The sequence below is a fragment of the Mya arenaria genome, chromosome 17, assembly GCF_026914265.1.
Source record: "Mya arenaria isolate MELC-2E11 chromosome 17, ASM2691426v1".
Taxonomy (NCBI): domain Eukaryota; kingdom Metazoa; phylum Mollusca; class Bivalvia; order Myida; family Myidae; genus Mya; species Mya arenaria.
This window is the reverse complement of record NC_069138.1, coordinates 12,220,328-12,281,715: the sequence shown is the minus strand read 5'-3', so window position 1 is coordinate 12,281,715 and position 61,388 is coordinate 12,220,328. Positions and strand designations below refer to the sequence as shown.

At 34.9% G+C, this 61,388-nt stretch overlaps 3 protein-coding genes and 1 long non-coding RNA gene across 10 annotated transcripts in view; 1 reads left to right on the top strand and 3 right to left on the bottom strand.

The window, feature by feature from the left end:
- Positions 1–9,078: 9,078 nt before the first annotated feature.
- Positions 9,079–17,605, bottom strand: LOC128224125 (uncharacterized). 3 transcript variants are annotated; one of them, XR_008259441.1, is made up of 4 exons: positions 17,183–17,197; positions 15,578–15,774; positions 10,854–12,705; positions 9,079–10,458 (listed from the first exon to the last, which is right to left on the bottom strand). It is a non-coding gene; the product is annotated as an uncharacterized LOC128224125 (long non-coding RNA). The 3 variants fall into 3 exon arrangements; XR_008259440.1 differs by lacking the exon at positions 17,183–17,197 and adding an exon at positions 16,397–16,411 and having other exon boundaries at positions 15,578–16,115; XR_008259439.1 differs by having other exon boundaries at positions 15,578–17,605.
- Positions 17,606–26,232: 8,627 nt separating this feature from the next.
- LOC128224751 (pre-mRNA-splicing factor SYF1-like) lies at positions 26,233–38,128 on the top strand. Its single transcript, XM_052934764.1, has 13 exons — positions 26,233–26,302; positions 26,928–27,014; positions 27,567–27,680; positions 28,278–28,364; positions 28,974–29,049; positions 30,022–30,131; positions 30,544–30,647; positions 33,306–33,405; positions 34,073–34,189; positions 34,968–35,025; positions 35,639–35,750; positions 36,975–37,081; positions 37,570–38,128. The coding sequence occupies exons 1-13, from the start codon at positions 26,252–26,254 to the stop codon at positions 37,629–37,631; spliced, it is 1,185 nt and encodes a 394-aa protein (XP_052790724.1). The 5' UTR covers positions 26,233–26,251; the 3' UTR covers positions 37,632–38,128.
- A 1,221-nt stretch (positions 38,129–39,349) lies between these two features.
- Positions 39,350–50,587, bottom strand: LOC128224153 (uncharacterized). Of its 5 annotated transcripts, none has more exons than XM_052933859.1 (10): positions 50,274–50,587; positions 49,088–49,260; positions 47,031–47,214; positions 45,432–46,240; positions 44,818–44,871; positions 44,181–44,669; positions 43,879–43,932; positions 43,170–43,652; positions 42,922–42,979; positions 39,350–40,449 (listed from the first exon to the last, which is right to left on the bottom strand). In XM_052933859.1, the coding sequence occupies exons 4-10, from the start codon at positions 46,219–46,221 to the stop codon at positions 39,558–39,560; spliced, it is 2,820 nt and encodes a 939-aa protein (XP_052789819.1). In that variant the 5' UTR covers positions 46,222–46,240; positions 47,031–47,214; positions 49,088–49,260; positions 50,274–50,587; the 3' UTR covers positions 39,350–39,557. The 5 variants fall into 5 exon arrangements, with proteins under 5 accessions (XP_052789819.1, XP_052789820.1, XP_052789821.1 ...); XM_052933860.1 differs by having other exon boundaries at positions 47,059–47,214; XM_052933861.1 differs by lacking the exon at positions 47,031–47,214.
- Positions 50,588–55,999: 5,412 nt separating this feature from the next.
- LOC128223195 (uncharacterized) overlaps positions 56,000–61,388 on the bottom strand; it is a 21,409-nt gene continuing 16,020 nt past the window's right edge. The window contains exons 2-10 of the mRNA XM_052932486.1: positions 60,730–60,793; positions 59,365–60,120; positions 59,203–59,256; positions 58,568–59,056; positions 58,318–58,368; positions 57,563–58,042; positions 57,324–57,378; positions 56,885–56,980; positions 56,000–56,336 (exon numbers count right to left, since the gene is read on the bottom strand). Of these exons, the coding sequence (XP_052788446.1) occupies positions 56,000–56,336; positions 56,885–56,980; positions 57,324–57,378; positions 57,563–58,042; positions 58,318–58,368; positions 58,568–59,030 (1,482 nt within the window). The 5' untranslated portion in view covers positions 59,031–59,056; positions 59,203–59,256; positions 59,365–60,120; positions 60,730–60,793. The remainder of the gene's footprint in view (positions 56,337–56,884; positions 56,981–57,323; positions 57,379–57,562; positions 58,043–58,317; positions 58,369–58,567; positions 59,057–59,202; positions 59,257–59,364; positions 60,121–60,729; positions 60,794–61,388) is intronic.

Here is a 61,388-nt window from a genome sequence, read left to right as displayed (position 1 = left end):
TGTTTTCATTAACCACCGTGCTTTGCCGATTGAAACCGCTCGGCCATCTCCGGCAAGCTTTAGGATAGACCTGGTAAATAGACGTCAGTATATACGAAAATGTGACGAGGCCGCCGTCGACTGACTCAATTATCATGACACTAAGTAGACCCATTCGAAAGCGTCAAAATCTTCTGACATGAACGATCTTGATTTGTGTCTTAATAACGTTTTAGATAAACTTGAAATAAATTCGAGTTAAAAGAAAAAACAGCTTGATACTTTCCACAATGTCTTCAATTCGCAAGATACAGTTGACGGTGGAAAACACATACAAAGCTATTTCAATACGGACGCCGCGTTGATATACAGATCTTAAGGACCCGTAAATAAATATGTTTAAAGACCATTTATTCTTGCTCGCAGTCAATTTCAACCACGGCCACCCCAGGTCCGGGGGTATCACGGGGATAACCGGGAAAATGGGCCTTGTTTTTACCTTTCAGGTGGCCCCGCAGTGCCGGGTAAATGTGGTGGTTTTGTCTTCGCGCAAAATATAGCGGGAAATAGGCCCTGTATATGCTCCCTGGGGTGCGAGTGCATTTGGCAGTGATTTTACCACCAGTTCGTCCCCACAGGGTCAAAGACCCCACTATTCCACGAACCTGGGGGGCGTGGTTACAATTGATTGGTGCATAACGAAATGTCTGGTTTTTAAAACACGAATTGTTGTTTACCGACTTTCACTTTAAGAAATGCTTCTTAAACGAGTAAAAGTCTTATTCAAATGCTTCATTGAAATCGTCAATAGCACAGATATTTCAAATTCATTTTGTTTATAACCTTGAATACGTGCGTTTGGCCTCTTATTTGGAATAAGAGTAAGGACAATAATCCCTTGGACGGCCTTCGTCTATCCACATCCGTCATATGAGTTGCAAATAGCTATTGTTCAAGTTTTACAGTCAACTTTTCTTATAGGCTGATACGCGGTTTTCTTACTTCCATATATATATCAATGACCGTATGTGGACACGGATAGGCTGATACACGGTCAACTTTTTTCAATATCTATATCAATGACCGTATGAGGACACGGATAGGCTGATATACCGTCAACTTGGTTCAATATCTATATCAATGACCGTATGAGGACACAGATATAATTCAATATCAAGATTCAAGATTTCTTGATTCAATATTTATTAACAAACGCTCCTGAAGGCAATGGTCAACATTAACAAAAATATTCAATACAAACTTTTTAAGCTAAATCAATGCATATACAAAATGAGATCATTACCTAGAAATAAGCAAAACTACCAAATAAGTATAAAACAAATCCCAATCTACTTAAGTTAAGTCATTCAAAATATTTCATGTTTGTTTGCGCTTAATCAAAGTTTGTTTTTAGGGTTGTTAAAGACCTGACTATGAAAGTATGTTATATTCATTGTAATTTACGTGTATACTGTCTCTTTTAACTTATTTTGTGCAACTATACTACGAGATAGCTACAACAATTTTCCTAACATTATTTTTAAACATATCCGTAACTCCCTACCTCAGTCAGTCTATACGAAACGCACATACAGTGAGCTTAAAAAAATCTCCTAAAATCTACTAAAATATACACAAGAATGAAATAAAATGTTTGTTGAAGGGAAAAGAAAGTTAAACATTGCTTATTTAACACATTATCAGACATATTCGTGCGTACCAAATTTACAATAAAAAACGTTACACTAATGAATACTTATGAACCACACAATATACATGCGATATACAAGTCAAATAATCTAAGTAAAATGAATGATTTCAAATAAAAAATTTTTATACTATGTGTACTTAACATATCATTTTAATCATATGTTCTAATCTATTGTAGAGGTTTGCATATTCGGTCTACGTCTATAAAATAGGGGTACATGTATGCATGTCGGAGTATGTTTAAACAAGTATTTAATCACTCACGAATTTGAAAGGTTTTAAATTGGTTTAAAGGAAGGCAAGTGTTTTTAGATCGTCTCGCTGTCGGCAAATTATTCGTATTTTAGAATCAAATGCGTCAAATGGAATGAGAAATACCGTACAAAACCATGCATAACAAAATAATGATTACAAAGCTAATGAAAATGATTATAGTTGAATCGTTCATGTCACCATGAAAGGGTTTATTGAATACAACTAGTTTTTAAACATTTATGCATCAACGTGTGGAGTGTTTGTTTATTCATTATTACATGATTTGCGTCATTTATATAACCAAAAAAATCATAATCAACATTTTAAGGTAATGGAAAGAAATAAAGAAATGAAAAAATCACACATTAACAAAATAGTTCTCATTTTGCTTCACCGCCGGAAATCGGTCCGACATCGGTAAAAAACATCAAACCAAAATCAAAACCACGTTGATCCGACACACCTTATCGAAATGAAATCGACATGATATCAAGTTGCGATCAGTATCTTTGGCACCAATATCTTTACATCTGTAGATTTTTCAAACAGGCTATAACAAGACCCGTTGTTGTTCTTGTTCTTGGATGATTTCTCTTGAAATGTGTCGGGATGCATATCTTTATCTGAAATATGAAGCAGACAGTCGGTGTTGGTATTTTAAGGTTATGACTGCTGAAAGTACCAGGGTGTACACTTCATTACCTAATGTACTTTGTAGATCAAATTATTAATATAAAAATGTTGATATATAACTTAACCAAAATCTGATATCACTTCATAAAGACAATTTTGCAATACTACAATCCAAAAGCGTTAAAGACACATTAACAAAGGGACATATCACTTCTTTTTTTATATAATACTATTAAATCATTATATAGTTGTCAGGCATCCAAAGGTCGCCTATGGTTTGCCGAATACCTAAACAAAGTTTGGCGACCACAATAACTCAACGACTGAGTATTTTTTCGTTCTCATGTGACTTAGATGGAAAGAAAACAACAACAAAATTCTGTGTTGAATTTTTAATCTTGCTCACAGATTGTCTTTTTCAGGAACAACACCTTTTCCATGCAAGGCTCATCGATCAGCTGTGTTGCCATGTCGGCTCTTTCTTTCTTAGGTCTGCAAAACGCTGGATGGTATCGTTGAACCGTAACCCAATCGTCATTTAGGTCGACCGAAATGGAACGCAGATTGCACTTTCCAAATCTGCAACAAACCAAATATATGCAAAATGTTCCTGATCTTATAGTATCCTCTTTCCGACATACTATACCATCAATATTCTTAAGAAATGCATGGTCTCTGACCTCAATTTCGCTTGCAAGATGTGTTTTTCATAGCATCATTTTGACTGGTAGACTACTGTGGGCATTTCCGTCAGTCGGTTGATACTGTCGCACCTTTGTCCAGTAGCACATCTGATCTGATCTGTTTACCACCAGTCCCAATTTGGTTTCGTTTATTTTCATCCTGCCACGTCAAACCGTTTCTTGTGGAAAAAATCTTTCCAAATTGCTGCAGTCATATTTCATCATGGAGGTATGTGACAGTGCGAACTTCTCTTCAACAATTGTTCTTTTTGCAAAAGGATGACTTGTAGCATAATGTACAATTTTAACCCCAGAAGATGTTTTGTCTGTTACTATGCCAAAATGTTCGAAGAGCCAGTACTTGAACGAAACAACGTCTCCGGGATTTATGTCTGCTAAACCCTCCACTTGTTTGCCAATGATTTTAAATGGACTCGATATTGCCCGCACGATCTTCGGCATTTTCCATTGAGTGTACAGTGACAGAAGTATCACAACGACAGTAAATCCACTGGTAACCACTGTAGCAAGTGGGATAGCTAGGTTAAGCATGCAGAACGTAACAGCAGATGTTGAGGCAAACACCGCAAAACAGAGCCACACCTCCGTCACCTTCCTGCGGAAGCAACAAGGACACATGTCTGAGTTTTCGTACAGCTTTCGGTAGTACATCGTCATATTAATGGAATACATCAATGTTGCTACAGATGTCACTCCAAGGGCAATTCCAGAAATGCTTTTTGATGATGTTTCTCCTAAGGCAGCTTCGTCCAGAAACTCTGAAATGACTTTAGCTACTATTTTCGCTACTAACCGACCGCCTGGTACGTGTAGTTTTTTTTGCAAATCCTTCTACGCTGTTAAAAACGTCCTCTACTTGTAAGCTGTGATCTCTTCCTAATACACAGGATGATGCAAAATGCTCACAATTTCTTGTAAATAGTTGGTATCCATTCGGCAACCCATCAGAAAATGCTTTTTCAGCCGCTTTTGCAACATCTTTATTTGAAAGTTGAACTCTTAAATACTTTTTTCGTAACGTGATGCGTATCCGATGTATCGACATGTATTATCTTTAAGCCCACCTTAAACCTATTCTCGACATTTACTTTTGTTATGATGGCATGGTGCTTATACGAAAAAGGGAAATTTGGAATAACTCTTCTTATTTTTTTCGTTATTTCGAGTTTTTTCCCTCCAGGAACCGTTATGTGTTGTCTTCTTTTCAGCATCGAAGTTTTTATCACCTTTATCTCTTCTGAGCAATGATAACATGTTCCCTGTTCAGAGGTTTGAGCGGGAAGGGTTTCTTCCAAGCTTTGAAAAGATTTTCCAATTGATTCTGCAGTTTTTATATTGAGTTCGGATTCGGGTTGCAACTCTTCTCGAGCTTCAGTGAAATATGCCGGAGGGCTTGGCATGACTTGTAACTTGATGAGCGTATAATATCTAATCGCAATTGCCGTGACTCATCCAAAAGTATCAATTCTTGCTGAAATAGCTGAAAAAATACTGTCAGATCTTTACTCTCTTTAATGGTCATGATTTGTGACGCTTTATGAGAAATTTGGCGCAAAGTCGGAAAAATAGAAAAACATTACCGTAGCAGTATTGATAATTATTATTATCATCATCATCTGAACATTATGTAAACTTCATCAACAGTTTTCTTTGACATGTAGAAATTATTAAAGACCGTTCTTGTTTGTTTTTTTACTTTGTTTTTGTTTTAATGGGGTTCGTTTTGTATCGAAGTCCCAAAAAACAAACAAACATCTCATCGTCACATTACATGAAATACAAAATACAACGACCTCCGGACTTTTCTCAAAAATATCATTTCACAACTTTTCAAGGAAATTGATTAAAATAGATTAACTTCCTTGCCAGTGTATTTCAGGTTCGCCTGCTTGTATATTATCTAATTGGCATTCTTTACAATGATATTATAGAGGGCGTTGTGTTGATTTGTATATCTCATTTATCCAATATCGCCTGTTGAATAAGCCAAATTCTAGCACAGTTTTCAAAAAATGATAATTACTTCCCACTGCGCAAGTACTTGAGTTATCAGGTTCAATTGATCTGTGTTTCGGAATTTCTAATTAGATGTTTATTTAACCATATTCAACGAATTGAACTAGTACAGTTTTCAGAAAATGACAATAAATCTGCGCAAATATTATAAATGTCTGGGTCACATTGACCTACAAAGTAATGTTTAATGGCTGATTCGTGCCATTTTCGTAGTTTCGTCTTGAATATTGGCTTTTAGCATACTAAAGTTATGCAATGATAAATTAAGTGCCTGCTTTCCTGATGTCAGCCTATCTGTGTCCTCATACGGTCATTCATATAGATATGGGAGCAAGTTGACCGTACATCAGCCTATCTTGTCCCCATACGGCCATTGTTATAGATATGGAAGTAAGTTGACCGTATATCAGCCTATCTGTGTCCTCATACGGTCATTCATATAAATATGGAGGTCATTTGACCATGCATCAGCCTATCTGTGTCCTCATACGGTCATTCATATAAATATGGAGGTAAGTTGACCGTATATCAGACTATCTGTGTCCTCATACGGTCATTCATATAAATATGGAGGTAAGTTGACCGTGTATCAGCCTATCTGTGTCCTCATACGGTCATTCATATAAATATGGAGGTAAGTTGACCGTATATCAGACTATCTGTGTCCTCATACTGTCATTGATATAGATATGGAAGGAAGTTGACCGTTTATCAGCCTATCTGTGTCCTCATACAGTCATGCATATAGATATTGAAGTAAGTTGACCTTATATCAGCCTATCTGTGTCCTCATACGGTAATTCATATAGATATGGAAGTAAGTTGACCGTATATCAGCCTATCCGTGTCATCATACGACCATTGATATAGATATGAAAGTGAATTGACCGTATATTGGCCTGTCCGTGTCCTCATACGGTCATTTATATAGATATGGAAGTAGGTTGACCCTGTATCAGACTATCTGTGTCCTCATACGACCATTCATATAAATATGGAGGTATGTTGACCGTGCATCAGCCTATCTGTGTCCTCATACGGTTATTGATATAGATATGAAAGTAAGTTGACCTTATATCTGCTTATCCGTGTCATCATACGGTCATAGATATAGATATGTAAGTAAGTTGACCTAATATCAGCCTATCGGTGTCCTCATACGGTCATTGATATAGATATGGAAGTAAGTTGACAACGCATCAGCCTATCGGTGTCCTCATACGGCCTTTGTTATAGATATGGAAGTAAGTTGACCGTGAATCAGCCTATCTGTGGCCTCATACGGTCATTCATATAAATATGGTGGCAAGTTAAGCGTGTATCAGCCAATCCGTGTCGTCATACGGCCATTAATATAGATATGGGGGCAAATTGAGCGTGTATCAGCCTAGCAGTGTCCTCATACGGCCATTAATAGAGATATGGGGGTAAGGTCAGCGTGTATTAGCCTATCCGTGTCCTGATACGACCGTAAATAGTGATATGGGGGCAAGTAGAGCGTACATCATCCTATCTGTGTCCTCATTCCGTCATTCATATAGATTTCGGGGCAAGTTAAGCGTGTATAAGCCTATCCGTGTCCTCATACGGCCATTCATATAGATATGGAGGCAAGTTGATAATAGAGTCACGTGATACATGTGTTCTGTATTATGTTACTTGTTGAAATCATATTTCTAAATATGTTTGATATTATTTGACTATGTACTGTGATGGTTTACTTCTAATATAATTATGTTCTGTTCTGTTCTGTTCTGATAATAACTAAGGGAAACAACTTGCTAAGTCCAAACAGGGACTCACACATATCTGATCTAGGTCGAATGTAACTCCCTGGATGTATATTAAAAATGAGATGTTGACGTCGATTTAGAGTAGTAATACATCTACCTGTATTATTATACCGCATTTCGCTCAGACATTGACTTTTAAGCATAAGGATCAGCAAATATTAATGGAAAACTTCTAGAATACTAGAAGGAGAACGCATTTGCTTGTGCACATCTCTCTTGAATATTCGGTTCACATTTTATATTTGAAATTTGTTTAACACCAAGTTTCTCGCAGAACAAGTTTGAGAGATCACGATTCTTGCTTAAGGCGATATGTTTTTCAATTGTCACATTCATATCAATTTCCAATGTTACACGAAAGCGTTATTTTATGTCCATCGTTATGTATTGGTTCAGGGGCGATAATACTCCTAGAGCAATGTCGTTAGCATTTGTTTTGTTGCCGGCCTTAGAACATATTACAGAGCAGCCATTATTGCTCAATTTAAAGATGTGTAAACCAAGTAATATAAAGTCAAAAGAACACTACCTTGGCGAACTAATTTTCATACTGCATTGTTATTTGTCTTGTCACCATTGAATTTAACAATACAGTTCGTCATAATACCGTTTTAGCATGCTGTGGGCTGTTTTAACTTTCCATTTGCCTTTGTAAACAGAAATCAGCAAACATATGCACCACTCACAGGTTTTCTTTCGTTGCATACTAAAGTATTGATTAAAACTGATAAAACCTCTGTTTTCATTAAACCACCGTGCTTTGCCGATTGAAACCGCTCGGCCATCTCTGGCAAGCTTTCTGATAGTGGTGAATAGACGTCGGTATATAGGAAAATGTGACGAGGCCACGGTGGACTAACTCAATTATCATGACTTTAAGTAAATTCCTTCGATAGAGTTGAAATGTTCTGAAATGAAAGATCGTGATATGTGTCTTAATTACGTTTTTGAAAAACTTGAAATAAGATACGAATTAAAAGAAATAACAGCTTGATACTTCCCGCCATGTCTTCAATTCGCAAGAAACAGCTGACGGTGAAAAACACATACAAAGCTATTTCAATACGGACTACGCGTTGATATACTTATCTTAAGGACCCATGGCCACCCTAGGTCCGGGGGTATACCGGGGATAGCCGGGAAAATGGGTTGTGTTTTTACTTTTCAGGTGGCCCCGCAGTGCCGGGTGAATGCGGTGGTTTTGTCTTCGAGCAAAATATAGCGGGGAATAGGTCTTACATAGGCTCCCTGGGATTCGGGGGCATTTGGCAGTGATTTTACCACCAGTTCGTTCCCGCAGGATAGGGATTTTACCCGGGGTTGGCTGGACCGAAAGTCAAAGTCCCCACTATTCCCCGGACCTGGGGGGGGGGGCGTGGTTACAATTGACTGGTGCATAACGAAATGTCTGGTTTTTATAACACGAATTGTTGTTTACCGCTTCACTTTAGGAAACGCTTCTTAAACGAGTAAAAGTCTTATTCAAATGCTTTATTGGGATCGTCAATAGCTTAGATATTTCAAATTCGTATTGTTTATAACCTTGAATACCACGTAAAGCGTGTTTAGCTTCTTATTTGGAATAAGAGTAATGACAATAATCCCTTGGAAGGCCCTTCGTCTATCCACATCCGGCATATGAGTTGCAAAAAGCTATTGTACAAGTTTTACAGTCAAGTTTTTATCGACGTATATTTATTTATTGCTTCCAAATCTTTCCAAGGAATTGTGAAAAGTCTTGCAATTATTTAATTAAGTTCGCAAAGGGCAGTAACTTGTTTATTGCTCTGGCAACTATATACGTTAGAGTTATGTTATTGAAGTTTATACCCACGGTGGCTCTCTATGTATAATGCAATATTAAAGAACGGTCAGACGGACATGAGGTAGTACGGACGGACGTACAGACAGAAGGGCAAATGACCTAATGACACTCGCCTTTTTACAAGGCTCAAATTGATTATATAATTCAATATCAAGAGTCAAGATTTCATGATTCAATATTTATTAACAAAAGCTCATGAAGGCAATGGTCAACATTAACAAAAAATATTCAATACAAACTTTTAAGCTAAATCAATGCATATATAATACAAAATGAGATCATTACCCAAAAATAAGCATAACTAACGAATAAGTATAAAAACATCTACTTAAGTTAAGTAATTCGAAATAATTCATGTTTGTAAGCGATTAATCAAAGTTTGTTTTTAGGGTTGTTAAAGACCTGACTATGAAAGTATGTTATATTCATTGTAATTTACGTGTATACTGTCTCTTTTAACTTATTTTGTGCAACTATATTACGAGATAGCTACAACAGTTCTCATAACATTATAATTATTTAAACAAATATCCGTTTATCAGACAGTCTATACAAAACGCATATACAGTGAGCTTAAAAAATCTACTTAAATATGCACTCATGTGCTACTGTTAGTTTAATGCCTAGTTTGGTTACATATTGCAAAGAATCATTGTATATGCATGACTCTGTAAGTGTCAGTAATGCAAAAATTATTTAAGAATATAAAATGTTTGTCGAATGGAAAAGAAAGATAAACATTATATTAATACGCACGCAAGTCAAATAATCTAATTAAAATGTAAGAGTTCATATAACAAATAATTTATACTCAATGTACTTAACATATCATTTTAATCATATGATCTGATCTATTGTAGAGGTTTGCATATTCGGTCTACGTCTATAAAATAGGGGTATTTGTATGCATGTCGGAGTATGTTTAATCAAGTATTTGATCACTCAGGAATTGAACAGGTTTAAAAATTGGTTTATAGGAAGGCAAGCGTTTTTAGATCGTCTCGCTGTCGGCAAATTATTCGTATTTTAGAATCAAATGCGTCAAATGGAATGAGAAATACCATACAAAAACATGCATAACAAAATGATGATTGCAAAGCTAATGAAAATGATTGTAGTTGAATCGTTCATGTCACCATGAAAGGGTTTATTGAATACTACTAGTTTTTAAACATTTATGCATCAACGTGTGGAGTGTTTGTTCATTCATTATAACATGATTTACGTCATTTATATAACCGAATTAATCATAATCGACATTTTAAGGTAATGAAACGAAATAAAGAAATAATAAAAAAAATAAAAAAACATAGGTCTCATTTTCCGTCACCGCCGGAAATCGGTAAAAAACATCAAACCAAAATCAAAACCACGTTGATCCGACACACCTTATCGAAATCGACATGATATCAAGTTGTTATCAGTATCTTTGATAACAATATCTTTACATCTGTAGGGCTTTCAAACAGGCTATAACAAGACCCGCTGTTGTGCTTGTTCTTTGGCGATTTCTCTAGAAATGTGTCGGGATGCATATCTTTATCTGAAATATGAAGCAGACAATCGTTGTTGGTATTTTTAAGAAGGTTATGACTGCTGATAGTACCAGGGTGTATAGTTCATTACCTTATGTACTTTGTAGATCAAATTATTAATATAAAAATATTTATATATAACTTAACCAAAAACTGATATCACTTCATAAAGGACAATTTTGCATTACTACAATCCAAAAGCGTTAAAGACACGGTAACAAGGGGCCATATCACTTCTTTTTATATAATACTATTAAATCATTATATAGTTGTCAGATATCCAAAGGTCGCCTATGGTTTGCCGAATACCTCAGCAAAGTTTGGCGACCACAATAACTCAACGACTGTGTATTTTTTCGTTCTCATGTGACTTAGATGGAAAGAAAACAACAACCAAAAATACCTGCATCTGTGTTGAATTTTTAATCTTGCTCACAGATTGACTTTTTCAGAAACAACACCTTTTCCATGCAAGGCTCATCGATCAGATGTGTTGCCATGGCGGCTCTTTCTCTCTTAGGTCTGCAAAACGCTTGATGGTATTGTTGAACCGTCACCCGATCGACGTTTAGGTCGACCGAAAAAAAAACGCATAGTGCACTTTCCAAGTCTGCAACAAACCAAATGTATGCCAAATGTTCTTGATCCTGTAGTATCCTCTTTCCGACATACTATACCATCAGTATTCTTAAGAAATGCATGGTCTCCGACCTCAATTTCGCTTGCAAGATGTATATGAGTTGTTCCTAGCATCATTTCGACTGGTAGACTACTGTGGGCATTTCCGTAAGTAGGTTGAAACTGTAGAATCTTTGCCCAGTAGCACATCTGATCTGATCTATTTACCACCGGTCCCCATTTGGTTTCGTTTATTCTCATCCTTGCACGTCTAACCGTTTCTTCTGGAGTATATCTTTCCAAATGGCTGCAGTCATATTTCATCATGGGGGTATGTGACAGTGCGTACTTCTCTTCAACAATTGTTCTTGTTGCAAAAGGATGACTTGTGGAATAATGTACAATTTTTACCCCAGAAGATGTTTTTTCTGTTACTATGCCATAATGTTTGAAGAACCAGTACTCAAACGACACGACTTCACCGAGATGTATCTCTTCAAGAGTTATCACTCGTTTGCCCTCGATGTCAAATGGACTGTAGATTGCCCGCACGATCTTCGGCATTTCCCACTGAGTGTACAGTGACAGAAGTATCACAACGACAGTAAGTCCACTGGTAACCACTGTAGCAAGAGGGATAGCTAGATTTAGCATGCAGAAAGTAGCAGCAGATGTTGAGGCGAACACCGCAAAACCGAGCCACACCTCCAACACTTTCCTGCGTAGACAACAAGGACACATTTCTGAGCTTTTATGCAAGTCTCGGTAGTACATTGTCATAACAATGGAGTACAGCAACGTTACTACAGCTGTCCCTCCGAGGACAATTCCAGAAATACATTTTGAAGCCGTTACTCCTAAGGCAATTTCGTCCAGAAACTCTGAAGTGAATTTAGCTACTATTCTGGCTATTAAACGACCGCCTGGTCCCTGCAGTTTGTTTGCGGTTTGTGTTGCTCTGCTAAAAATGGAATCCACTTGTAAGCTGTGATCTCTTCCTTATACACAGCATGATGCGAAATGCTCACAATTTCTTTTAAATGCATTGTATCTATTCGGCTCCGCATTCGCTAGTTGTTTTTCAGCTGCTTGTGCGACATCTTCATATGTACGTTGCACTCTCTTATAGTTTACAATCCATACGTAATCTTCCCGGAGGTCATAGCAAACATCTTTCTCCGTAACGTGACGCTCCTTGTTATTTACATGTATTGTTCCTAAGCGGACCCTATGCTCATCCTCGACAACTACCTTTGTTATAATGGCATGGTGTTTGTACAGAAAAGGAAATTTTGGAACCCGACTTCTTATTTTGCGTGTCTTTCCTCCTGGAGTTGTTATGTGCTGTCCGCGTTTTAGCATAGAAGTATCAGTCACTCTCTTCTCTTCAGAGCAATGATAACATGTTCCATGTTGGGAGGCTTCAGCGGGAAGAGTTTGTTCAATGCGTTGAATAGCTGCCTCAATTGAGGCTGCATCTTCTTTATTATAATTTTGTTGCAAACCGCTAAATTCCTTTCTAGCTTCATCAAAAAAGGAAGAAGTGCTTATCATGATGGCTGGTAACCAAAGTCATGAGCTTTAAATATAATATTTGGTTGCAATAGTTGTATCTCATAAAAACGTAGCCATTCTTGCTGAAATAAATTACAGTAAGAGGGTTACTTTAATACAAAATGACTTGTGTCGCATTACACTTTTGGTTTTAAGTCGAAAAAAATCCATATTTAAAAGTACTATCTATATTTAATACTATCTTAGTATCATCATTAGCAGCGTCGACTGCAGCAGCAGTTGAAGCAGCAGTATCAACCTAAGCAGCTACAACAGAAGCAGAAGCAGCAGCAGCAGCAGCAGCAGTAGTAGTAGTAGTATTAGTAGTAGTAGTAGTAGTAGTAGTAGTAGTAGTAGTAGTAGTAGTAGTAGTAGTAGTAGTAGTAAAAGATGTAGTAGTAGTAGTAGTAGTAGTACTAGTACTAGTACCTCTACTACTAGTACTATTACTACTACTAGTAGTAGTAGCTGTTGTTGTTGTTGTTGCAAAAACAAAAAGGAAAAGCAGTTGTTGCAGAAGCAGTAGCAGTAGCTGTAGTTGTAGTAGTAATTTTATTCTCATACTATGTTCTGGTCATGCATTTGTAAACAAAGACCAGAGAAAACGATACTTAAGCCATTCAAATGATTAATTATTTCTATGTAAGAGGCTAAGACACCATTAAGTCCCGAAATCGGAAAAGACAGCATTGCACGGATAAATGTGTCGTAAGCGATGTGATACAACATCTTACTTAATCAGTGCTTTGCACACATCGATATCAAGTGTGTACCATTTCCTCTTATTTCTTACAGTTCAATCATCTTGTGTCTAGGCCCTTTAACACGAAGAGTGTTTCATAACAAGGAGGACGCCTATACTACTGAGATCGAACAGATGACATTTAATGCGTAAGATAGGACTTCTGTTTGTTTCTTCATTTATTCCTCACAGAAGGTATGGTTAGTATTTTGGTGAAAATTAGTTCCTTTGAAAACTGCATGAGATTCGGAGAGCTGACCGTACAAGACTATGATATAGCACTGAAGCATTGATAAGTGCTTTAAAATAGCCACTACACTATGATTACGGTGATAGAAAATATAGCGTTATTCTGCAGTGCTTTAATTCTTTGTCATAATGAAAATTGTTTATTGACAACAGAGGTACCCATTATACAGGAACTATTGATGCGATAACATTGTTTACTATTGATAGTCGATAAAAACATTTTAACTCTTGATCGGAGTGAGACAAATCCAAACCCTGGCCAAATAAAGCAAACGCCTATATTCGATAAATGTAGCATTTAGTTTAAACAGTTTTTATTCCAATTTAGCATGTCGCTTTTTTACCTCAATCAATTTTTGAAAAACTGCAGCTTATTTTTGCTTGAAGGTATAAAAGCAGGTAAATATATACAGTATTTGAGTTAAGTCAACTTACGAAAGAAACGAAAGAAAAAAAACACTCATAAACATAGTACAATCTAATATGATATCAGTTGTGCAACAAAATAAAAGCATTGTCTTTATAACTCATGTCTAAAACATTCCGCTTAAATGATGAGACTGAAATCAAAATAGTCAAATCCGACATAAACGTCGTATCAAAAGTGCTTACTCCTTATCAGGCAGCATTTTGTCAAGAAATTTCAGCTATATTTTTTTATAAAATAACTATGTACTTATTAGACATACATTGCGTCTTCGTATATTTTGAAATGTTAATTTGTCAAATTTTTACCGTTCAACTGTACAACAATCCAATAACAGCCGAGAGCACATACTGCTTTAAGATGTATTTGCGTTAACTTAGATTGCATGAAAAACAAGTACCCGCAGGAAAAATTTACCCCGTCTTAATATTTGGGGGAAATTTAAGGACTGAATTGAGTGGGTTATGAACGCAGTTGGGCTTGTTAAGGTGTGTGGAGACCGACGGATCCCCGATATTGACATCATTCACGCAATTCATTACTCTTATTTACACCTAAAGAGCATTATTTATTTCAATAATTGTAACCTTATCTCTGTTATTCTTTTTTCTCCCATTATGTAAAAAGAACGACCAGAGCGTAACCCTAAACAGCTTATCATATTGCAAATAAGCGTGAAAATATAATCACTCCATAATTGATCCGTTAAATCGCTTTAAAAAGTAAACAAAATAAAACGCTAATGACAACTTTTAATTTAACGTTTCAAAGATTAACAGTTTCCGTCAAATGTGTTAATGGCTTGCTGGCACAATACAATATAATTCTCGATGCAATATTTTGACATTTTGTTTAAACAATATTCAAATGTCGAGAGAAATAACAAGCATACACCTCAAACTCTTTTAGAGAGATATATTTATAGCAGTTCTTGAGAAAAGCAATCCGTCATTCAAACTTGACAAAAATCTGCTTGAATATTATAATAGATTCTGCAATGCAGCTTATTGTGCTAGAAACCGTTTTTGTTCTTTCGACTGCTTAAAATCAACACATATTCAGCTAATCTATATATTACAACAAATACAAAAAACGCCCGCACATTCAATAAATGTATACATAATAACATCACGATCATTGATATGTTATAATGATAATGAGAGAAATTGAATGAAACTACAAAGGAAAGCCCTATCGTAGTAGTCAAAGGATCTTAATGCAGAATATCTTTCAACAAGGACAAATTATAATAGAAACATAAATTGCTCCAATTAAGATCCAAATACAGGTCGTACATTTGACCCATTAAACAGAGTAGTTTCATATTTCGATGGCTTTCAAGTAGTATAATGCTTATTTAAATAAAATTGATTATGATAATAAATTCATTTATTGAAGGTTGCACATTAAGCTTAGAAACGTTACTTATTTACGTAATGATCTTTTCAAAAAGAAAACAGCAAAAAAACATGCACACATGTAAGGCTTTCAAATGGTTTAAGACACAAAAGCAAAGTAAAATAAAAGAATCCCCTACCTGAAGATTACAACAGACTGCAGGCAATCGCTATCATGTTGCCCGAGGGCGGCTGGGCTTTATAAACTATCTAATATCGACCTACGCACTTTTCCCGAAAATGATTTTCACAAAACGATCAGATATGCCACTTTGCATATTCAAGTGATCTTGTTTAAAATTTTAAAAACCGATGTCACGAATACCCTTGAATATACCTAAAAATAGAGAACATGCAATTGATCTGTATTTCGAAACTACGCTGTATCTGTTTATAAGGTCAAATTCTAGAACAGTTTTGAAACTCGAAAGATCTCCACTGCTCAAGTAAATGAGAAACCAAGGTCAATTGATCAGTGTTTTGGAATTACGTATTAGATGATTATTTAACCATATTCAACGAATTAAAATTGTACAGTTTTCAAAAAATGATAATAAACCTGTGCTGAACATTATTAGAGATATCTAGGTCACATTGACCGACAAAAAATACTGTTTGCAGGCTTTGTTCTATCGTCAATTTTACTCTTTTTGAAGTGCCTTGTTCTTATTTCGAAACCTATTTAAAAAAAAAAAAACGAAAATAATATTTTCATTTCAACAAATTGCCTTAATTGCAGAGTTCACAAATGAAAATCATGAAGATTTGATAATAATTTATATTTCATTATGTCTTCATTAAAACATTTCGAAGTTGCTATTCTTCAAGTTATTGATAATATCATATTTTCGACTCATTTCTTGTAAAAAAATAAATACAAAGTTCTCAAAAATCAACATTACTAAATTGTAGTTTTAATTTTGGGATTCTTTTAGTTTGAAGGCTGCCAACATATGCACCCGATGGCTTAAAACATAGATCCAATCTTTTGATACTGTTACATCTTTGTCCAGTATCACACTTGATCAGCAGTCCGCATTTGGTTTCGTTTGTTCCCATCCTGCATGTCAACCGTTTCAACGTGAAGAAATGTGTTCAAAAAAGCTGCAGTCATTCTTCGTCATAGGGACATGTGGCAATGAATTATCCGCTCCAACAACAATTCTTCTTGCAAAAGGCTGACATTTAGCTTAATGTACATTTTTATAACCATAACGATGTGTTTTTTTCTGTTAATAAGCAAGAATGTACGAGCGATACGAGTTTTCCCGGTTGTTATGTCTGCTTAACCCTCCATTTGTTTGTCGTCCATTTTACATAGACTCGATACTATCGGCAACGACAGAAACCCACCGGAAACCACCGTAGCAAGTGGAACAGCTAGGCTGCGAAAACACATCGAAACAGAGCCACACCTCTTTCACTTTTCATTGGACTTAACAAAGACACATGCCTGAGTGTTCATGTAAATTTTGGTAGTACGTCATTGCAGCGATCGAATACAGCAATGTTACTACAGCTGTCACTCCGAGGACAAAATCAGAAGGTTGTTTAGTCCAGAAACCCTGAAATGACTTAATATTTTGGCTACTAAACGGCCGCCTGCTTCCTGTATATTGCTTGTAAACATTTCTTCGGTGTTAACAATGTCCACTTCTCGTAAGCTATGATCCCTACCCAATACTCAGAATGCTGCAAAATGCTCGCAAAATTTTGTAAATAGTTGGCATCAAAGTATTATTCACCTTTTTCATCTGACCAATGATGGCATGTTCACTGTTCGGAGGTGTGAGCGGGAAGGATTTCTTCCAAGCTTTGAAAAGCTTTCCCAATTGAATCTACATTTTCTATATCAGTTTCGGGTTGCAATTCCGAAATTTCATCGAACTTCAGAAGAAAAAGTATCCATCATCATCATCATCATCTTCTGAATATTATCAAAGTTCCACATATAGTTTTCTTGGCCGTGCATTGAAACCCGTTTTATGGCTCTCCTCCTTTTTCCCGGGAGGGGTTGCTGTTGCCGTTGTTGTTTGGGGGGATTGTATCGAAGAATCAAAGAACAAACAAACTTTTCATTTTAACATTAAGTGCAACACAAAATAAACCCAAACATTCAATACTTATGCTTTGTAATGGTTTTTGTGTATCATCGAGGGGAATGGAAAAAATTAGATTATATTAATCCACATACAGTCATACATTAAACCCATTTAAAAAAAGGGATTTCTTATATAAAAGGCTTTTAAATAAGACTATGCTTATTAAATTAAATGAACATTCAACTTGTTTATTAAACCGCGCGTTACTTTGAGAGTCAAAAAGACATTACTTATATTCAAGGTGAATAAAAGAATCGCTTACCTGAAGTCAAGAGCTGGTAGCTGATAATCACGGTCCTCTACTGCTCCAGGACGGCTCGGGGTTTATTTACCATCTACCAACAACAAACAGGTTTTCCCCTAAATGATATTAATCATTTTTATGGAAAGGGTAAAATGTGAACAAATGAACTAATTTGTAAGAAGAATCTGTGCTTTTCAGGAATGCAACCTTGCATATTTAATTGTGCTAGTTTACAATTATTTATAAACTATGTCTCGAACAACATTCAATTAAACATAATATAGACAACATATAACTGATCTTCACATCGGAATTACTCAATATCGTATGTTTATTAAGTTAAATTCTAGCACAGTTTTGAAAACATGACTATTAATCTCTACTGCGCAGTAACTTAAGATATCAGGTCGATTGTACTGTGTTTTGAAATTACGTATTAGATATTTATATAATAGCCATTTTCAAAGAATTGAACTAGGACAGTTTTCAAAAAATGACAATTAATCTGCGCAATAAGTTCTACGTCTAATTGACCAACAAGGAAATATTCGATGCCTGATTTGTGCCATTTCGTGTTTTTGTTTTGAACTTGGACGATTGGGTTGTTCAAAATTTACTCTTTGACTAGAGTGTGGTTCTGATTTCAAACCCTGCCCACTAAGTAAAATATAAAGTAAAATATCTCAACAAATTGCCCTAAAAGCAGATTTCACAAATGAAGAAAGTATCGTATGTATAGTTATGACATGCATTTGAATGTAACTTCGTCCATACTTGTCAAAATTTAGCTTTTCTCTACGATCATGTTTTATATAAAATATTGTCTATTATAGGCCCGGGCACACCGCCCGAACTTTGTTGGAGCGTTCCTTGAACGGTAGGGAGAGGGGACCGAATTTCGACAACGCTCGTCACCGCGCAAAAAATGGGAGAAAAATCGAAAACACTGGCGTTGCCTTAGCGGTGCACCGCTGAAGCCGGCGTTCCTATAGCGTTGGCTTAACGGTAGCGAGGGTTGATTTAGCGGTGACACGAGCGTTGATAGAGCGGCGTTCTACGCATGCGGGCGTTGGCTCGGCGGGGGTTTAAAGTTGGTTTAGCGGCATACCGCTTTTGACTAAGGAGCTGAACGGATCGCTTTGATAGAAGTTCTGATAGATTTTTGATAGAAGTCGATAGTTGAAGTTCATCATGCCACGTGGACAAAAGAAGAGGAAGGCTGGAGAAGGAAAGGCAGCAGCCTCCAAGAAGATCATTACTGAGCAGGCAGCTATACCAATGGAGTCAGGTAAACATATGTGGCCCACTGGTTGTGTCAAGAAATATTTAACAACGTGTGTAAAGTTTCAAAGAAATGCAGGATATATTTTCTGAGACATTGACTTCAATGTGGTTACATGCAAAACCTTAACCAGAATTTCTTAGTCAAATAATAAAGGGCAATTATTTTGCGTTAAATGCAAATTATAGTTATCTCACCTGATTCATTACGTAGGTTGGATGGTTGAGTACCATTGTATGAAGTCTCAATGCAATATCTCAAGTAATTGCTGAGATATTTACCTATGTGTGCTTACACGCAAAACCCAGAATTTCCAAGTCGAATAATAAAGGTCAATCATTTGCATTAAATGCAAACTAGGGTTATTTAATTTGGTAAATCAAGTAGGTTATGTAGTTGGTAATGCATGTCTTAAGTTTCAATGCAATACATGAATTCTATTACGTCATACTATTTCCGGAATCAAATCAGATGTGCAGTGACCGTATAGTAATCAATCAGTGCGCTGTTGTAACTCGTACAGTGAAGACCTATTCACTGAGTTACACTCGACCGTGACGAAGTTTGCTTCGTCGATGTATTCTTAGGAATACGGTTATACCTCTAATTTTGAAACTATTTGGTAGTTTCTTTTTTATTAAAGAATAGAAGTTTTTCAAGATATATAACTAATATTCGTATTAGTTTAATTTTGTTCTGTTCGCAGAAGTAATTTAACACGTATCGTAAAAATTTACGACATTGTTTCTTTGCTATTTCCGGCATTGCCGAAAATATCCCCTCGTGTGTAATGGCGGACAGAGAAGTCCAAATTTCGAAGAATGCTGCGGCTTCGGCCGTTTCTAGTGGAAAGAAAACGTCGACAATGTCGACGAAGATTTCACTTGAAAAAGCGGGCTCTTCAACTACTCAAAGTAGCTCAAAACCCTCTCAGAAAGACAGTAATGGCGGAAAAATGAATGAGGTGCTTGAGATACTGCGAGTACTCAACTCGAATGTGAATGCACAAAATGCCCGTCTTGACAAGCAAGAGAAGTGTATAAATGACATTATGAATTCTGAGTGGCCCGATGAGGGTCAACATGACATTGATGTTCCGTATGAACAAGATGAGTTTGAGGGACAATTTCAGTCTGAATCCTTCGGGGAAAGTTTCAGTGACACAACGGAGAATCAGTCGAAATCTATTTTCAAGAAATTTTTTGACAAGTTTCAGCAAAGTGAAGTAGTAGATGCGGAAGTACATTCAGATTTAGCAAATCTGGTAAACAGTTCATTCAGAAATGGTTTGTAGGAGGGAAATCTAGAAGAAATTCTAAAACAAATACACAGACCGCAAAATTGTGGCTCTCTTGTAAAGACGCGGGTAAACCAAGGTATCTGGCGCTTGCTTAAAAGTTTCACACAGGCAGAAGATTGTAGGTTAAGTTCACTTCAAGGTTTACTTTTGAAGGCATCGGTGAATGTTGTAAAGCTTGTGGAAAAGCTGGGAACAGCTGAAAGTGAAACAGACTGAGCATGTTGAATTAGGCACCACAGCCATTGCTCTCCTTGGCCACGCTAACAAAACGATAAATTCAAAGAGAAAAGAACTTCACAAAGCAGACTTGGACTATAAATACCACTATTTGACTTCGGCATCTTTGCCCTACACCGATTTATTGTACGGCAATGACAATGACGTGAATAATAACGTCAGAGAAATCAATAACATGAACCGAATTGGTAAAGCCACAGGCCGTGGTGGAGATCCGATGAGAGGACGGGGCCGAAGAGGGTTTAACCCATACAATTCGAGAGGCCGAGGCTTCCGTGGTCGTAATGGTTTTCAAGCCCGCACAGAATCCCAATCCATGACAAAAAACGGAAAATTTCCACAGAAGAAGTAGATCAGGTCAGTACCTTTCGTGCAGGTAGATTACAAGATTATGTCAAAAATTGGAAAAAAATTACAAGTGATGAGAATGTTTTAGATATTATTGAACATTGCCATATTGAATTTATAAAAGGGGAAAACCCAAAAAACTCTATCTGTTATAGAAGTAAATTTTCGAAAACAGAAGAGCAGGTGATTAGCTAAGAAATTGAAAATTTATTGGAAATGCAAGTCATTGAAGAGGTTTATCACCATCAAAATGAATATATTTCTCCAGTTTTTGTCATACCAAAACGCTCTGGTGAATACCGGATTATTCTCAATCTTAAAAATCTCAACAAATATGTTGAATACCATCATTTTAAAATGGACACCTTTGAATCTGCATTAAAATTGGTAAATCCAAATATGTTTTTTGCTAGCACTGATATCAGACATGGGTATTACAGTGTACCAATTGCAGTTGAAGATCAAGTCAAGTTGAGATTTATTCATCTTGGTAAGATTTACCAGTATCGAGCCCTGCCAAATGGTATTTCCTGTGTGCCAAAACAATTCACAAAAATGATGAAGCCAGTTTATGCATCTCTGCCCATGATGGGACACAAAAATTCAGGTTATATTGATGATTCACTGTTAATGGGTGATACATATTCTGAATGTGAGCAATATGTTCATGATACTGTCAATCTCATGACGGAGTTAAGATTCATGATTCATGAAACAAAATCGGTAATTGTTACAACTAGAAAAAATAACATTTCTTGGTAATGATATTGATTCAGAAAAAATGGTGGTAACGTTACCATCAGAAAAAGTGGAAAAAATAGTCCAATCATGCACAGATTTGCAAAAACAGGATAGAGCAAAAATTAGAGATGTTGCTAGGATTTTGGGTCTTTTGGTGTCATCCTTTCGGCTGTTGAGTTTGTCCATTGTTTTACAGAACTGTGCAAAAATTCAAGCACTTCAACACCATGCTGGTGATTATGAGTCTATGATGTCTATCACAGAAAGTATAAAAAATGAACTCTCATGTTGGATTCAAAATCTTTCTCACCAAAATAGACAGATTATACATGGAAATCCAGATCTCATAATCACCACAGACGCTAGTTCGTTTGGATGGGGTGCTGTTTCAGAGAATGAAAGCATTGGTGGCCGATGGGATGATACTGAGATTCAGAATCATATCAATGTCTTGGAATTGTTTGCTGCAAGCCATGCTCTCAAGTCATTTTGTAAGACAAAATCAAACATCCATGTACAAATACGTTCTGGCAACTCGTGTACTGTTGCATATATTTGGCACATGGGTGGTAAAATAGAACAACTTAACAACATTGCAAAGCATATGTGGCTCTGGAGTAAGGATAGAGCAATTTGGCTTTCAGCAACACATGTTACTGGAATTGCAAACGAGGCAGATTTTAGTTCAAGACATTTTATTGAAAATGTTGAATGGAAACTAGCAGAATCTGTTTTTTCAGAAGCCGTAAATTGTTTTGGTTTGCCGGAAATTTACATGTTTGCTTCTCGTTTGAATAGGCAATTGGATCGATTTGTTTCATGGAAACCAGATCCAGATGCAGAAGCAATTGATGTTTTTTTCTGTGGATTGGAATGGTAGATACATATATGCTTTTCCTCCTTTCAGGTGTGTGGCACAAGTAATTCAGAAAGTGAGGCAGGACAGAGCAGAGACCTTGCTGGTGGCACCTTTTTGGATAACACAGAATTCTTTCACCAGTATTCTGGAAATGTTGACTCACGATCCATTCATTCTGAAAGTGGACCAGGACACATTGAAATTACCACAAACATTGAAAGTGCATCCTTTAGTCAACAAACTACATCTAATGCTATGTCGTATATCCGGAGATCCTATGAAAAGCGAAACTTATCTGAAAAGTCTATTAATATCATCATGGCCTCATGGAGAAAGACTACACAGAAGCAATATTCCACGTACATTAACCGATGGATTCAGTTCTGTCGTGAAAGGGAAATTGATCCACTTCAAACCCCTATAGAGTACTGCATAGAATTTCAAACTGAACTATATGATTCAGGATTGAGCTATGAAACATTAAATACTGCAAGAAGTGCTTTATCAAGTTTATGTAAAAAAACAAGATGGTTATAATGTGGGAAGCCATCCATTAGTTATACGTTTTCTCAGTGGTGTTTATAACTTGCGTCCAACTAAACCAAAATACAAAAGAGACATGGGATGTGTCAAAAGTTCTGTGTTATTTGAAAACTCTACACCAGCAAGACAGTTGTCATTAAAGATGCTATCTTACAAGCTAGTTATGCTTATAGCTTTGACTCAGGCAAGTCGAAGCCATTCTATTTCTTTGTTGACACTTGATAATATGATGAAAGACAGTGAGTCTTATGTGTTACACTACTCTGGGCTGTTGAAACAGTCAAGGAAAGGAAAAGTTAATCCGATCCTAAAATTAAACAGATATACGCTAGATAGCGAAATTTGTGTATATAGTACTATTGCAGAATATATTGAACAAACTAGTGGGTTACGTAATGGTGTTAGGCAGTTGATAATTAGTTATATTAAACCACACAAACCTGTGGTTTCAACAACTATAAGTCGGTGGATAAAATTTGTGTTGAAAAGTTCTGGCATTGATATTGATACATATAGCTCTCACAGCACAAGAAGTGCTGCTTCATCGAAAGCAAGTGGACTTCCAATATCGGAAATAATTAAAGTAGCTGGTTGGTCCACAGATACGTTTGCCAGATTCTATGACAAGCCCCTGGAGAGAGAAAGTTGTTGCTCCTTCCAGGATGTTGTTTTACAGTAAACAGGTACCCTTTTTTCTACGAATGTTCGATGTTTTTGAATAAGTGCCTGTACGAGATTGCGCAAGTCATTTTTGTTTGCGTTGAAATCTCATTTGATTCCGGAAATAGTATGACGTAATAGAATTCCCCCAAACAAACGAGATGGGCTGGGATTCTATTAATCATATTTCTATTGAGGGGATCAAATGAGATGTGCAGTGACCGTATAGTAATCAATCAGTATTATCCGTTTGTTTGGGGGAATTATTTAAGATAGACTTAAAGGTGCTTGCATGCAAAACCTTAACCAAGGTGTGACGCCGACGCTCGAGTGAGTAGTATAGCTCTCCTTATTCTTCGAATAGTCGAGATAAAAAAAATAAATAAAAAAGAAGCGTTACAATGCGATGAAAGCAGTGGTTCAATGATTGACAGAAGTACTTCAGCGTTCATTGCAAAATTCAGTTTCAAACATTTTCAGTAACAGTCACATTGACCTTTTCCCACAAAAGCAATTCCGGTAAAGGTCTCAATTAACTCTTAATACCATTTTTCAGTCACCCACCTCATCTGAAGTTATTCAGGTTCAACAGTTTTTTCCATTTTTGAACAGGGTTGTTCCAACCCTGTTCAGTGTAGCCACAAACTCGACACTCACAACAGAAAATTCCTATTAATAGTTACAAATGTCGCCAGCCGATTTACCAACAAAAATATAGTTTGAGAAAGTGCAGACTATATTAATTGCAAGCTATGTTTTAAATAACCGAGGTAGATTTGACAAAGCAAGAAGCAATCATAACGCAATATCTATTTAAATAATTTAATCTGTTGAACTTAGATAAAGATAGCATTAAAGAAGTATCCCTGCACCAAAAGATGAATGAACATCGAAACGTAAACAAAGAATTACTACCCACTCTAAGCGCATCATTCAATCACGTGACACAATAATGAAGCCAAGTGAATTTACAGTCAAAGAGAGATAATCCTGTAATGAGATAATGCAGTAAGTTAATCAGATTTCTCTGCCTTGCCTTTGTAAAGAAGAAGCGGGAAATCCAAGCTTGACTGATTGTCGTGCACATTTGAAGTCTACAGAGACTATGTTTGTTTTACTTTGTTTTAGAAAACTTGATTGTTTTACTTGGAATCTGATGTTCTGATGGTTAGTATTAATTTGCATTTGTAGTCTTTTGTGTTTCTCTTGGGTTAGCAATGGATTGGAATGATCATTATTTCATTCAGCTGCATTTATTTAGTTTTGTCATGTATTTTTACGACATCAGCAGATTTTGTATTTAAACCGAGAATGGCAGTTCAGTTAGATTCTTTTAGCCTCTTTCCATATACTAATATATGTGGGTTTGGTTAATGATGGTAACATGCATAGATAACAGAAGTCACCATGGGAGTACGAGGGAGTAGAAGTGTTTGATTCCATAAATCAGTAAGTTCCATGTCAATGATTTGTTTTATGATGTACTGTGTTGTTGTTGTTGTTGTTGTTGTTATCGCTTGTATTATATGTGTGTTTTATATGCTTTAGCCATTTAATTTAATCTGCCACTGCACACGATTAAATCGTACCTGGTATAAGATATAAGGTGTTAACTTATAAGCATGTTATTATTCATTATCTTATGGCTGTTTATATTTATATTTTCATGACGCTCCGATATTATATCTACCTTCGATAATGTTGAATATAGAGATATTGAAGAACACGGTGTTTGTTGTTTAATTTTAACTGGTACATATGGTAACCTGGACATATAGACCCACCCTCGCTTAGGAATTACATATGTATTCTCATCTTAAAACCTGGAATGACCTAGAAAGCAACAATGGTCTCATTGATCTCAATTTTCACACAGTTTCCCTGGTTAAAACATCACGTGATAGCCCACGTGGGAATAACAAACGTGCTAAAGTGCTGACGAGTAACCTGACGATATAGAAATAGAAGAGAGTTGCTGACCATATAGACAATGAAGAAAAAAAAGTTTTGAAATTAAAGATTTTATGCTAACTTTATATGATGTATATATATCTACAATTGTTTGTTTTACATCATTTTAATTAAGAAACCATTTCTCTTTAATCTGTTTCATTTTCGAAGTTGTTTTGTGAATAACAAGGCAAACATAGGCAAACTCTTTCTAATGAGTAAAGTTTGATTAGTATATATATATATATATATATATATATATATATATATATATATATATATATATATATATATATATATATATATATATATATATATATATATATATATATATATATACAGTTTTAAGGACCATAAGAAGGGATGTTATCTCATTTTAAGGACCGTTAAGAAGAGATATTATTCCGTTATAAGGACCTAAAGAAAGGATATTATTCCATTTTAAGGATTTTTTTTTTTTAAAACATTTTTAATTTCAATGTCTTTTTGGTGTATTATGAAACATTTTGCTTAACATTTACAGAAATTATGAAGATTCGTTGAAGATCATGCAGAAGGCTACTACCCCACCCCCAAGATCTGTGGCATACCATGATGAGGTGAGAGGTTAAAGATAGTCATTAAGGCTACATTACACTATTTTCAAGCATGTGTGTTTTTAGAAGTAGAAAAGTACAGTGACTTTATTTTGTCGTCCAAGGTTTTGTGCAAAAGGTTATGCCATCACTGGAAAAAACGTTCAAGATATTCAAATTAAATTTGGTACACATGTTGTGGATTGACAATATGGACATATCAAAGCGAGTAACTTTAGTTATTATGTTATGATCCTTGTTTGACTGATAAAAAACACACTAGATTTGAAGTATGTTCACACAATGGTGGTTGTGTTGACTATTGTGTTAAAGGCAAGAGGAAATAATAAACACCTTTTATAGAACAAATGATGACTTGTAATATGCATTAAATACATCAGTAGGACCATAACTATAGCCAACTAAGTTGGGCCGTTTTCTAGTCATTCCATTTGTTTTCTGACCCATTTCCAATGACATTTTTTTTAACCCTGCAGAATTCCCAATTAGTGGATTTTTCATTCCCAAAATAAGTATTTTATTGATAAATATTCCCAAATGTTGATCCCAAAACGTGTCCCCAAAATGCTTAGAAAATGCCCATTAAACAGTGTATTATTATGTTTCACTTTTGATATATATTTTTCAGTCGGAGATTGTACAAGCTAGGGTTCACAAATCGCTCAAAGTTTGGTCGCTGTATGCAGATCTGGAAGAGAGCTTCGGAACATTCAAGGTGATAAGTTATTTTAGTTGGATTATTATGTTCAAATTTGTTAATTTGAGGGTTTGAAACAGTGAAAATATCAAATAGATATTTTTCACTTGTTTTGAAATTTTAGCCCACTATCAGTTCCAAATCAAACGTCAGCTTGAACAGTACTTGGACACAATTTCAACGATGTCAGTTCAGAAATGACGTTACGACAGCACGCAAATTTGAGGGGTTTTCAAAACTGTAATGAAATTATTTTTTACTCTAATTTTAGGCATATATTAAAGAAAAAATGTTTGTTTCAGTAGAAGATAGAAATATATTTCACCTTGTGAGCACCAGAAGTGAATATTTCATGTGTATATTTTGGTTCTCACTCTGTGAAATATATTACGATCTTACACTGAAAAAAACAAAATTAACCCCTATATAAATTGTTGTGATATATGACACTTTTGAGCAAGGAGAAAACTGCCTTTAGAGGACAACAAGACAAATCTTTGTGATTATGTTTGCGTGGAAATGTGCAGTGGAATGTAATTCAATGAAATGGTGCATGTTTATTTTTCTCAGACCTGTAAAGCGGTCTATGACCGAATCATCGATCTTCGCATCGCCACGCCTCAGATTATCATGAACTACGGCCTCTTCCTGGAAAAAAACAACTACTTTGAAGAAGCATTTAAGGTGAGATTTATACATGTTTGATTTTTGTACTGGCATTAAAATGGTGGGATTCTAAGAATAGTGTTTTAAGTGATAGAGAAGGAAAAAAATATCGCAATTTGGCAGCTAACTCTTATTTTTTTAAACTCAAAAATGATACATGAAAAGAAATAACATTTCTAAATTTTTCATTATTTTAAATAAAGTAAACAATAAACAAAAGTTTTTCGGAAAATATGAAGCAATTATATCATATGATCAGTAATTTTTGTCTTAGAATCAGCTGATTTTGGCATCAGTGTTTTCAAATCAGTCATATAGGATAACACACAATAGCGCAGATATGAACTGTTTCAAAACTGCCAACATTTTAATTTTTCTTATTTACTGCAATCTGATCGTTTATCAGCAGTCTTAAATGACCTTTTTTCAGGAAAAAAACATAAAAAAGTTGTCAAAACGGTCAATCTTTTAGCGTGAAGCATTAAGTTAGGCAATGGTTTAACATGGTCCATAAATTCCGTCCCTGTGATGGACAGATGAAACTTTATGGACATTGACTTTATTTGTAGAGGAATGGTAGCTTTTGTAAAAACATTTATTATATATTTTTTTCAGGCGTATGAAAAGGGTATTGCCTTGTTTAGGTGGCTAAATGTGTACGACTTGTGGAACACCTACCTTTCCAAGTTTATCGATCGATACGTAAGTTTAAGTATTGTTTAAATGTATTGTCTAGATTTTTAACCAATGAAAGTGATACTCGTTTTTAAAATCATTACATATACATGTTTAATAAACATAGATTTTGAGTGATCAACCTTTAACTCCTTACTAAGTAATGCATTAATGGAAAATGTTAATTACTGATAACAAGATTGTAACCACGTATTTAATAGCTGATAACGCAAAAATATTGAATGACTGGTGGAGCCTTAAATATGTAAAGTGATCAAATACTGTTTCATAACAAAAAGGACCATGAGAGTTCATCAGAACCATTGTTTTCTATATTTATTTATCCTTTTCGGTAAATTAAAACAATTGTAGTAATTGTGGTACATCTTATTTGGGAGGAAGAGTGCATCTTTAAAAAAATGGAAAAATAACATTTTCTCGGTGTAAAGAATGTATTATGATGTATTTTATTAACATTTAAGTCTTTAATGTTAAAACTTCATAAAAAACAACATAACAAATTACCCATTGTTGAAAATCTTTCTTGGTTTAGCAGAGTTTAACATAACTTTTCATGCTGCTTAACATGATAATCGATATATACAAACAAAACTTGCATAATTTATCTTTTTTCAGGGTGGGAAGAAGCTAGAGCGGGCTAGAGACCTCTTTGAGCAATGCTTGGAAAATTGTCCCGCCAAGTTTGCAAAAGGTAAATGTGTATTCATTTTTAAGCCGCAAGTTGGAAATAGTCTGCTAATTGAAGAAACTAAATTGAAGGTTATTATAGCCTTGGCGTTGTTGCCGATGTGCAAAAACTTTAACCTTGACTATAACTCAACATATTTCAATGAAACTTGGTACAAATGTTGGTTAAGTTAAAAAAAACTTCAGGATATTCAAATGAAACTTTGAACACATGTTGGACTAAACAGTATTTATTTTAAATAAGTCAGATATTTTACAAATAAACATTATATAAGTTTATGATAGAGGGGTTCACATCTTGCCAAGGACATTACAGAGCTAATTTTAGCTCACCCGAGCACAAACCAGCTTTTGTGATCAGCCAATAGCGGACCCATAGCGTCAACATTTTAAATCTTCAGACATCTTTTTCTGAAATACCAATGCCCAGACACATGATATTTGGTATGTAGCCTCATTCAGTGGTCCTTTGCCAAGATTGTTCCAATGATTTCCCTGGGGTCATAAGTGCCCCCTATCCCCCCCCACTTATATAGTAAAATCTTTAAAAATAGGCTGCCCCTATCTGATTGTTAAAAAACTTATGTCATATTTACTGAAATTGGGGATTCTAAGTTTGTCTAGAAATTATAAAAGTGCTTGAAAAGTGGACATTAGAACTCTTTGCTACTGAGCTTGTTTCTGTAGCTTTTTGCATAATTATTAGAGATAAAAGAATGTTATAAGATATGTGTCTTTAAAATTACACTACTTGTTTGATAAAACGTTGGATTTTTTGGTCAATTTTTGTATTAAAATAATATAAACTTTTTTTTAACAAACTCAGTTTTTTATATTTTTGGGAAAAAGTATTTGTTTTTGGGAAGGGAAACAGGCTTATCCGAATATTGGTCAGAGAAAACCCACTGTGAACTGAAATTACCCTTTAATTTGTTTATCACTCTCTATGTCCATTTTTTTTCTTTCTTTTTTGCAGCAATTTACCTGCTATATGCCAAACTGGAGGAGGAATATGGGCTGGCCAGACACGCCATGGCTGTGTATGACAGGGCCACACAGGCCGTGTTACCAGAGGAACAGAATGAGGCAAGTCTCGGATTAGCATATCTTAGTTGAATACTTATTACTTTAAGCCCAATATAGAACGAAAGCTAGTTAAATATGGAATCATGTTTGATACAATCAATACTTATGTTAATGTCAATTGTTAAAGTTACAAATGAAAGACATTCAAGAGTTATGAATCTCAAAATGAAAAAAGGAGAATAAAATTAAACACAAAAACTCATTAATGAGATTTGTATGTGAATTCATAGATTGAGACCTTCAAAGAGCTTCTTAGAAGCCAATATTCCTTTTACGGTTTGGGGCTTGGCACTCTTGTGTTTGATTACAATTGGGGGTCCTAAGTGGCCCCCAAAACGTCTTCCCAAAATTGATTGAGCCCGTTAGCTGCAAGATCAATCACATCAACTTTTACTGTTTTCTATGATTGTAGATGTTCAACGTCTACATCAAGAGAGCAGCAGAGCTGTACGGTGTCACCTACACAAGACCCATTTATGAAAAAGCTATTGAGACTTTGAACAACGAACAAGCTAGGTTAGTGTGTTGATTTGTTATAGTTTGTCAAAAGTCAAAGCAATACTATTGTTTCAATGTGTTGTTAGACATTAGGCTTTCATAAGAAGACAAACACTAATGTGTCGATTTCAACATGCTCTTGTTTCACCTTATTCATTACCATTTGCCTTTTGTTAGAATGCCAATGATGAACTTGAAATGCATCGCCCATATTTCAATGTATTCTTTTTATGTTTGTTTTTTGTTGCCATCTTATCTTGCAATACAGTTCTCTTGTTTCAATGTATACTTTGCTGTTGATAATTTGTTGGCATGCAAAAGCTGTTGTTTGATCTGAATTTGCAATACAGTGCTCATATTTCAATGAATTATTTGCTGTTGGTTATTCATTGGCATGTAAAATGGCGTTGATTGAGCCCATGTTGCAAAACAGTTCTCTTGTTTCAATGTATTCTTAATTATTGATTTATTGTTGGCATGGGTCAAGGCTTTGTTTTGATCTCATTTTGCAATTCAGTGCTCTTGTTTCAATATATTCTTTGCGGTTGATATAATACAGTGCTCTTGTTTCAATATATTCTTTGCGGTTGATATAATACAGTGCTCTTGTTTCAATATATTCTTTGCGGTTGATATAATACAGTGCTCTTGTTTCAATGTACTCGTTGATGATGCTATTTTGTTATTATACAAAAAATGTTTTGATCTCAACATGCGACACAGTGCTCTTGTGTCCATATATTCTATGCCTTTCGTATCTTGATGGCATGTCAGAAAGCTTTGTTTTGATCTCAAAATGCAAAACAGTGTTTTTGTTTCAATGAATTCTTTGCCACTGTTTTTTTGCATTTGTTTTTATCTCAATTTGAAATACATCTTTTTATATAGAATTTGCTGTTGGTATTTCGTTAGCAAAAAGAAAACCTAAGAAGCTTTTGTGTTGATCTCAACTTGCAACACATTTCACGTGTTTCAAAGTATTCTTCGCATTTGGTGGTGTATTGGCATGCCAGATGCTTTTGTTTTGATCTCAACATGCTATACAGTGCCATTTTTTCAATGTATTCTTCGCATTTGGTGGTGTATTGGCATGCCAGATGCTTTTGTTTTGATCTCAACATGCAATACAGTGCCATTTTTTTAATGTATTCTTCGCATTTGGTGGTGTATTGGCATGCCAGATGCTTTTGTTTTGATCTCAACATGCAATACAATGCCATTGTTTCAATATATCCTTCACATTTGGTGGTGTATTGGCATGCCAGATGCTTTTGTTTTGATCTCAACATGCAATACAGTGCCATTGTTTCAATGTATCCTTCACATTTGGTGGTGTACTGGCATGCCAGATGCTTTTGTTTTGATCTCAACATGCAATACAGTGCCATTTTTTCGATGTATTCTTCACATTTGGTGGTGTACTGGCATGCCAGATGCTTTTGTTTTGATCTCAACATGCAATACAGTGCCATTTTGTCAATGTATTCTTCGCATTTGGTGGTGTATTGGCATGCCAGATGCTTTTGTTTTGATCTCAACATGCAATACAGTGCCATTGTTTCAATGTATTCTTCGCCTTTGGTGGTGTATTGGCATGCCAGAAGCTTTTGTTTTTATCTAAACATGCAATACAGTGCCATTGTTTCAATGTATTCTTCGCCTTTGGTGGTGTATTGGCATGCCAGAAGCTTTTGTTCTGCACTCATCTTGCAAAACAACTTGCATTTGTTTAAATGTAAACTTTGCCTTTGGTGGTATATTGGCATGCCAGAAGCTTTTGTTTTAATCTCAACATGCAAAACAGTGCTTTTGTTTTAATGTATTTTTGCTTTTGGTAGTGTATTGGCATGCCAGAAGCTTTTGTTTTTATCTAAACATGCAATACTGTGCCATTGTTTCGATGTATTCTTCACCTTTGGTGGTATATTGGCATGCCAGAACCTTTTGTTTTGAACTCATCTTGCAAACCAGTGCCCTTGTTTCAATGTATTCTTTGCCTTTGGTGGTATATTGGCATACCCGAAGCTATTGTTTTGATCTTAGCATGCAATGTTATGCTCTTGTTTTAAGATATTCCTTGTATTTCTTATATTAATGGCATACCAGAAGCATTTGTTTTGAACTCATCTTGCAAACCAGTGCCCTTGTTTCAATGTATTCTTTGCCTTTGGTGGTATATTGGCATACCCGAAGCTATTGCTTTGATCTCAGCATGCAATGTTATGCTTTTGTTTTAAGATATTCCTTGTATTTCTTATATTAATGGCATACCAGAAGCATTTGTTTTGATCTCAACTTGCAATACAATTTCCTTGTCTTATTGTGTGCTTTGCCATTGGTATTTTGGCTTTTGTTTTGATATCCTTTAGCAATATAGTTTGTTTTAATGTATTACTTGCTGTTGTTGTTCTAGTTGGCACGCAAACACTTTTTGTGTTGCTCTCAACTTGCAGTGCAGTGTTCTTGTTAAAAAGATGATTATTTTGATTCAATTTGTAAGAATGGCCAAATTTGTGTATAAAATTCTTTTCAAAGCATCTCACAATTAAAAAGCTAATTAAAGAAATTGTTTTCAAACTATAGTTTATTAGCAAAGAATTAAAATTCTATTTTAAGAAAGATATGCTGTTTTCTTTTTTTATTATTTTCCTAATAATCATCCACTCTTGCTTTCAGAGAGATGTGCCAAAGATTTGCAGATCTTGAGAGGAAGCTTGGAGAAATTGACAGGGCTAGGGCTGTCTATGCCCACTGTTCTCAAATTTGCGACCCAAGGGTAAGGAAAATATAAAGGGCTGGGGGCTTAATTCAACAACCAATTAAGATTGAGCTCAAGTTTAACATCAGAAACGAAGTGTTTTGATTGGCCTGTATATTAAGCTGACCAATTGGCTGAATAGAATAACTGAGGCATGTCTAAGGATAAGGATATTAGGTAAATAGTGAATACTAGCCTAGTGGCTTTATTCAATCAGACTTAGATTTTACTTAAGTTTAAGAGTAGAATCTGAGGGTTTTGATAGGGCTGTAAAACTCATTGGCCAATAGACTGAATGAAAACATTGAAGTATATCTAAGCATAAGGCTGAGAATCATATTGAATACTGCCATAGGGAGAACAAAAATCAGGATTAATCTTATAATCAGGGTTGAGATATTTCAATATACCGGTACCATGCATTGGTTAAGTTTGTTTTTCGCTGTAAGTTTAAATTAAGAGTAGTATGAATACTGTGAAGTTTATGTACATGAACTTGAAAACAATTTTAATATTGGCCTAAGTCCTTAATCCTGCATGAAATTACTTGAGTCAAATTGTCCAAACCTTCATTTTGTATTAAGATTATACAGAAAGAAAACAATGCATGATTTCGATAGTTTATTACTTTTGTTTTAAGAAGTTGACACATTTTATTATTCATTGATTTCTTTTAATTTTTAAGTCGACTGCTACCTTCTGGCAGACATGGAAGGACTTTGAAATCAAGCACGGAAACGAAGACACTGTCCGCGAGATGCTCAGGATTAAGCGCAGTGTTCAGGCCATGTATAACACGCAGGTAGAGTTTGTTTTTAGCTTGTCTGAATTTTGAAGAAAAAAAGGCTGAGTATTTGAAAGAAAGCCTAGGTGTTTTATGTCTTTGCTATCGTTGTCTGTCTGTAAAAACTTTAACCGTGACCAAAACATAACAAAACATTCAAGATATTCAAATGAAAGTTGGTACACATGTTACCAGTGACAATAAGGACTTGTATGTGTGGCAAGGCGTATAACTCTGACTTCAATAATTCTTTAGTTATTTAACAAATGAAACATTTGCCATTTCTCAAAAAATATTAAACATATATGCAAATGAAACTTGCTATCAGTGGCAGTAGAACATGAACGGCAAGGTACTTAACTCTGACTTTAATGACTTTTCAAATTGAATTGTGTCCCTTGTTCAAGAAAAATGTTTTTTTTCATCCTGGTTTATTACTCTTTTCAGATAAATAAAAAAGAATGTACATAATTTTTTTTTGATAGTTGGGTAAGAACAGCAGGTCTATTGGGATCATGTTGTCATTTTACTTTGTTGTGACAGTTAACTTTGACAAAACAGTTACGCTACTTGAAATGTGCATTAATCTTTGTATAGCATATTCAGTGATTTTAAATGAAACTTCACATGTCGCCAGAGACAATAAAAGCATGAACAGCAAGGTGTTAAAGTCTGGCTTTAAAACTTGCCTGTTATGTACCTAATTTGACTTTTTGTTTCAAGTTACATACAACATGTTATGAAAATGTGTTCACTCGCTTCAGATTTTTATATATATTTGTTGCTCATATCGTAGGTGAACTTCATGTCGGCACAGATGCTCGCTGCAGCCACCACAAAGGGGGATAACCAAGGTGTGTTTGACTTTTATAAGGCTAAGCTCCAATAGGCGCCATAGGCCTAGGCCTACACTTTGTTTTCAAAAATGAAATACAAAAAGAAAAGTCAATATCCACAAAAATAACTGAATAGTGATGTGTAAAGGCTATTTACCATTCTGTAAAGGTCTAGGGTAATTGAGCGTATTTTTCTGATTTAAGTAAAGTGCTTACTTTAAGAAGACGGTCGAACAAAGTTAAGTGCTTAATAAAGATAAATTGTAAATTGCTGAAATATACGCCAGAAAGCATCAATTGCATTAAGATAAAAGGCTCACAGACTTCCATTGCAAATAGGAATATGCATTCAATTGTCCAAGCTACACTCCTGCTCTTTATTCAACCCGCCCCCTTGAGTTTACTATCTTGTATTCTTTCATCTGTCTCGGTTTTGATTTTGATTGAAAAAAAGATAAAAGAATTGTCATAGCTTCGTTGTTGACAGCAGCTTCCATGTCATGCAAAATATTTAACCATGGGGTAACATATTCACATGAAACATGGTATTGCTTGACAATATGCAGAAGCCAATATTCCAAATTAAGTAAAAGTTGGTATGCCGCTATTTCGACATTTACATCCGTTTTAGCACCAAGTGAGATTGCTGATGAGATGCAGAAACTAGAAGAAAAGGCAAGACAGTTGGCTGAGGAGGCAGCTAAAGACCAAGGCAAGCAAGACAAAGGCATCCTATTTGTTAGGTGAGTGGAAATTATGCTGTTAATTGCGTGACAATTAGGTCAAAATATTCCCTTTGTATGGTTAAAATAGGGAGTTGAATTAAGATGATAGGCGGTATGTCTAAGTCAAACCTAGTAGGGCATTCTCTTATATGTGAGTGGAACTAAGCTAAAACGAGGTCAAGTCATGTAAAGGCATTCACTTTGTAAGTTGTGTAGACATGAGGTGAAAGAAAGCAGCTAAGACAAGGCTAAGCTATGTTAAGCCATTCACTTTGTAAGTTGTATAGAAATCATGTGAACGAATGCAGCTAAGACAAGGCCAAGCTATGTTAAGCCATTCACTTTGTAAGTTGCATAGAAATGATGTGAAAGAATGCAGCTAAGACAAGGCCAAGCTATGTTAAGCCATTCACTTTGTAAGTTGCATAGAAATGATGTTAAAGAATGCAGCTAAGACAAGGCCAAGCTATGTTAAGCCATTCACTTGGTAAGTTGTGTAGAAATGATGTGAAAGAATGCAGCTAAGACAAGGCCAAGCTATGTTAAGGCATTCACTTTGTAAGTTGTATAGATATGAGGTAAAAAAGACAACTAAAGCCAAGTCTAGCCATATAAGGGCATTCTCTTTTTAGGTAAGTAGGAATTATGTTATAAGGATAGTGGAAATTACGTGTTTAGGTGAGTGGAAATTAGAGGAAAGTTCTATTAAACAATCGGAAGCCATATAAATCATTCTCTTTGTTTGGTGAACTTATGTTGTTAGGTGAGAAAAAAAAAGATATTTAAGTGAATGGAAATATACTTCCATACAAGGTGAGCGGAAATTAAATTGTTCTGCATGCGAAAATTAGGTCGTAGACTAAGTCGATGGTGTACTTTTACTCTGAGTGGGTGAGTGTAAAAAAAAGTTTAGTATGCTGGTAAAAACTATATCGTTTGGTCAGTAAAAATAAGGTGAGTGGAGTTTAGCTTTTAATAGGCCTTAAAAGATTGGATGCTCTTCGTTAGGTGATTTGAAATAAAGTGAATGTTTTTTTTATTGTTTTAATGAAATGAGTAAAACTAACTTTAAAAAGTATTATTACCAAGCTGAACCATTTCAAATGATTCAATGATGAAACAGGCGTCTGTATTCCAAGCATCAAAAGTCTACAGCTTCGTAAAATAATCTTGTTTGTCAATAAGGCACGTTGTGCTATAAATAAACTTTGAGCTGTTTAGTGAAATTGATGATGGTTTCAGGAGTAACACTACGGATGAGGAGTTAGGCGAGATGACAAAGACAACAAACCCTGACGAGATCAACATAGACGAAGACTTCTCAACTGATGAGGATGAGGCGGTCGAAGGTATTGCAATAAGTCATCAGCCAAGTTTGATAACATTTGGTATAAAAAAAAAAAAAAAAAATAACCAAGAACCTTTGTTATTCATTTTGCAAAACACACGATAACGATTAATTACAATGTTTAAACCATAAAGTTCATGATAATTACCAATTTGTTCCCATGTCCATAGAGGTTCCTGTTAATGATCAACGTGTTCCAATATTTAATACACCAAGGTCAATGTTAGTTACCAACTTGTTCCCATGTTAAATACACGTAGGTTCATGTTAATTACAGTCGCGTTCTTAAGTTTAATCCATAAGTGTTCATTTTAAGCACCAACGTATTCTAATGTTTTATATACAGAGGTTCTTGTTAATTTAATACCAACGTGTTTCAATGTTTAATCTTTTTCATAGTTTAATATACAGTGGGTCGTGTAAATAACCAACATGTTAATTTAGAAAAGTTCCTGTTAATTACAAACGTGATCGATGTTTTATCTACAGTGGTCCAGCAGCAGTCCGTTCCCACGGAGGTGTTTGGAGGACTCGCCAAGGATGACGATTAACAAACTGCTTTGGTGACTTTCTGTGGATAAGTGACTTGTCATGGATTGGTGACTTTCTGTGGATAACTGACTTGTCGTGGATTGGTGACTTTCCCAGGATACGTGACTTGTCGTAGATTGGTGACTTTCTGTGGATAAGTGACTTGTCATGGATTAGTGACTAGACGTGGATTTATGACTTTTCATGGATAATTACCTTTGCATGGACAAACGACATGAAATAATTGAAATACCATGGATGATCGACATACCAATATCATGGATTTTTGAATTGCTGTTGATAAGTGATTTCTTATCATGTATTAATGATCCGTCATTGTTTAAGGACTTTTCATATGTATGAATGACTTAACGTAATTGATATACGATTTATCATATATAATACTGACTTATGACTGTGTTGTTGATATTTCTTTGGAAAAACAGTAATTCACATTGATGAGACAAGTTACCTGATTATTTATGTACAAGTTACATCAATAAAATTTGAATTATCATGACTTGCTGTTTAAACATATCTTACATTTGTTTTATGTTTTTTTCTAACTTAAAGACTTTACCGCAATGGAGTAAAAACAACAACGCCTGTGTGTAAAGCGATGTATTGCTGTTCATTTAAAGTGAACCAACAAGGTTGAATAAAACAAAATCCAGTTAACACATTCAACTGATTATTGATGACATATAAACTTTGCATATAATTTTAATTTTCATCTCTGAGTGCCAGATGGATTTATTTGTGTTCAAGCAATTGATTGGTAAACTACCCATGAAATTTTCTTTTTATAAAAAGCATAGGCGAAGCAAATATTTTGCCATCGCCATCCTCTGAGAGAGAATTTGTGCATTCTATTGTAACGTGTTGATATCTGAATTCTTGAGATTAATTTAACAAACGTTATTGAGGGCTATCCATAGGTGGCAGTTTGTGTCTCTGATGGTGAACATATATTATGTATGCCATCTTTCTCTCATCATTCATTATTGATATCAATATCCATAGGTGGGAGTACCGGTCTCTGATTGTGAACGTATATTATGTATGTGGCGGTTCTTTCATCATACATTATTAATATCAACGTCCATAGGTGGCAGTACCGGTCTCTGATGGTGACCATTTATTATGTATGTGGCCGTTCATTTACCATTCACTATTTTCATATCAACATCCATAGGTGGCAGTACCTGTCTCTGGTGTTGAACATGAATTATGTATGCAACTTTATGTCTTTTTCATTATTTATATCAACATCCATAGGTGGCAGTACCTGTCTCTGGTGTTGAACATGAATTATGTATGTAACATTCTGTCTTTTTTCATTATTGATTTCAACATCCATAGGTGGTAGTACCTGTCTCTGATAGTGAACATATATTATGTATGTAACTTTCTTTCTTTTTTTCATTTTTGATATCAACATCCATAGGTGATAGTACCAATTGCTGATGGTGAACATATATTATGTATGTTAACTTAAGTCATCAAATATTATTGATATCAACATCTATAGGTGACAGTACCAGTCGCTGATGGTGTAAATATATCATGTTAATAATCCTTAATTAATCTCTTTGATCAATATAAACTCCTATGAACAATTCATCAAGACGCGATTCTATTAATTTTCAAACTCCTATGGTCATATTTTGTTTGATTCTCATTTAGTATCATTTGTAAAGACTAACTTTAAATACGGGACAAATAAACAACACTCGTACTCACTTTTACTATATTATTTTTATTTGTAATTAGCGAGTGATACATGCACAAAATGCAATTTGCCATCCAATACCAATATTTCGTGCTATTATGTTATAATGTCCGGCCACTAAACAATGCATTAATTTTTAAATTAAGTACATTTGAAATGTATACAACTCGTGCAATAGAATAACTTTTGATTTCTAACAATTACATATTTTGTTTCATTCGATTTTAAATTCCTTTATTCCACTGAAACAACCAATAATCAGATTGTTAGTCCATTTACAGAAAGCGAGGCAATTTGGACTAGCGATGCCGCCCTGCATTCCAAGCAGTCTTTTGACAGTGCCTGTCTCTGGGGACACCAACAATAAAGTGTTGGACAAACCACACACATACACACGACCTGCAGAGTCCGTAGTTATACCAAGTCTAGAAAACACGCTGTCATCGATCTCCACATGACCCAACACATGACCTTCACGTGTCAGTGCAGTCACAGTGTTTTCTGAAGAGTTATTTAAGTAAATTGTGTTCTCATCTGGACTAACTGCCAAATTCGGATATGATCCTATTACATTGTGTAATTTGAACTCATTTAAAACGACACCATTCATATCAATGATGCTTAGTTTACTTTGTAGTGAACCAAATGCAACTATAAATTGGTTGCCACTGTACGATATACCTTGACAATGTAAACCAACATAAATTTCTTTTGCGAATGAAATAGCACTCAAATGAGAAATGGTGAAAATCCCAATAGTGCCTTTGTTAGGAAACGTTACAGCAATATCAGTTGTGTTAATACTTGTAACGTCAGTCGCTAAATCATCTAGGTCATACTGCTCTACTACGCGCATTGATATCCTATCAACGCATTGTAATACAGAGCAAAAGGGAGACAATAAATATGTCACACTAACAAGTACACGTTCAGACAAAACGGCGAGGTGTTTATAGTTCAAGTCTCCGTCATATTTATATTTCTTCATCAACTGGAGCGTTGGCAGTCTGTTAGGGTCCACAAAACCTGAGCTATTGTACGTACTCGGTCTCGGGCGAACGTTACATGCGTTAGAAGTTATAGCTGGGTAAGCAGTGGTGAGATACCTAAAATAGAAGTGAACGATAATAAGAATATTACATTGTAATTATGCTATTATAATAAAGCTAATAATAATACATTGTACATGTACTTACGATAATTCTTATAATAATAATAATAATAATAATAATAATAATAATAATAATAATAATAATAATAATAATAATAATAATAATAAAATAATAATAATGATAATAATAATGATAATATATGTAGTGTTGGTTTGCAAAGACGAAACCACTGAACTTCGGAATTCGAATATTTATTTACGTTGTCGAATGAAACCTAAAACATATAATAAAACATATACAGTCGAAACTCGATGCTCGATATTCTAGGGACTGGCCAAAGTGCTTCGATCCTCGAGAATATCGAGTCAAGCGGGATTGCTTACAGAATGTTATTTTTCATTTGTTACATACACTCTTATTTACCTCGTTTGTTATTGGCTACGCTATCTCCGCAAGAGAAGGAAGAGTATTTATTGGGCATAGTTACGCACCATAAATTTCGTAAAATGACTTATTCGATTATTAGAAAATATCATTTTATTTATAATAAAAATATATTTATGCGAAAACAAGCAATTGTAAAGAGTGGGTAACATAAACATAGCTGAAAAGTTATATCAAAATGCATAGTAATTTAGGGATGGATAACAATTAGAGACAGAACTTAAAGTGATGGCATGTCTATTCAAACTGTTAAACCATTTAAATTCGATAATAATTATAATATCAGTCAAGCAATTTTAATCCATTTGCACCTTGTGCTAAATGAAGCCAATCAAACAAATCAGGGTGTGAGATTCTTAACTGAACCCGCGAAAATGACATCTACCCAAGAAAACAAATCAAAGTGTGAAATACTTGTTTGGGACCGCGAAAACGACTTCGAGCGTGGAGAAATATCGACCCTTAAGATATCGAGCCATCCGATCGAAATTTATATGAACAAAGAGTAAATGAAAATCAGTCCTTTTAATCTGGTTCGAGCCAACGAGGATATCGAGTCACGAGATATCGAGCCAACGAGTTTCGACTGTTGAAAGTATATGCTAATCATATTATTAATAAAACAAAATACAAAGACAATGGACAGTGATCGGTAAATATATCAAGGAAGACTTCGCGGTTAAATACATAAAACATTCTAAGAACTATGAGTAATAAACTTACCAGGCACGTCTAAATAATAATTTTATATGAAAGAATATTTCAGCTCAAAGATAAGAGCGAATATTAAATAAATAGTAACAATTGTTACAATTGCAATCTCGACTTGCGTCGATGACGATTTAGAACGGAATGATATATGTGTATATGTAAATAAGGGCGTTTGCAATGAAGCGGGAAAAAGGGGAAAAGGCATTATGAACCAATCAATCACTCTTATAAATTTAGACAAACTCGCATAACCAGCATTCACGCTCTGACGCACTCGGATATTGACGGACACTGACGGACAGTAACGCAAATAGGACAATAACCACGTAGCACAACACTAAACACGACGATACACAAACAATCCAACACAATATACGATATAGAACCATACCAAACACACAAACTAATAAAATACTGAAATATGCACCTTGCTACATATAAATAATAATAATTATAATAATAATACATCGATCATTTGATGCAGTTATAATCGTGTATCGATATTATAATTTATATATTTTTTCAGACTTTAAATAGAGTTCATTGTTTTCATAATTGCAAACGTGCGGACCTTAAACAATATATACTGTTCATTGTTTTCTTTAACAGAATATTGCTTTAGACATAAAATTTGGGCATACACTTGTAAGCATCACCTTTTGACGTCACGTCTCAATACTTAGCAAGAATAACCATTTCATACATGTGTAGGCGAGGTGTTTTGTCAGATAGGAAATATAACGTGTTTCAAGTGAAAATATTGCAAGAATTTAGTTAAAAAGCATTTACATTCAAAAACAAATGTACTTCACGAATAAGAACAGTTTCAATTTCCTGAATGATTGACAACATCGATATGCTTGATGGATTTTAGTGATTGTTTTTATTTAATGAAGACTTTTGCTTTTCAGTCACTATTGTTAGTATCTTTCTTTCTGATTTGAAGAATATAATTCTGTATCAAGACGCATATTACATTGTCTTGCAATGTTTTGAAAGATTGGCCATTTAAAATTATTTGATTGCAAACATAATTTTAAAAAGCTCTGATAATTTTGCTGAATTTACTGTTAACCCCATGCATCAATATATATATATATATATATATATATATATATATATATATATATATATATATATATATATATATATATATATATATATATATATATATATATATATATATATAATATTATACTTTAGAAAGTAATTTACATCAAATGTAAAATGAATTTCTAACATTTAAATTGGCCTTTATTCAGCTACTTTCTATTGGCAATTCGGTTAAAATTCATAAGTACAATGTCTTACTGCTCTTTTCCATTTTGGGTTTCCAAAGATGGCTGATCAGATATCGTGACTTCTTCCCCTGAAATGTTCAACCACAAATATTTAACAAAAGCGCACGAGTGCAAAACACCAGTTTATAAAGATAAATTGTGGTTGGTTGTTTGAAATTATCAAGATAGTGGAAAAGCATATTTAAATTGTTTAATGTTTAATAACAAAGACATTTAACAACATGTCTTAAGACTTAAGACAATGCAATGAATACAAACCAGGCTCAGTTTTGACAAGGGACATCATAGAAGTATTCACATCAGAGGCAATCACATCCACCTTGTAGGATAAAATTGGATGTTCACCAAAGTCTGCCATGCATCTTTGCAATTTGTCAGAAGCCATTGTAACTATCAGATTGAGCTTTCCATCTTTGACGAGTGCCAACAATTTGTCTAGTTTCTCCAGCCAGTCAGATGTCCTGTGTCGATCGTAGTCATATTTTCCCGCCATGTCCTCAATAATAAGCAAGGAAATAGTTCTTGTATGAATAATCATAACTTCGTCACTCTTTCCTACGACAAGGAATTGGTTAGGTCCGTAGAAATCTGTAAATGCTAGCGCGGTGCATGTCAACGCGTTTGTGTCATCGCCCGTTAATAATACCACTTTTGATTTGCACATTTGTTGCTTTGCCCTGAGGACGGCCTGTGATCTTGGATTCGTATTTGTTATAGAGGATTTGTAGGCCGTGGACATATCTGAAATTGCAGCATTTTTATCAAATGTCATATTGGCAATGTTTTTTTGTTTAAATCTCTTCAATCTTGGAAAATAATTTGTCGTTTACATATCCCACCCCCTTAAAATTTGCCTCTACATGTTATTTTGTGTTAACGCAAAAAATGTAACTGTTAAAAAATTGGTGAATTTTATCGCTACTCTATTATATCTCATCCGAACGAAGCAAAAAGATACAATATATACCAATCATGGACTGCATCAAAGTTTCTGTTCCTTGTGTTCTGCTTGGGCAATTATCTAAAAATGGTCATTGTTGAAATACATTAATTATACCCGTCATGAAGGAGGTATTATTAAAATACATGTATTTCATAAGCAAAATATACATGTAAAGTAAAATTATAAGAAAATTCTGCAAATTATATTACTGATTTAATCCTTCAAAGTTTTGATATGATGACTGATTGACACATTTTGATTTACTAACAGACACGTTCTATGGTATGACCGACCAAAATCATAGACAGCAGAAAATATAACCTCACCTTCATGTATATTGTCAGGACTCTCAGCTGTATTAGGTTGGTAAATCTTCACTGGATCTTCTAACAGTTCATGCCCGTTACAACCCAACAGGGCTTTTTGTAAGACCTCGGTCTGTGAAACAACAACGACAGAAAACGTTTCCGCAGTGTCGTTGATACTCATTTGAATGTTGTCTAGGATATCCAGAAAGGCTTTCGTTTTAGCCTGGTCAAAATCCTTTTCACCAAACGGACATTTGATTAATACCAACTCTACTTCACCGGGTTCAATGTGTTCCCAGTTAGATGCAGATGTAAGCAAAACACAGTTTGAAGGGTTGTGCTCCAAATCCTTGATCGCATACAAAGCAGCTTCAATATAAGAACTGTTGCCGTGTCCTGCTATAACGACAAACTTCTTGTTCCGTAGCCGGGTTCGTATTTCATTAATTTCTTTTGGTGGCTGAAAACCATCGACCAAAGTTTGCGTTGCTAGTCTCAGAAAGTTATCTAAAATAGAATTAAGTTTGGCGATAATGTAAAATGTAGGTACGCTATAAACAAAAACTATGTTTTATCTGGCGTAATGAAACCACTACCAAAGAAAATTAGATCTTCTCCACAATTTCTGGACAAACCTTTGTCAAATGTTACTGACCTTTGAGTCTTTCTAAGATATGGTCAACAGTCTTTAATCGTTTTACAGGCTTTCCTGAAAGGAATATAAATATGAACATTATATGTACTGATTGTTTGTTTAAAAATCATTACAAATAAACTTCCATAACCCTTCTTTTACTCATCGTATTTATATTTATTGAAAATGTATTTCTATGCATGTATGGTGTGTTTTTTTGTGTTTGTAAATTTTCTCTCTTTCGTTCATTATTTTTGTCGTGGTGGTGGTGTGGGTTGGGGGGAGGGGGTTATGCCTCTTATCAGGGTTTGTTCTTGTTTTCTACTGGGCTTGTTCCCATAGTTTTTCAATGAATTTATAGTGCCGTTGTCAGGGTTGGCGGCGTCGTCGTAGTGCAAGAAGTGTACAGTGGAACACATGCAGCCAGTAACAATCTGAACACGATCAGCAATGCGAATAAGTTTGAGGTATTCCCCTTTTCAGACAATAATTAAAAGGTAGCGCTCCTGTTTTACCAGTGTATACATCGAAGCGTTGCTTCTCTCGTATATTGTTTGTTTATATTGATCCACATTACTTTTAACTTCGAATAATGTTGCCTTATCAAGTTTGTATAAAGCATGTATTTGTCTCACCTGTATTACTCGGACGTTTCACAACAGCACCTTGTAGGATTTTCGTAGTTGTTCTGCAGTCTGTTTCTACGTTTCCCGTTTGCTCACGAAGAGTTGAAAGCTCATTCGTCAGATCAGATACTTTCTGTTGTAATTGCAAAGTTTCCATTTTGTGTTCATCTATTTTGGCGTTTAAGGAAATGCTTTGTACATCCATCTTTTTTTTCAAAGATGACACTTCTTCCTTAAGGGCTGCGGATGAATCTTCGTTATATGATGTATACCAAAGTCGCATGGACTCTCCCAATCTCGGCATAAACATTGCACCGCCTTGTGCTGTTATCTTTTCCTTTATGTCTGTTTCATAAGAGGATCCCTTCACAAATTTTGCAATAGAAAGTGTTGCGGTGGAAACAGATTTATACATCGTAGTGAATTCTGGGTCAGACAAACGCGCAGTGCCCGCAGAATGTTGTAAGGCGTTCCTTGCATCTCGAATAGAAACAATATCACCACGAATATGGGCAACATTGCTTCCGTATAAACCGAGTATCAAAGCAGAAAGCAAAGAAATGTCCCATTCTGCTTCGTTGCAAGACCCACCTGTTGGATATATTTTGTTGAGCTGGAATGGCTTGATTGACCTCAGACTGCGAACGTGAGCAGATTTGTTGTTCATGTAAACGGGCAATGTGGTGTAAGTGACTCCTGGGGCAAGGTCCTTTCTTGCGTATTCTAAAAATAACTCCAACAACACCTCGGTTGAAATGTCAACAAGCAAGGAAACCAATCTGTAGTATTTGTCCGTCATCTTTTTTGCAGTTTAAATTCTAAAATAATGAATGTATTCCTTAAGAGCCGAAACAGACATAGAAGCTCGATCCACTATATGACATTTCAAAATGGATTAGACTCTCAACAGACTGAATGTTACCGAACTGAAACCATTCTTATAGAAATAAAACAATGTTAAAGATGGATAAGGGCAATGTACCAACAAGATCTAACAATAATTATAACATGTTTATACTAGTTACTGCATGATGTTTGCCTACGAGCCATTTCGTAGTATAATTTGATCAACTGTATTATACTGTAATGACCATATTCTGTCAAGTAAAAGTACTTAATTAAATGTATATGCAACAATTTACTGGCAAAGTGCCTTTAAATATTTTGAAAAGAACCAACTAATATTTGGGAAACGAAGACAATGTACCCCCGGTCAGTATTACGTTTGTCTTAATAATTGTTCAACGTTCGTTTTAATGATATTAAAACCTTTTTCATCTTTTTATGCTTACATGTGCATGAACTTAATACTTTAGTAAATAGTTCATCCTTATTTACCCAATATTATATTAATACCAATGTTTGGTTTCCCAACTTGTAAAAGTTTGACAAAAAATCACGTTATTTTTCACAATTGTTTCATTTACTTTTAACCAGGTTTATAGTTTCGTTCTCTTATGAAACTTTGAGTCAATTTATGATTCATCTGATGTTATGTTTATTCTAACTGAATAATAAGTTAATAAGATAGTACGGTAACAAATACTTCCTGTGTCGTTTAAATGTTCATTTCCTATTTGAATGTTAAATTCATAGCGTAAAATTTACCTATAATTCTAGAAGAAGAAAAAATTACATTCAGTAAATGCTTATGTTCCATTCTGCAACGTCAACTTCAAAAGAAATTACACATTTACTGTTCCATCAATGCCAGAATTTCTTTGGTGTCATGGCGGCGTATGTAGGATCCCATACTGAACTTATCATATGTCGTACTAGCATATGTGGGATCCTGTAATCATAATATACAGTACAATCATTTGTGGAAACACATGTAAGCTAGTTTGCAGCTTGGCATAACATCATATAGTATATAAATAAAGTAGTATATTGATCTTATCTGATTTCACATAAAGAGCAAGTTCTTATTAAAAACAAAACAGTGCTATAGTAGCAAGATTCAACCAAAGGCTTAGAGGGTAAGTTTTCCTTATGTTTGTGTGTGAGTCTTTGTGGTTGTGAGGTTTTGTTGTCAGTTATCTGATTTGTCTCTGTCTGCACGCTTTAAGCTCACATCCCTCTAACACCAGAAAGCTTACATCAATATAAAACCAGATTATTGTTTTATACTTTAAAAAACACTCTTAGTCCCAAATAAGTAATACCACAATAAATACAATTGTTTTTATTAAACGGAACGGTTGAATCTATTTATCGATAACAATGGTTCTTAGGAAGAATTTCGTTCTGAATTTGATGGAAACCTATTATTTCTACCTCATAAGACGCTAGTTTATCACTGTAAACCTTTTAGCACTCACGGATCATTTAAAACATGTGCGTTTTCAGCTATTAAATACATTATTTAAGAAGTTAAAGGTTTATCACGCAAAATTCATGTTTGTTATTAGTATGTATGTATTAAAAAAGTAAAATAGTTGTAAAATAAGTGGTTTCAGATGCATGCCCGTGCCAAAAATGGCCAAAACATAGGCGAGTCCCTTTAAGCTCGATTGGCATCTCCTCACCCACAGACCATGCATTTTCATACACACAGAATATGAATGCATTCATCATGAACAAAAACATCAACAGGCGATCGATCCTTTCTATGATATATGAAATAGGAAACTAATCTGAATGTGCTGAATGTTACCGAAGGGACAACATCCTTATTCCATTCAATGCCAGGCTAGAAGTGGATACACGTGAAATTGTCAAAGAGAAATAAAACATCCATTCTACAACATTTACATACTTGTAAGTGCCTACGATCCAGTTTAAAGCTGCACTCTCACAGATATACCCTATTTACAACTTATTTATTTTCTGTCTTAAAATAAGCCAATTTTTGCCTAATTATCTGCAAACCAATGATATAAGTTTGCAGACAAAAAAATCAGATCGTAAATTTTCATATTTCCGTTCAAAAATTAATGTTTTATGGCTTAAACCGTTTCTAACGGTTTAAGAAAACTGCATAAAACATCAATTTTTGAACTTTAATATTAAAATTTGCGATCTAATTTTTTGTCAGCAGTCTTTTATGACTGATTTCGATGGATTTTTGCAAGACAAAAAATAAAATAGTTGTCAAAACGTTCAATCTGTGAGAGTGCAGCTTTAATTGGGTTAAGCGTACTAGCTGTTTTGTAAACAAAAAATGTTGTCAAATAAATGTAACTATAGGTTTACAGGTAAAGTGCCTTTAAATCTTAAAAAAAAACACTAACCAATCTTTGGGAAACCACATATTTGAACCAGGGCGGAAATGATCGCCTTTATAGATGGTTCATTGTACAGTTTCTTTAAAGTTGATCATCGTTTCAACCGTTCATGCATACATGTACAATTAAATAAATACTATTTGCAATGTAAATATTGCATATTAATTGAACCGGTTTTAACACCATTTTTTGGTTTCCCAACTACAAGTTTTAAAATCAAGACAAAATCAACTACTCGTAATTTTTTACAATTTCTTAATCTATACCTTTTATTTTTTACGTCAACTAATGATTGATTTGAGATAATTTTACTTAATGGTTAAGGTAAGGTAATAGATACTTCTAGGTCGTTTAACTGTCATGACCTTACTGAATGTGACATTTATAATGCATACTTTACCATTAAATTTTAAAAAAAGATAATAAATAGATACGTACAGTTATTTATGAGTTCCATTCCGCAAAAGGAACTTCAAAAACAATTGTATTGATTTAAAATTCCATCAGTGCTTCAAATTTCGTCTCAATAAAGTGTCATGGCGGCAATAGTAGGCTCACAAAATGTAACCAGTGTGTATCGTATCAGCATATATGGGATCCTGATTAATATCCTGCAAATGATTTAAAATATAATCACTTCAAGTTTCCCCAGTTACAAAGCACACACGTAAAAACCACAGAAAGTAACATATTTGTTTATATTATACATATTGAACTTTATTGCATTATTCACCTTAAATACACATGCACCGAGTTTATTCTAATTTCTTTGTCTTTTTAAAGCGGCACCCTCACAGATAGACCGTTTTGACAACTGTTTAAATTTTCTATATCAAATAAAACATCCTACTCCAAAGTAACATGAACTGACACGCGATCCTTTCTATGAAATTTAAAGATTGAAATTATTCTAAATGGACTGAATGCAAACAGACACCAATTTTCTTTTATTAAAGCCATATTAAAGATGGACAAGCCAAACTATCAACAAGATACAATAAATAAAATATTTGTGTTCTAGAAACTGCACGATGTTTTTCCTACGATACACTTGCAGTTTAATGCGATCAAGTATTTAAATGTAAATTTGTAAACGGTTTACCGCCAACCTGACTTTAAAGCTTTATAAAAGAGCCAACAAATACTTGGGAGACCAGCTTTAAAGCTTATAAAAAGAACCAAAAAATCGTTGGGAAACCAGCATCAAAGTTTTTAAAAAGAACCAAAAAAACGTTGGGAAACCAGCATCAAAGCTTTTAAAAAGAACCAAAAAATTGTTGGGAAACCAGCATCAAAGCTTTTAAAAAGAACCAAAAAATCGTTGGGAAACCAGCATCAAAACTTTTAAAAAGAACCAAAGAATCATTAGGAAACCACCATTAAAGCCTTTAAAACAACAACAAAATTTTGGGGATTTAACCAAATTGTTAAATATTTGATTTATTAAAAATTGCAGTACTAAATGGATTTAACATTTTATTCATTCACTTACAAAAAATGTGCATGAATTGACAATGTCAATAAAACATTAATTTCACCTGTGTTAGATGAATAACTGTTTTTGGTTTCCCAACTCAATAAGCAGAAGTTTAAGAAAAATAATAACGTAATACAATTGAATTACCTTCTTGTTCTACCATCTATAGCATTATGAGTTTATCTTCTCTGAGTTCGTTTTGTTATTATCCAGATGTGATGATATGGTTAATACAAATCTTAATTTATAAATACTTCCTGGTATGTCTAAATGTTAAATCACCGTAAACATGTTACATTTATCATACACAATGAATGCGAAGGACGTTTCACTATTCTTGATTAAGTTCCATTTTACAAAGTCTACTTCAAAGCCAATTCTAAGTTGTTAATGAGTTTCTCTTCTGAAAGCTCTGCACACTTCTTCTCTGTTTAAGTGTCATGGCGGCTGAAGTAGGATCCCAAAAGATAAGCTGTTTAATGGTTGACCTAGCATATGTATATAAATATATAAATAGAAGTGTTTAAAATATGATACCCTATGGTCGGCTCGGTAGTGTTGTGCACTTTATGGTTGCAACTTCGGGGCTTGCGCCCCCTCCCCAGAAACCACCCAAACAGACTGTAAACGTGTGACTGGTTGTATTGACAATTAAGCCAATTTTAGTCTTAATTACCTTAGAAGTGCATTTCGGTTTAATATATGCATAATTTCTCTACCCGATGATACTGACATGAAATGAAGTTTCGGACAATAAGTGTTCACGGTGGCGCGTCGGGTGTAGTGAAATATGAATGAACCCACCAGACAGCATAGCATAAAGCTGTATAAACCACCGGACAGCATACACACTTTAGTACTTGTTTCCATATAAACTGCTTAATTAATGCGTGTTTTGTTGATACAAAATTAGATTAAGTTTTGGTTTAATGGGTTTCGGCGGTTAGTAAACCTGTTTCGAAAGTTTTGAAGTAACAAATGCATGCTTTTGTGAGCGTCTTTAACAGCATGGTGGGACCTTGTTCATGTAGCCATTAGTTTTTAATTTCTTCAAAACAATGATACTGCGGATGGTCATTTGCCTGTTTCAACTAAATGGTGTTTCAAAACTCGTGTTGGATTACAGTCTGCTATGTTGTTGCTTTTAAAGTGAACCAGTTTTTGGACGGAACGCAATTATATATCTAATGTTTCATCGGTGCTACAAATTTTATCTTAATTGAATTTCATTAGCGGCGTAATAAATCCCAAACTGTTATCAATTTATGTCGTAGAAGCGTTTGTAGGATTCCAAAATAAAAACATTATTTGGGAGACCAAAAATATGATTATTTTTATGAAATGGGCATTGTATGTTTTAACGAAACCAAATATCATAATGGATTCAATCTTTTATTCATATAAACGTGCAATCAATAAAATACTATTGACAATGACAACTATTCACATACTTACTAACCAGTATTGATTATAAGCATTTCATGGTGTCCTAACTTGCAGAGGTTAAACAAAACTAAAAAAGTGAGCGTTATTTTTTCACTTCATTTATATCTTAAAAAATTAAGTCAGCTAAAAATAATCACATTAAGTGATGATTGTTATAAATGCTTAATGAATATAAAGTTATAAGTAATTCCTGGGTCGCTTAAATGTTCATTTCCTGTTTGAATGTTAAATTTATTCACGTACAAATTACCTGAAATTATCAGTAAGATAATAGACAAATACGTATAACAAATGATCTAAGTTTCACTCCGCAGCGTTTAATTCAAAAGCAATTATACATTTTAATGTATCTTCAATGCCGAAAATTTCCTCTCCAAGTTACCAATTTTTGTCATTCGAACTTTCCAATTCGCGCGATTCGGTCCCTAGGTTAAACTCTTGGTCTGAATTATATGTTATTGTTCTCTATAATGTACAAAATAAACAAATACTCCACTTTTGTACGTTGTATTGCGCTCTTCATCTTTACGCACGCACGGTCCCCAGGAAAAAAAATGAAATTTTATAATTATGTGCGTAAAGCTGAATAGCTAATGTCGGGTCAAGCCATAGTTCTTGAAACAATACGACTAGTTTTAGGTTATTGAACTATTGCATATTGGCCTTACCTTCTTTCTGCACATACATGCCAGGTATGCAGTTGATTAATTAAAACAAAACTTCCGAGATCTGAGCTCGTATCTGTACTTACTTCTTATCCTGCGAATATTCATAACTTGAAAATTATAGAGTCGAATGAAACATAAAAAAAAAATCGAATAATAGTATGTAAAAATTTACGAACAAAAGATCGTTTATTTATTTTGTGCATTATTACTCTGTGGCCTAGAGTGCAAGACACATTTTTATCATTCTCATACCAAGAGTTCAACTGGGACTGAATCGCTTGATTCGGATAGCTCGACTAGCTAAAACTGCAGTCCAAATATCAGGATACTGTATTTCCACTATTTTAGGTATAATGGCGTCTTAAGTGGGGTCCCAAAATGTGAGCTTTTTTGGCATGGCGGCATTTAATAGTAGGATCACAAAATGTTACCTATTTTGAGGCTAGACGCAGGATATGTATAGTATGTAGCGGTTGCTAAATATATTATTCTCGGCTCCAATACACAATTGTGGTTGAGGGGCCATAACAAAACATTAAAGAAGTCAAATATTATTTTAATGTTTCATTTTAACAAGTACGAACATGAATTTGTTCGAACATGTTAATTCAGGTGTTTTATGTGATGAGTATTTGTTGTTTTTCCTATTTCAATGATGAATGTTTCATATGAATTGAACATCCTTTTTGTCGACACTTTTACTAGGAGACAGTATGATAACCAGGGCACGAATCGGTCACAGGTTCAATATCCTACTTCACCACTAACCGTCTTCCAGGTGAGAATATAAGCGTGGGTCCCGTTGTAATCATCTCTCTTAACCCCCGGTGATACATGTGGGTACCGCCGAGGGTACTTGTGTTTGAATTAAGAGACCAATGACGATGCCTTTTTATCATGTGCCAGATGTTTTGGGGTCAACAAGTGCGGCATCCGATGTGCGCAAACTTTGCCCATTCTTAATTTTCCCTTCAAATTCAATTACACCAATGTGTTTTTTTATCCCCAATGTGTTCCAAAAAAACGAATTAAACCGACCAACGGGCACGCTGCGCAACCGGCTGAATCACGTGCCTTCGGGTCGGAATTTATATCCTGACTGGAAACATGTATAATTCACCGGAGAATGTGTAGAATGAGGGAACGTTCATTATCAAATACATGACAATACTTTAATATGTTAAACAAGGCAAAACATTTTAAATTATTTATTATATATACATGCGTGTAATTCACATGATAAACAATACATTTTAAGAAATGGATGATTTACTGATATACACAAGATTATAAAAGGACTTTAAATGATAAGTTTCAATATCAAGCATCTACTGATGAGCTCACATTACATATTTCTAAATAAACAAAAGCTGTCACAGAGACAGCGCGCTCGACTATTCCGCCGCTTTTCAGTGAAAGGATTGAAAAGATTTGGCGAAATATGCATGGATCACTGTAAAATTAGATTTCAATGCAATACAAAAAGTATTTAATATTTTGCTGAGATATTAACATAAATGTGGTTACATGCACAATTTCAACAAGAATGTCTAAGTGCAATAATGAAGGGCCATTATTTGCAAAATACAGTTATCTAACTTGGTTATTCAAGTAGGTTGGGTGATTGTATCAAGTCTCAATGGAGTACATCAAGACATTTGCTGAGATATTAACCTATGTGTGCTTACATGCAAAACCTTAACAAGAATTTCTTAGTCACATAATTAAGGTGCAAAAATTATAAAATATGCAAGATAGAGTTATCTTACTTGATTAATTAAGAAAGTTGAATGGTTGGGAGCCTGTGTATAAAGTTTCAATGCAAAACATGATGTATTTTCTTAGGTGTTGACTTAAAATTGGTTATATGCAAAACCTTAACCAGAATTTTTATGTCGAATAAAAAGGGCCATTTTTTAAAATTAATACAAACTAGGGTTATCTTTCTTGGTTAATTAAGTAGATTAGATGTTTGAGTACTATTGTATAACGCCTTAATGCAATAAATCAAGTAGTTGTTGAGATATTAACCTATGTGTGCGTACATGCAAAACCATAGCCAGAATTTCTAAGCCACATAATTAAGGCCCATTATTTGCATTAAATACAAACTAGAGTTATCTAATATGGTTAATTAAGTAGGTTGGATGGTTTAGTACCATTGTATAAAGTATCAATGCAATACATCAAGTAGTTGTTGAGATATTGACCTATGTGTGCTTACATGCAAAACCTTAACCAGAATTTCTAAGTCAAATAATAAAGGCAAATTATTCGCATTAAATTCAAATAAGTGTTATCATATATGTATCTATCATGTGTTTCCGGTACGGATAGAAAAATCCGACCCGAGGGCACGTGCGTAAGCCGGTAACGAGGCTTGCCGAGTTACCGGCAATGCAGCGTGCCCGAAGTCGGATTATTCGATCCGGACCGGAAAAACATGATTGATATATTTTCTTGCATATCTAAATTTATCAATTTGTGGAAAAAAAGACGTTGAAAACGAACTTTTGTATAATTACACCAAAAAACGCGTGCGACGTTGTTTACTGACGTCATAGAGCGCAGTAATTTTGAATAACTAAAAATAGCGTTTTTAACGATTACTTTTGTTCAATTTTAATTAAAAGTCTTACAAACATATCATATGATTGCGCTTTATTGAAATGGCATAATATTACTTTCCATAAACAATACAATAAATGAAAAAAGAAGTGGCGCGTTGTTGCACGTGACTCATCTTACATGGGGTATGTAAGATGAGTTTTTCCAGCACTGGTCGCATTACCGGAAACACTCGTCCGGTATGCAAGAATACTTAATTAATTTAGCAGGATAGATAGATGGGAGTACATATCCAAAGTTTCAATGCAATAAATGATGTTTGTTCTGAGATAATGACTTAAAGGTGCTTACATGAAAAACCTTTTACAAAGTGTGACGCCGACGCTTGGGTGAGTAGTATAGCTCTACTTTTTCTTCGAATAGTCGAGTTAATAAAACAAGAAATGAGCATCAATATATTACAAAAACCTCTTGTTAACATGCGTGCGTATACAACAACACACGACAACATCAATTTCTTCAGTTGAATATCAATACTTATAACTCAAATGCCTGGTTTAAGCCTTCTATATGTGACCTCCCTCCCCCCCCCACCCCGATTTTTTTTTTAAATACGTGTATTGTACAAAACCTCGGCACACGTATTGATCTTAATATAATTGCCTTATTGTCTTATCAGATATCCAATCTGAATATTCTGCTGTGCAGTTTTGGAGGTTTTATAATAGAAATATAGAGCCAATTAAATACACAGGAAATTGGCCCCTACTGTGACATCAGTGTAATTAGCAGGAGATGTACAACAGGGAATTATCATGCGAAACATTACTAAAACTAGGCCTTTAAGGCCAAAATCATTTTATTTTTATTTTAACAACGTGTTTTGGGGTCTTTAACAGGAAGTGATGTCATGAACAAAATAAAGTTCATGCAAGAAACATAACAATGTCGAGTTTAGGTTTTTACCTACATGTTGAAATGAACTAGATCTATATTTCGCACTCATTCCTTAGCACAATAAAATTATATATATATATATATATATATATATATATATATATATATATATATATATATATATATATATATATATATATATATATATATGTATGGATATACTTTGTCAAGAGCGTTTGTTTATTCAATAGATAGCAACATTACATGTCAACTATTTCACAACTCTTTGTGCCTTCAGCTTATTTTAAACTCTTTTATCCCCTCGTTATAAACAAGCAGATGATTAGTCCATTTACAAAAAGCAACATCTTCTGGCCACATCACACCGTCCTCCTTCCCCAAAAGTTTAGTGATGGTGCGCGTTTTGGGAATTACAAGACACACGGTATGAGATGCAAAACTAGAAACGTATACATGTCCTGCAAAGTCCTCAGTGATGCCATTTGGAAGACAGAGTTTGTCCTTGTCTGCAGCAACACCGATCACAAATCCTTCACGTGTCAGCGCAGTAACAGTGTCGTTCTCTGAGTCAATGGTATATATTGTTTTTTTATCTAAACCAATCGCCAGACTACAAGGACTCAAAAGCGTTTCGTTAAATTTAAGCTCATTCAAAACGAAGAAATTCATATCTAGGATTGTTATTTTACTTTCTGGTCGTCCAAATGCAATTACGATATGATCGTTACTGCAATTTATACCTTTGCAATGTTTACCAACGAAATAGTCATTTTGGAAAGAGATTGAGCCCGAAGGAGAAACGGTGAAAATCTCAAATGTTCCTTTTGAAGGAAACGTTACAGCAATGTCAGTTGTTGTAAGATTTGTCGAATCATCCGCTTTACCGGCATTGTCACATGTATGCAGTACACACTTGTTTACCCTATCAAAGGTTTCTAATATAGAGGTTTCACGAAAAAAGAAAGTAGTCAAAATAACAAGTAACCGTTCAGACAAAACTGCTAATTTTACATTATCTGTAACGTTCGACAGTTGTCCTGTGTAGCTATAGACCAACTCGAGCTCAGGCGCCGTTGTGTTATAACTTAATGCTGGTGACATTCGAATATCTACTACTTGGTCAATGTTGGTGCTGAAGACCGCTGTCGCATAACTTACAGTTGGTGGCCTTGGAAAGTCCACTTCTTGGTCAAAAAGTCGGCTATATGGTCAATGTGGGTGCTTGGATCCTGTGCGGTATAGGTTATAGCTGTACTGAAATTGTACGACACAAGATATATGATAATAATCGTAATATTAGTAAAGAAAACATTAACAATGATATCGAAGATCGTATTTCATTTCATGGTCATATAAATTGTTCATGACAATTCGAGAAGTAAAATATAAAACAAATACAAATGATATTCTTTTCATTTCTTGCAGTTCTCGTGCTTTCTTAATTTCTTTTCCCACTTGATACGCTTATTGAAAATTGTGAAATTTCAAAATCCTTAAGCGGTTTTAGAATTATGGAGCGGACACGATTTGTGACGGACAGACAGACAACTCCAAAAACAATGTCTCCCCATTTATGGGAGGAGACATAATGACTTACTTCTTGCCATCGAGAGAATCTAAGAATTGCAAATCTGATGAATTGGCGTTTTCTTCTGAAATATTCAATGTGCATTATTTCAGAAAAGTGCATGAACCAATTCCATTTTACTGCTAGCTTGTTAAAGTACTGTTGATTAAAAATATGCTGGGAACACATGGTCATGCTAGTGTCATGCTGATTTGCAAAGAAATTACATTTAATTCATAAAAACAGACAATCATGCAGCGAATACAAACCTGGTTCAGTTTTGACAAGCGGCACCACCGAGGTGACCTCAGTGGCAGTTACAATACCCTCATAAGAGAAAATCATTTGTTGACCAAAGTCGTCAATGCATCTTTGCAATTTGTCAGAAGCCATTGTAACAATCAGATTAAGCTTTCCATCGTTGACAAGAGGCAGAAGCTTGTCAAATTTCTCCAACCAGCCAGAAACCCTCTGTCGATCGTAATCATACTTTCCCGCCATGTCCTCAACAATAAGCAATGAAATATTTCGTACAGGAAAACTCATGATTTCATCAATCTTTCCAACAATAAGGAATTGGCCAGTGCAATATGAATCTGTAAATGATAGCGCAACCGAGGCCAAAGATTTAGTGTCATCGCCCGTTAATAATACTACTTTTGAAGAGCACATTTGTTGCTTAACCCTGACAACAGCAGGCGATTTAGGGTTTATCTTTGGGTAATAACTTTTGTAGGCCGAGGACATTTCTGAAATAAGGAAAATCCAGCTGAAGGCTTTCTCATCAGATAGTTTGTTCCTAATCTATAAAAGCTTAAAAATGTTCAATCAGAAACAATATTACGTTTGCTCTTGCAATCATGTTCTTTAACCATAGTTAGTATTTGATTTGTTACAAATGATTGAGAAAGTAAGCAAAATATATTCGCAAGAAATTGACTGTTTAAGATGTGAGTATAATTCTTACCATACTGAACATTTCATAAATCCGAACACAAACAAAGCTAGAAGGTAAATAACATACCAATCATCGATTGCATTGTGTCTGTTGATTGAGTACTGATTGACCAATCTTCTAAAAAGGACAATTGTTGTAAGCTGTATTGACATATTGCTTAAAATGTAACTAGTTCATGACAATACACAAAGGTCACACAAAAAGAAGTGTTAACATAGTGTATTATAATATAGAAAATAGTTTTAGCATACTGTGTTTAAAACAAGAAACGACAAAATATTAAGGGACACAAAATTAACAAAAAACAAAATACTACCTTCGTGTATATCGTCAGGGCTTTCGGCTGTATTGGGACGATCAATCTTCACTGGATTTTCTAACAGATCGTGTCTGTTGCAACTCACAAGCACTTTTTGAAATACCTCCGTCTGTGAAACTATCATGACTGAAAACGTTTCAGCAGGGTCATTGATACTCAGCTGAATGTTGTCAAGAATATCAAGAAAGGCTTTTGTTTTTGCATGATCAATGTCCCCTTTACCAAATGGACAGAATATTAAAACCAACTCTACTTCACTGGGTTCAATGTGTTCCCAGTTAGAAGCAGATGAGAGCAAAACACAGTTGGAAGGAGTCTGCTCCAAATCCTTGATAGCATACAAAGCAGCTTCAATATAAGACCTGTTGCCGTGTCCTGTTATAAAAACATATTTTTCGTTTCTAAGCCGGGTTCGTATTTCATCGATTTCTTTTGGGGGCTGAACTTCATCGACGGGCATTTGCTTTGACAGTCTAACAAAATCCTCTGAAATATATTTTTATATTTTAATAGAATATAAGCAACATAATGTTATATATATAATCTACAACGTACTCACTGTACCCTACACCTTCTTTAACCATGAATAAATTGTCAAATACGTCTTAAGATCGAAATATACATTGACTTACTTCTGAGCCTTTCCAAGATAGGGTCAAGAGTCCTTATTCGTTTTACAGGATTTCCTGAAATGTAGACAAACATGGAATTGATATGCGATTGCCTAACCAAATTTTCAAAAATACTTCGTGCACAGTGTCGTTAGTTTTGTTATAACGCATGCATATTCTTACCTGTGTTACTAGGACGGTGAACAGTAGCGTCTTGAATGATTTCGGAAGTTGACCTACAATCTGTTTCTACATTTCCCGTTTGCTCTCGAAGGTGACACAGTTCTTCTCTGACTTGTTTTAGTTCAATTTTTTTTGGTCTTCTATCTTTTTGTTTAAAGACGAAATTTCTTCTTTGAGGGCTGACGATGAATCCTCGGCATATGATGTGTACCACAATCGCATCGTCTCACCCAATCTTGGAATAAATGTACAACCACTTTGATCCCTTATCTTTTCCTTTATATCTGTTTCATAAGAGGTTCCTTTCACAAAGTATGCAATAGAAAGAGATGCTGAAGAAAGACTGTTCCATTTTGTTTTATAGTCTTCGTCCGATAAACTTGCAGTACTTGCAGAATGTTGCAACTCGTTTCTTATTTCTTTAATCTTGATCATATCACCACGAATAGGAGCCACTTTCGTTCCATATAAACCAAAAATGAGCGCAGAAAGCAAAGAAATGTCCCATTCTGACTCAATACAAGATCCACTACTTGGATATATCTTGATGTACTGAAATGACTTGATCGACTTTAAGCGGCGCACTTCAGTCTTTTTGGTCGTCATGTAAGTAGCCAATGTAGAGTAAGTTGAGCCAGTGGAGAGGTCCTTTCTAGCACAGTCTAAAAATAGCTCCAAAACCACTTTAGTTGAGATGTCGATAAGCAACGTCACCAATCGGTTATATTTGTCGGACATCGTTTTAGCTGTTTTAATCTAAAATGTCATTGATATATAAATAGCACCCCGAAAACGGAGGCATATATACGTGCGTGATAAGAAAGTCGAAACATAAGAAACAAAGGTAAAGCAAGTTCACTTGACGATCCATCTAATGCAAAATTAAAAGAATCTTTGCTTTGGTCTTCGTTTTGAATCCAAAATCTAAACGGGTCATTCGTATTTAATCCGTTGTTCGGAAATTTGACCATTGCCATTTTACCCAAACATCTAATCGCATCAAGGCCGTTACTCCCATGAGATAAAGCAACCTGATCGGGCTTATTTGTTTAAGTTTATAAAATCAATAGGGGTACCGGGTAATGTAGTTTTCAGGACCAACCGTCTCATAAAATGTGAGGAACGTATTTAAGTATTAATCAGATACGGACAAACATCCCGAACTAACATAAATCGCCCTGTCCACAAAACGTGTATAAAAATGTTGTATCCCGCAAATAGAGTAAGATACCAACTACCTATAGATATCATCGTCATTTCAAACTGCAGAGCGGAACGAAAATGGAAGGAAGAGTGTCAAATGTGTGCTTGCAATATACACAAATGCAACGGCTAGTGTGTAAAACTATGAAAGGTCGAACTCACGTGTACTCAAGCTCATCAATACTTAAATGTTGCATCAACTGTACCAAATTCCTTTATTTGAGTCCTGAAAATAAATTGTAACAATTCAAGAACCAGCTGTACCGCAATATCAGTCTGTTAACATCGTGCATTTTAGATAAGAAACAAGTACTGTCGCAGTCAAGTGACAAATGCCCCATTTTGGCCTCAGACGGATAGCCATTTTTCAAGCAAAAGTTTGTAAAAATATATATGCCCCCTCCCCCCAAAAGGCAACCAAATAATCATTTCTCATTACATGTCTCGAGGGATAGTGGGTACATACATGTACACTTTTGTTCTATGTTTAAATCACATGCACGTACGTTTATGTAAATTACTAACTTCAACTTGTTTCCATGTTTTATCCAGATACATATACAACACGTTAATGTTAATTACAAACTTGAACCTGCTTTCACATTCAGGGTACATGTATGTACCTTGATGCTAATTAGCAACTCGTTTCCATGTAAAAGCCACATACATATACGTTAACGTTAATAAACAAGAGCTGTCACAGAGACAGCGCGCTCGACTATTCTACCACTTTCCGGTGTATGGATTGAACAGTTTTGGCGAAACATGCATGGATCACTGTTGGATTAGATTTCAATGCAATACATGATGTGCTGGGATAT

What these genes read in the sequence shown, in the direction of transcription:
- LOC128224153 (XM_052933859.1), bottom strand. Translation starts at nt 46,221, where the DNA reads ATGACGGACAAATACTACAGATTGGTTTCCTTGCTTGTTGACATTTCA. An exon ending in GAAACGTCCGAGTAATACAG is followed by an intron (nt 44,872 to 45,431) that starts GTGAGACAAATA and finishes TATTCCTTTCAG; the next exon opens with GAAAGCCTGTAAAACGATTA. An exon ending in TTTGATGCAGTCCATGATTG is followed by an intron (nt 43,653 to 43,878) that starts GTATATATTGTA and finishes CTGCAATTTCAG; the next exon opens with ATATGTCCACGGCCTACAAA.
- LOC128224751 (XM_052934764.1), top strand. Translation starts at nt 26,252, where the DNA reads ATGCAGAAGGCTACTACCCCACCCCCAAGATCTGTGGCATACCATGAT. An exon ending in CTCAAATTTGCGACCCAAGG is followed by an intron (nt 33,406 to 34,072) that starts GTAAGGAAAATA and finishes TTAATTTTTAAG; the next exon opens with TCGACTGCTACCTTCTGGCA. An exon ending in AAAGGCATCCTATTTGTTAG is followed by an intron (nt 35,751 to 36,974) that starts GTGAGTGGAAAT and finishes TGATGGTTTCAG; the next exon opens with GAGTAACACTACGGATGAGG.